The sequence below is a fragment of the Acomys minous genome, assembly GCF_964271855.1.
Source record: "Acomys minous genome assembly, chromosome: 6".
NCBI lineage: Eukaryota > Metazoa > Chordata > Mammalia > Rodentia > Muridae > Acomys > Acomys minous.
Genome location: NC_140487.1, coordinates 109,586,808 through 109,656,473, shown reverse-complemented (window position 1 = coordinate 109,656,473; position 69,666 = coordinate 109,586,808). Strand labels below are relative to the sequence as shown.

Below are 69,666 nucleotides of genomic sequence, written 5' to 3'. Positions count from 1 at the left end.
GATTGCAGAGTTGGCTGTGCCACTAGAGTTTGTGGACAGAGGTTAAAGCGCGTGGGAAGCAAAAAGCACAGCTGGTAAAGGACGGACGCCTGGTGACTCAGAGCCGTTTCTCACCAGCTGCCGCCTTGCCCTGCTCCTCGCATTTTCAGTGTCAAGTTCCCACAGCCCCTGGGCTGGCTGAGGAACCAGGAGGAGCCAGCTGTTCAGGGCGAAAGCCTTAAAAAGCAATAACCTGGCCGGGCGTGGTGGCGCACGCCTTTAATCCCAGCACTCGGGAGGCAGAGGCAGGCGGATTTCTGTGAGTTCGAGGCCAGCCTGGTCTACAAAGCGAGTCCAGGACTGTCAAGACTACCCAGAGAAACCTTGTCTTGAAAAACCAAAAAAATAAATAAATTAATAATAATAATAATAGTAATAATAATAATAATAATAAATTAAATTTAAATTTTAAAAAAGGAAAATAAATTGTGGGGCTGGAGAGATGGCTCAGCAGTTAAGAGCAGCACTGTCTGCTCTTCCAGAGGTCCTGAGTTCAACTCCCAGCAACCACATGGTGGCTCACAACCATCTGTAATGAGATCTGGGGCCCTCTTCTGGTGTGCACGTGTACATGCAAGCAGAACATTGTATTTGTAATAAATAAATCTTAAAAAAAGAAAAGAAATTGTGACCAAAACCTCTAAAAGCCTCAGAGCTCAAATTGACCGGTGCTTTAACTTTAAGGAATACGGTAAGTTCCACCAGAGAAGTGACGGCGCCATTTCTGGCAGCACTGGGTCCTTCACAAGAATGTTTCAGTTTCCTGGACTCTGTAGATGGTGTGACTAGTCCGAATGCATGTCCAAGAGAGACATACAAGGTAACTTCCTGCCGCTAAAAAGCAGCTTTGGAGTCCTAGATCGAAGCTCAGCTGTTCCAGGTAAGAGCAGCCGAGAGTTATCAGGTTATAAAAGAAACTTTCAACCCAACAAGTGTTTGGTTCATTGATATATATATATATATATATATGTATTTTTGGGGGGGGGGGTTCCAGATAGGGTTTCTTTTCTGGCAGTTCTAGACTCTTTGTAGACCAGGCTGGCCTCAAACTCAAAGATCTGCCTGCCTCTGCTTCCTGAGTGCTGGGGCCGGCTAAAAGCCATTAAACACACAGACACACAGACACACACACACACACACACACACAAACAAAAAGGAGAACCTGTTGTTAACATTCTGTTCAGTCCGCCTACTTGTGATGTCATTGCTTACCTGTCACGGGGGTGTGGCCATGCCCAAGGCCATATAAAAGGACAAACTGTCCATGTGGCCCTCTCTCTTTCTCTCTCTCTACTCTTCTTCCTCTCTCTACCCCCTTCTCCTCCCTCTTCTCTCTCTCTCTCTCTCTCTCTCTCTCTCTCTCTCTTTACTATCCCTCTTTCTCTCTCTCTTTGGAGGACCCTTCCTCATTTCCTTCTCCCCGCACATGCTCACTTAATAAACTCTACAACATAATTATCTGCTGCCTGGGATCTTATATCTTTTCTTACCTCATATCTTACTGTCTTAATTTTTTTACATATAAAACCTGCTGTGGAGCCGGGCGGTGGTGGCGCACGCCTTTAATCCCAGCACTCAGGAGGCAGAGGCAGGCAGATCACTGTGAGTTCGAGGCCAGCCTGGTCTACAAAGCGAGTCCAGGACAGCCAAGGCTACACAGAGAAACCCTGTCTCGAAAAACCAAAAAACAAACAAACAAGCAATCCAAAAAACAAACAAACAAAAAACAAAACAAAACAAAAAACCTGTTGTGGAAGTTTTGGGTTCTCAGTTGTCATGTAAACATGTTTTTGTTTTAATCCCAGGTGTGGGATATGGGACTGTCCACAGCAGCAGGCTACTTGCCTTGTGTGGCTCTGAGAAGGCCGTGGTCTTTACCAGCTGCAGTTAGTTTAATGCTGGGGGCTCTGGAGAGGTGATAAATCCCAGAGCCCAGATTGGGGGGGGGGGCAGGGACCTGGGGGGGGGCCTCACAGAAGAAGAAGAATGCTGCTGCTCCCTCCTGCGGCTCCATGTTGCTGTTGATGCAGGTGTGATGAGACGTTGGAGCCATCCTGAAATGAAGATTGGTGTTGCCCCAGAGAACCCAACAGCAACTCTAAGCAGCAGGAAGTGGCCAAAAAGAACTCTTCCCCTTACCCTACTACTCTTTCTTTCTTGCCTGGTGTTGGGGTGTTGGAAAGGATTGGGGTGAAGAAGGGAGGAAGAGACATAAGGTGCCAAATAAAATAGTTTTAAAAGAAAGTACGCCAACAATGGCACGCACTTTTTTGGGGGGGGGTTTCGAGACAGGGTTTCTCTGTTTAACAGCCCTGGCTATCCTGGACTCGCTTTGTAGACCAGGCTAGCCTCGAACTCAGAGATCCAGAGGCAGGTGGATCTCTGTGAGTTCAAGGCCAGCCTGGTCTGCATAGCAAGTGCCAGGGTTACCCACAGAGAAACTCTTGTCTCAAAAACAAAAAACAACAACATTTATTTTTATTTGTATTTATGTATATATGTGTCCATGTGTGTCCATGCCACATGTATGTGTACCATAGGGGCCAGAACATGTTGTCAGGCCCCCTGAAGCTGGGGTTACAGGCAGTTGTGAGCCGCCTGACATGAACACTGAGAACCTAGCTTGGGGTCCTTTGTAAGAGCAGATACTCTTAAGCGCTGAGATTTCTCTCCAGGCAGATTATCCCTCCTCTAAAGGAAGAAGCATAGAGCACGGAATCCAAATCACAGTTCCAAAATCAACTAATTAGCCTCCTCCATGACTCTGAGTAAGGTCCTCAGCATTGCTGTCTCCCCACCTAATCAGTAACATGGTAAAATGAGCTATGCTATCTCATTAATTTATTGGTAGGGTTGGTCTTTGTTGTTGTTAGTTGGTTGGTTGGGGTTTTGCTTTTGTTCTTTTACGAGACGGTCTCAGCCCTGGCAGTCCTGGAACTCACAGAGCTCTGCCTCCTGAGTGCTGGGATTAAAGGGCTGTGCCTCTATGCCCGGGGTTGAGTAACCTAGTACATCGCCTGGCGTGCAGCGAGCCTTCAAACAAGGTTAGCGGCCGCACGTTTTATTCCACCGAAAACTCAGAGTCAGGAAAGGACACCTCCATCTTCATCGGTCTCAAAGCAAGCCACAGAGTGTCCTTCAAGTTCAGCTACGGTGTGGCGTGCAGAACATTAAAGGACACACCCTGAAACCATGAAGGAAGGTAGAAGGTTGGGATGGTGCTGCTCAGTAAGAGACCCCTTGCGTCCTTAATTAAGGGATGGTCAAGGCCCTGAGGTTGATCCCCAGCCCTCCCCAGTGGGAAAACAAAGCTCAGTTACAAACAAGGGGTAAAGTGGCAAGCTTGGACATGCAAGGTCACTGCCAGGCACCCTGAACCCTTTCTCTTCCCCCTTTTCATGTGTGTGTGTGTGTGTGTGTGTGTGTGTGTGTGTGTGTGTGTGTCTGGCTGTGTCTGTGTGTACAGACGGGAGAAGACAGCACTGAGGTGTCTTCCTCAATAGCTTTTCCACTTTTTATTTTATTTTATTTTATTTTTTGGTTGTCCTGGACCAGGCTGGCTTTGAACTCATAAAGATCTGCCTGTCTCTGCCTCCCGGAGTGCTGGGACTGTAGGTGTATTCCACTTAGTCTGAAACCTTTTATATAGATCAGGCTGGCCTTGAACTCACAGAGATCCATTTGCCTCTGCGTCCTAGGTGCACCACCACATCTGGCTTCCAGACATCTTTTAGGAAACCTGAAGCTTACTGGCTGGCCAGAGAACACTGGAGATTTCCTGTCTCCGCCACCCTCAGCAGTGGGTTTACACATGGATGCTGTGATATCCGGCTTTGTTTTGGGGTTGTTTGTTTGTTTTGTTTTTTGAGACAGGGTTTCTCTGTGTAGCCTTGGCTGTTCTGGACTCACTTTGTAGACCAGGCTGGCCTGAAACTCACAGCAATCCGCCTGCCTCTGCCTCCCTGAGTGCTGATTACACTCGGGCGCCACCGTGCCAGGCTAAAACACTAGTTCTAACTTGAAAGCAGGAGGAACCCACTGGGAAGCAAACCTAGAAAGCAGGCAGGATGAGGAAAAGGAGACACAAGCACCAAGAGAGTCGAGGACTTGACAAAAAGAAAAGAGAGATCCTTTGACAGTAAGCTGGCACAGCTGGGCAGTGGTGGCGTACGCCTTTAATCCCAGCACTCGGGAGGCAGAGGCAGGCGGATCGCTGTGAGTCTGAGGCCAGCCTGGTCTACAGTGTAAGTCTAGGACAGCATGGGCTACACAGAGAAACTCTGTCTTGGGGGGAAAAAAGCTGGGTTTGGTGGCGCAAGCCTTTAATCCCAGCACTTAAGAGGCAGAGGCAGGCAGATCGCTGTGAGTTCGAGGTCAGCCTGGTCAACAAAGCGAGTCCAGGACAGCCAGGGCTACACAGAGAAACCCTGTTTCAGAAAAAAACAAAACAACAACAACAAAAGGAAAGTAAGTGGTGTACATCAGTAGAAAAGGCAACCAGAAAGTTGAAGGAAAAGAAGCCGCTGCATAAGGAGGAACTAACTGTCTTGGCCAAAGCGCTGTGGGATGTTTCCATAGTCATGACAAAGAAAACATCGGTTACCAATTTAGCTGAAAATGGTAATTTATCTGTACTCGGGAGGAAGGGAAAAGGCCCTGTCGGGGGTACCTTCTCATCCATCATAACGGGAAATCAATAGAAAAGAGCTAAAACCAATAAATCAAGGGCTAGACATCCATGTATATTATTTAGAGGTACGGAAGTACCCTCCAAAGAGATGGCTCAAAGAGAGGCAGGCTAAGGGGAACGGGGAGCGGCTGGGCCAGGGTGCTCTCGTTCACTTTTATTCTTCCCACGCCAATTGATGGTTTAATGCTGGGCACGAATTATCTTTATCTGTTCGGATAGAGACGAACCTCCTCTGTTGTGCTCTGTAGATGGAGGCAAGATACGTAACTGACATGCCCGGTGTCTCGTCCAGTACGGTGGGGACCACGTCTGAATGGCTGAGGGCTGGAACAGACAGTGGACACGGAGCGTATGACATGGTCCCGCGTGTAAACAGTTAACTGCCGCCCGCATCCGAGGAGAAGCGGGTCAAAAGTCTTAAGACTGAAATAGCCTTTGGGTAGTCCCCCCCACCTCCTGCCTCTGCGGAACATGAAAACCCCTGGATACGGGCAAGCGGGCACCACGTGAATGACAGCCGGATGGGTTGCTACCGACAGTCTGGACTAGTCATGGTGAGGATGCGGATGCAGTGCGGATGCGGATGCGGATGCGGGAGGGATGCGCAGCTAGCAGGTGAATCCCCGCTGGGTATCAGAAGTTCTACTGCAGAGGATACCTGCAGAGGGACCGACCCTGGGCAGAGGGCTATCACGTACTCATCGTTTTCTCTTGTGGGAGACGTGTCAGAGAGAAAAGATTTAGAGGCTGTCAGGGTGAGGGTCAGAGGTCAGCTGGGGTCAGGAAGTCTATTTCATTGAGGTCACTTTCGTCTCCTTTCAATCTAATGAAGCCATTATTGGTGAAAGCAAGTGCCTGGCGTCTTGCTCTGTGAAGCAGGGCCAGCGTGGGGAGCAGATGAAAGAAGGAAAGGGGGCTCCCTTGCCTAGTCCTCCTGCCGGTTCAACAGGCCTCTGAGGAGAGAGGCGCACGGTCCTGATGGATGTAGGAAGCACTGGTCCCTGTAGTGGGATGAGGCATGGGGCGAAAACAGATTGTTTCTCGTTGTAGTTAGGAAGGGGGTCTCTTTCTCTCCCTCTGTTTCTCTCTGCCTCTGTCTCTCTCTCTCTCCCTCCCTCCCTCCCTCTCTCTCTCTCTCTCTCTCTCTCTCTCTCTCTCACACACACACACACACACACACACACACACACCCTACTTCAGAGTTCTGCTCTGGAAGACACATTTGTCACCAATAAATCCAACTTTCTTTCTTTCTTTCTCTCTCTCTCTTTTTTTTTTTTGTTTGTTTGTTGTTTTCAGGAAACAGGGTTTCTCTGTGTAGCCCTGGCTGTCCTGGACTCACTTTGTAGACCAGGCAAGCCTCAAACTCACAGTGATCCACCTGCCTCTGCCTCCCGAGTGCTGGGATTAAAGGCGTGCGCCACTACACCCAGTTCCAACTTTCATTTTAGCCTTAAAGAATAAAACTGAGCTGGCACGGTGGCACAGAACTTTAATCCCAGCACTCAGGGAGGCAGAGGCAGGCGGATCCCTGTGCGTTCAAGGGCAGCCTGGTCTACAAAACAAGTCCAGAGTCCAGGAGAGCCAAGGCTACACAGAGAAACCCTGTCTCGAAAAACCAAAATAAAATAAAACAAACAAAACCCAAAACAACACACACACACACACACACACACACACACACACACACACACACACACACACAAAGGAGTGTGCCACCAGGCCTGGCCTGTTTTTGTTTTTTGAGACAAAGTTTCTGTCTATAATCCTGTCTGACCTGAAACTCACCCAGGCTGGCCTCATCCTCGTAAGGACCTGCCTCTACCTTCCAGGTGCTGGGATTAAAGGTGTGCACCACCACACCTGAAGTCTCCATTTTAAAATAACGTCTACATTTTTTTTTTCTTTACAGTGTACACACATATATTAGTACATGCCCGGGTGCTAGGTGCCATGGTTTACATGTGGATGGTGGAGATAACTTGGAACTTAGTTCTCTCCTTCAATTAGGAGCTGCCATGTTGGTGCTGGGAACTGAACCCGGGTCCTCTGGAAGAGCAGTGTTCTTCACCTCTGAGCCATCTCTTCAGGCCCCGGACCATATTCTTATGTGACAAGACTTTGCTGGGGAGACATAACGCATCCCAGATAGGGAACCTATGACAGTTCAAACCAACCAAAGTCCAACTTCATGAGCCCACGCGTTTTCCTGGGGTTACGTACTGGAGTTGGTTGAGGGGTTACTTACAGGAGCAGAAATGGCTCCAAGGTAACCAACTGCCTTATCAAGGCCCACCACAGCACCGGGGACAGTTTACCCAAGCTGGGAACCCGGAGCACTCTGCACAGCCTACAGGCAGCTAGCTGGACAGGCTGGAGAGTGTCTTTTCCAGGTGCCTCAGTTGGTCTAACCCTCTTCCAGGAGGCTTGGCTGATTTCCGCTTCTTCCAGGCAGCCCTGGCTGGTCTTGGGTGTAGCTTAGCAAAATTGTTTCCTGGGGCAGGGAGGTGCCTAGCGAATCTGGTCAGTTTCGGGGAGCTCTTGAAGCCTTTCTCTTGGTTGTTTACCTCCTGACTTAAAAGAAGCTCCCCTGCAGGATGGAATGTTTTGCTCTTGGAGGAAACTGTTACACAACCCATGGACCACAGGGTGCCTGGCTTCTGTGGTGCTAGGGACCAAGCTTCCCCCGGCTCTGCCCAAGCTAGGCAGGCACTGACCTTACATCTCCAGGCTTTACTATAGAAGCTTTGTTTTAAAGCATGGTGCGATGATGTTCCACAGGTCCTAAGGGAGCTGGCATCTTTTCCTCTTCTGTCTTGTTCTTTTGAGACACAGATCTCATGTTGCCCAGGCTGTCCTTGAACTCTAAATCCTTCTGTCTCCCTGTCTCAGGTACTGGGATGGCAGAGATGCATTCCACGCCCCATCCCAGCTGGTGGGACAGGTATCTGGAGAAACACATTGCGGGGTGTAGTTTGTTTTTTTTTTTGTTTTTTTTTTGTTTTTTTTGTTTTTTTAGAGTGCACCATTCCTATTTACAGATGGCTAGGGCTTTCTTTACACTCAGAGCTTTTCTGGGAATAGAATTTAAAGAGATAGCTGAGGAAAATGAGAATTAGAAGTGTTTTGATAAGGCACATTATTTCACTTAAAACTGTTGGGGTAGATGCGAGGTGGTGGTGGTGCATGCCTCACAGCACTCCGGAGGCAGAGGCAGGTGGATCGATGTGAGTTGGAGGCCAGCCTGGTCTACAAAGCGAGTCCAGGACAGCCGAGGCTAACACAGAGAGATCCTGTCTCGAAAACAACAAAAAAAAATAAAGCAAACAAACAAACACCAACCAAACAAAACTGTTGGGGTAATCTTTTTGTGAACTGTGTGAAGGTTGTCTTTGTATATTTCATTGTTGAGTGCAAACCGAAAGAGCTGAGTACTGTCCAGACTTGTTGTTGTTGTCTCAAGACAGGGTTTTTCTGTGTAGCTTTGGCTGTCCTGGACTCACTTTGTAGACCAGGCTGGCCTCGAACTCACAGCGATCCGCCTGCCTCTGCCTCCAGAGTGCCAGAATTAAAGGTGTGCGCCACCTCGCCCAGCTTAACTGCCTCGTATTTGTAAACGGTCTTCTTCCCTCACCTTTTGAGTGGCTTGATACAGACAACGGCTAGGCAGGAGGGAGAAGGCAGAACATCTGGGCGGAGAGAGGGGTCTCACAGAGAAGAATCTGACGTGGGAGAATTTGCCAGCAAGGCATGGGAAGGAACAGGTGCCAGAAGTGAGAGAACGAAGAGAGAGGTCCCTGGCCATGTGGTGGAACATGGGTGGGGGAATGGGGGGAGGGGTAGGTGGAGAGTGGGGGTGGGGTGGGGGTGGGGCACTGTGGGGCTAGAATGCCCGAGAATCTGGCCAGCTACAGCTTTCTATAAATAGTTAAGTTTCTGTGTCTTATTCATCCTCTGGAGGGTCTAAAGAAAGTCTTGCTATATGAAACCTATTCAGGGCTGGGTGTGGTGGCTCATACCTGTAATCCTAGCACTCATGATGCTAAGGCAGGAGCATGGACAAGAGTTTGAGGCCAGCCTGGGTTACTGAATGGGTTTCACTCCAGCATGGGCTAAAGAGAGTGACTTCATCTCAAAAGGCCAAACTACTACTATTAACAACAACAACAACAACAAAATAATAATAACCCACTTAGGAAACTCTTCTTATTTGGTTTCTGCAGCCCAGCCACTGCCTTAGGAGGTGGAAAGTTTGGGGGGGTAAATAAAACACATGATTTTTTTTCTTTTTGTTTTTTTTTGAGACAGGGTTTCTCTGTGTAGTCTTGGCTGTCCTAGACTCGCTTTGTAGATCCGCCTGCCTCTGCCTCCCTAAGTGCTGGGATTAAAGGTGTGCGCCACCACCGCCCAGCTTCACATAAATTTTTAAATTGTATTTTCTAGCATTATAGATGTAGGAAAGTGCTGAATAGCATCCCTATGAATATAAAACAATAATGCAACTGCTTTATACTAAATAGTGGTGAGCATGCTTTATTAGAATTAGGATTTAAAATCTGATACCTTTATTTTATGTGTCTGGGTGTTTTGCCTGCATGTACATCTCTGTTGTATCACATGTGTTCCTGGTGCCAGAAGACGCCAGAAGAGGGTGTTGGATCCCCTGGGACTGGAGTTACAGATGGTTGTGAAACCCCATGTGGGTCCTGGGAATTAAACTCCAGTCCTCCCAGCACTCGGGAGGCAGAGGCAGGCTGATTGCTGTGAGTTCGAGGCCAGCCTGGTCTACAAAGTGACTCCAGGACAGCCAAGGCTAACACAGAGAGACTCTGTCTCAAAAAACAAACAAACAAACAAAAAAACCCAAAACACCCCAAAAAAACAAAAACAGAAACAAAAAACAAACAAACAAAAAATTCCAGTCATTTGGAAGAGCCTTCAGTGTTCTTATCTGCTGAGCCCTCTCTCTAGCCCCAATACCCAGTTTTATGAGGTCCAGTGTATTACTGTATTTTTTCAGATTATAAGATGCACCTGGCCGTAAGACGCACCCAGTTTTTAGAGCAGTAAAACAAGGAAAACAGTAAAAGCAGCAATCGGACCATAAGGTGCACCTTAAATCCCCCCCCTTTTTTGGGGGGGGAGTGCATCTTATGATCTAAAAAATATGGTAAGCCCAGACCTTGGTTCTAGGGATCAAACTCAGGGCCTTGAGCGTGTTCATCAGAGGCGCGACCTACCACCTGAGCTGCGTCCCCATCCCACTCCAAAAGCAGTGACTGCACATCCCAGGCAACACTCTGAAAGGACTTGCCTAGACCACCTGGTCCTGATCCTTCGTTCTCACAATGTCCCTGGGCGCCAAGTATGGACAGAAGAGGAAACCGAGGCACACAAAGCTCAAGAAAGTTGCCCACAGATCACGGAGCTGGAACAAACACAGGCACGTGACTGCCTCTGTTCTCTTAGGGAAGAGCAAAGTGCCAGGCTTGGTGGTCCACATTCCTTCATCCCGGCTCTTGGGGGATGGAGGCAGAGAATTAGGGCTTTGAGGTTATCTTTGGCTATAGTCAATTTAAAGCCAGCCTGGGCTACATTGGACCCTGCTTCAAAACAACAACAAAGAACTGCTCTTCAATAACAGAACTAACTTAAAACTGTTAGTAAAGCAACTACTTTCTCTCCTGCTCAGCTCTTCTTGTTTTGTTGTTGTTGTTGTTGTTGTTGTTGTTGTTGTTGTTTTTCGAGACAGGATTCCTCTGCGTAACAGAGCTCTGGCTATCCTGGACTTGCTTCTGCCTGCCTGTGCCTCCTGAGTGCTGGGATTAAAGGCGTGCTCCACCTCTCCCAGCCCTCTAGTCTTATTATATTCAAAGATATTATCTTTCTTCATGACCACATGAGTAGGCCTGGACAGTGTGTGTGTGTGTGTGTGTGTGTGTGTGTGTGTGTGTTTTCTCTGAAGGTGAGCTTGCAATGCCTGCAATGTTCTGACTGAATCATTTACTCCCAGAAATGTCTTCTACGGTATCCAAAAATTATTCAGGCTGGGCAGTGGTGGTGCACACTTTTGATCTCAGCACTTGGAAGGCAGAGGCAGGCTGATCATTACGAGTTCAAGGCCAGCCTGGTCTACAAAGCAAGTCCTGGACAGTCAAGCTACACAGGGAAACCCTGTCTCGGAAAAAAAAAAAAAAAGAAAGAAAGAAAGAAAGAAAAGAAAGAAGAAATAGTCAGGGCTGGACAGATGGTTCAGTGGTTCAGAGCGAGGATTATTCTTCCAGGAGTCCTAAGTTCAGTTCCTAGAACCCACATTTGAGGACCCACAAACTTCACTCAGCTCCAGGGAATCTGACAGCCTCTTCTGGCTTCAGAGGGCAGCTGTACAGATATGGTACACACATACACACAAGTAAAAATATAATAAAATAAAATGAAAAAAGAAAGAAAAGTTTAGGTAAGCAAACTGACACACACCTGTAGTTCCAGTCCTAAGGAGGGAAAGGCAGGATTGGAGTGTGATTGAGTCCAGTATGTGCTACGTAGCAACGCCCCGTCTTAATAAAAAGCAAAAAATAAAGCATCTATTTGTGTAATGTGTGTCAGGGGATACTGGGGCGAGAATCAGGCTTTTTTTTGGGGGGGGAGGGGAAGGACTTGGAGGCGAGAACGGAGGAGGAAGGTCTTAAGGCAGACGACTGGAAAGCAGCAGAGCGTGGCTCTTTCAGCACCAGGGACAGAGCCACAGGCGCCCTCAGGACCCTGGACAGAGCGGATGATCATGCCTGCGGGGGAAACCCAACCACATTGCAGTCTGGCCAAGCAAAGCCTGAGCGTTCCCTTTTGAGGACCCCAAGCACCTACTTCTTAACTTTAGGAGAAGACGAACAGGGAGCAGATATAGTAAAAGTGCTACATAATCGGAGCGGGTTGTGTAAATAAATAGTTTTGGTTAATACAGAGGGAGCGCTCCGGAAAGATCTAACAGCCCCTAGCTCTGGGAGTAGGGCGCTGCAAATGACACAGCTAAGTAGCGCAAGACTCACCATATCTTTTTTTAATCCTCCAAAGTCCTACCTCATACTCCCCCCCCCCGCCCCCGCTCAATCGTTAGTCTCATGGGAGGAAAGAAAAAAATATTCTTCATAGCCATGGATTCTCCTACCCATCGTCCGTTTTCCCTACCCCATCATCTTTTTTTCCCTTCTCTTTCTCAGATACATACTTACTTGCCCATGAGCACGCACCTACACACGCACAACTGCAGTGTGTGAACCACAAGAGAGTCTACACACTTGTGGAGAAGACCGAATTCAGGATAAGCGGATGCCCCTGAAAGCAGGCTCTGTCCCTTTAAATGGGTTGTAGCCGTGGGGGAGGGGAACTGACCGGAGCTGGCATTGTCCAGTTTGAACTGAGCACCGGAAGTGAAGGGGCAGGGCCAGGGCCGTGCACTGAGCCCTGGGCCATTGTCCATCTCTTACCAGGGCAGTGGCCACCCCCTGGTCCACCCTCTTTATCTTCTAGTAGGGAGTTTACCTCTTCAAATGAGAAGCCTCCCTATCCAGTATTTCCACCAGTCACACAACCCGGAGGGTAACGCAATTAAGGACGGTGACTGAGCACAGGAGGGTCTAGGAATCAGAGTGTCCCGGGTACTGGAGGAAGTGCCTCCACCCACCAATCTATTCTCTGCCAGCAAGGGATGGGGACAGGACGGGCTGCGGTGGGGACAGGATGAGAATGCAGCTAGCACAGAGGGCACTCTTCCAGGGTCCTCTCCCTCCCCGCCCCCCGCGCCATGCACTCCCAGGAATCTCTACCTGGGACCTTTAGGTGCAGGCTTAGAAGGACCCAAATGATTCTTTGCACCACGGTATCAATTAGGAGATTGTTTCCAATTGGGACAAACCCAGAGAAACTGTCGAGACTTGGGAGATGGAGACGTCCAGCTGCAGTCAGAGACAGGCCGAGGTACAGAGGCAGCGCCTAGGTCAAGACGGATGAGCTCTGTGGAGGCTCCAGCCGCTTCCCTTCACCCCTATCCCGGCTTCCTAGTGTCCAGAACTCCAGGTCTATCTAAGCACACGGGGGTGGGGGGTGAGAGCAGGTCAGCGCCAAGCAGCCGGGTCAGCTCGGAGGCCTGAGGGGAAAGAGGGGGAGGGGCGCTGAGGGGCTGGGGGAGGGCTCATCCATTTCTCCCTTGACAGGTGGTTTGTGTTTCTGATTGGACAGCGCTACCAGGCTCACACCTCCCTCCCCCAACTCTCTGGAATGTATAATTATCTGCCCGGGGGGTGGGGGTGGTGTGTGTTTGTGTGTGTGTGTGTGTGTGTGTGTGTGTGTGTGTGTGTGTGGTCACGTGGCTATAAAACTACGCGCCCCCCCCCCCCACTGGATTCCCCCACCTGTGTCTGCTTTGGGTCCCCGCACTGAGAACTCAAAGTGCAGTATCCCAAATTCTGGGGTACTCAAGACTTCTAGGGCAAAAGACCCCCCCATCTCCAGATGTGTGTCTGTGGAGGGGGGTGTCAAATCTCAAGGTTCTGGGAAGGGACACCCCAGAGGTGTCAGAGACCAGAGCGGTGGGGGGAGGGCCGGAGCCAGAGCCGGAGGGAAAGGGAGGGGTAAAGGAGAGAGGGGAGGGGAGGGGGCTGCCCGCGGGGGGTTGGGTCATTGTCTTTTAGAATTTGGGAGCCTTTGAAAAGCCGTGGGCCCTCCCACCGCTATTGTGCGGGGGAAGATGTAGCAGCCTCTTCTCCGAACCACCCCTTTGCCTCCGGACTTCTCTAGGGCTAGCAGCTGCCCGACCTGGGGCCCGGGGCCACGGGCTCAGCCGACAACCATGGGCTCGGTGTCCAACCAGCAGTTTGCAGGTTCGAGCTTGCGATTTGATGGGCACACCTTAGAGTGCAGGGCACCCAAGAGCTAAACAGAAGGGAGGTTGGGAAAGTGTCCCACGGACTTGCCCGCGGGACCCCAAGTCCCCGCGGCCTCCTCCTTCTTGGGGCCATCTCTGGACCAGGGAACCCTGGTGTTCCAGTGGCTTGTAAGCCTAGCCTGTGGGGGCGGAGGGAGAGAAGAGGAGGGGCCTGTCCCGCCGCGTGTGCACGGGCAACATGTTGTAGGAAGACAAGCCAAACTTTCGGGGCATCAGCATCCTTGGTGGAAGCTTGGGACAGGTTTCTTCTTACCAGCTGCTTGGTAGCTGCCTCCTCCTGGGTGTCTATTCGTGGGTTCAACATCGAGATCTCCCAGCCGGGTCCCTGAGAGGGTCCAACGATTCCTGGGTCCCCCCCCCAGCTGATCACCTGGCCCTCCCTGTCTCCAGGTGGCTGCTCCAAGGCAGCGGAGAAGACGCCTGAAGAGGCGCCGGCTGACGCGGCCCGGGCGGCAGACGAGCCGCAGCTGCTGCACGGGGCCGGCATCTGTAAGTGGTTCAACGTGCGCATGGGGTTCGGCTTCCTGTCTATGACCGCCCGCGCCGGGGTCGCGCTCGACCCCCCGGTGGACGTCTTTGTGCACCAGGTGAGACTGATTCTGATAACTTTGTTAGGTGGAAAAAAAAAAAGATTAGGAGCTCATATGGATGGGTTTGCCTGATGGCCTCTCCAGTTGGATTGGTAGAGATAAAGGACCCTCATTGTGCGTCCTTATCCTTGCCAGGACACCCCAATTTCGAGTTTCGAGTTACTACGGAGGAGCAAGAAGGAGGCACCGCTGACTACCAGCACCCCCTCCCCGCCCCCTTCCGGGAACCCCTCCGGCTTACCACGTGTCTATTACCTCTTTCCCCTGGGAAGGGAGCAGGGGCCAGGGAGGTGACCCCATGTGGCAGAAACTAAGGTTGTATTGTGCTTGCCGGTGGGGGAGGGCGAGCAGGCCGACCAGGAAAGCACATGCAGTTTCTGAGTCAGGCGTTAGCGCCCTGAGTTCTGAAGGTCTGAATGTAGTTTGTAGGGAGGAGAGGGTGGCTAATTTGCCACCCTACCCACCAGCATAAACCTGCGACGTCAGGCTCTTCCCCTGTCTCAGTCAAGTGGCCACCCAAAGCCAGGTCCTATGGCCAGTGCAGGTTTGGCAGATCCCGGAAGGATCGATGTATGGGCTGAAAAGCTTCCCGGGGGGGGGGGGGCGGTTACAGTTGAGGACTGGCAGGCACCTCTGCCGTCCACCCGGTCCTGCCTGGAACGAAGGAGACTTTAAGGACCCAGGTTTTCTATTCCTGACTGGGCCAATACAGGGGGGACTTGGGGATCGGTGCAATCCCAAGTTCTCAGTTAAAGAAGGGCAACGCAGTAGGGAGTGAAATTCAGTGTCGGGTGGGGGGGGGCAGGCGGTGGAGGAGAGGGAGGGGTGGCCTCTGGCCCTATTCTCCTTAGCTTGGCATTTATGGCCCCAGACGGCCATTGATTGCTGTCCCTAACATTCCTAACCCTAAACAAGGCACGGAGTAGAGCCTTCAAGTTTCCCTCCCTTAACATCCTCCGGGCGGCTCCAGCGGGCCCGTTCCATGGTGGAGAGGAAGTGCCTGCCGCTCTCCCTTTTTCCACATTCTGTGTTTAAGGCTGGACCAGGAAAGAAGTTGCTAATCCCTGGCCCCGGAGCTTGACACCCGGGCCGGGCAGGGAGGGGTTACTTCAGGGAGGTTAGCTTTAGGAGCTGTGGGGGGAGGGGAAAGGAGGATGTGGGGATTAAGAGTTGGAGCCTGAGGGATGGCGTTCTTGAGGGGGAGGGGTGGGGAAGGAGATGCAGGATGGACTGGTTGGAGGCTGCTGGAAAAGTCTGAGCACTGCCCCTCCAGGCAGGAGGTTAAAGAAGGGGAAAGCTAGGTAGCTTTGAGTTGAAGGCACTTGGAGACCAGCTCTTTGCTGTTGGTGTCTTAGGGTCACTGGGCTTCACGGAACCATGTGTTTGCTTAAGGGACCTGCGACAGTACTCTTTAAATTTCTTGCCCCCACCCCCCACCCCCCTATCTCTACCACCACACTGCTGGTTTTCGGATGGTGGCTTTGTGCCCCCATCTCATTTACATAGGTGAATGATAACCCACAGGAAGCAATTGTGAGAGAGTAGGGAATTGGCCCCTTAGAGCTATTAAATCACTTTATTACAGGAACCAGTTTGGAATGGCCCCTCCTCAGCGGAGGACGGGTGGCAAGCCTCCCCCCCCCCCCTTCCATTTATCCAATCACGGAGATTACAATATTTCCTGGGCTGGACAACTTCCCCAGTTTTGGGAAGCCAGGATATGAAGGAGGTCCAACACTCTTTTCCAGAGGCTGAAGTAGGGAGGCACTGAGGAGAATGTTCCCTCTGAGAGAACGTGTTGGGATAAATGTAGGAGCTGCGCCTCACTTAGGCTCTATAGCAACTGGACAGCTATAGATGTCACTGGAGTCTTCAGTATAGACTAGCTTGGAAGGATGTCCACCAGCCCACATGTGTGGGTTTTGTGTGTTTGGCTTTCTTTCTCCTCCCCCTCCCCCTCCTCTTCCTCCTCCTCCTGAGACAGGGTCTCACTGTGTAACTGTGACTGCCCTGAAATTTACTCTTGTCAAACCATGCTGGTCTCTAACTCAAGAGCATTTGCCTGCCTCTGCCTCCTGGATGTTGGAATTAAAGGCCCAGGCCAAAGGCACCCATATTTGAAGAAGTCCCCTTCTAACCTCCACTCTCCACACACACTGTAACTGGTGTTTCACCACAGCTTGCTGCTGGCGCTTGAGCTGGCCCGAGATCTAGCTGTAAGTTGGCTGTGTGACCTGAGGTGTCTCTTGAGGGGGGGAGGAACTGTGTAGATACAGGATAATCCTTAAAACTTGTTTGCTTTCCTCAGGGAGGCTAGAGAGGGGAAGAAATCCTTTAACAGTGAAACTTTTCCGCTCTCCAGTTGCTGGGCTCTGGTGATGGGGTAGAATTGGGTGGGGGTGGGGGTGGAATTGTTGCAAGGTGACCTTTTGCCGAGCCATGGAGAGAGAGGGGATTAGGGAAGACCCTTCTGAGATTGAGGTAATAAACTTACTAGCACCCTGTTGACCACTGCCCTTGTGCCAATGCACATACTTTATTTATATTTATATTTTGAGACAGCGCCTCACACTGTAGTGCAGGCAGCCCTGCTAGTCTTTGTGTATATATATAGCTCAGCTGACCTGTAGTTAGGTGACACTGCTTTGCTTTGGCGTCTTCAGTGCCTGATTTGTATATCTTTCATTCTGTTCCCTGGGAAAAGAGTAGGGTGAGGAGCTATAAGACAGGTTTCTCTAACACTCATTTTATTCAGCCCTAAGGTCTTTTTAGATGTTGAAATCTGTGTCTGGGATTAATTAGTTGTGAAAAATGTCTCTGATTCTTGCCAAAATGTCCCTTGGGAGGCAAGAATCACTTCTGATGGAGAAATAGTTAGCAAGGTATTTGTCGGGACTGTTAAGAGTCTGTCTCTGGCCACTTTTAAGTTTTGGGTTAACTCGAGCGAGTTTCCTGTGGTTCCAAACGTAAACCAGAACATAGGTTTGGTTTTTATTTAATTTACTTTTTTTTACTTTTTTGTTTTGTTTTTAAGTGACACAGGCTGTCCTTGATCCTCACACCTCCAGATCCCTCCAGTGCTAGAACCAAAAAGTTTTTACTGGCCTTTCAGCTTATAGGTAAAGACAAAAAAAAAAAAAAAGTAGTTAGCAAAGGTATTAAGTTTGGTTTGGAAACAAAAAAAAAATTCAATATTGACACAGAAATTTAATCTAAACCAACTGCTTGCTTGAGCCCCAGTGGCTTCTACCTCTAGAAAATGCCTTAGTGGCATCCTCAGAGCATCCTCTGAGGGGCTGGATTGAAGTGCGCTTGTGGCATCTTGCTTTCCTGCTTTATAACACTGTGCCTAGTTACTGATGCCCTACCCTGTCTCGACCATTGTGGACGTCCTTTGAAAAGAAGAACTTGGCTGTCTGGGCGGTTTTATAGTACACACTTGCTCTAAATGGAAGAACGTGGAAAGGGGGAAAAAAGTTGAGATGAAGTTACCAGTGTTTTGAGGACTTTGGAGGATCAGGAGTAGACTCTGTGTGTCTTCACCAGGAGGGGACATGCGGACAGGTTGTGGGTGAAGCTGCTTCTTCTGGACTGGTTAGGATGTGGCCCGGCACCATGGAGTGTCCTGCGTATTTGTAGGGTTATTCCAAACCCCAGAACTTTGGCTTCATCTTGGAATGAAACCTAGGACACTGCCTGTCATTCCTGTGTCAATGGGGGAAAGGTGGCTTAAAATGTGTTTATTTTGGCATTATGAAATATTTGGCGTCCTCTTTCTGAGCAGATACGCTTTCGGAGAACGTCCCGGGTAAGGACTTTGCCACCATTCCAAGCGAAGTTTGCAATATGGTCAGTTTTGGCCTTGTGACATTGTTGCCTGCCGTGCGCTATCGGTGGTTTTTTCAGTGACTTGGTCCCAGGTATAGGGTACAGCCATTGCTCAAACATTCCTAGTCAGAAGTTACACATCAAAGATGATTTTATTATTTATTTATTTATTTATTTGAGAGAATGTCACCTGCATGACGGTCAGGGCTGTGTAGCTCACGCCTGGGCGTTTGGAGCAGGAAACATTCATAATTGTACACACCTTTTAAGCATGATTTCATGTTGCTGTTAGAATCCGGCTTTTTCCCCCTATGGTTCTGGCATAAATTCTATGCCAGAGTGAAAAAGCTTTTCACTCCCACTGCCCCCCCCCCCTTGTTTATGGCTTAGGGTCAGGGTGAGATAGGAAGAAAGAAAGGACCCGGTCCTTGTCACACCAGCTTCTTGAGGATGCCAAGGACCAAGAAAGCCACCATGAGGAGCTGAGGTGCCAGTGCGAACAAGTCTCCTTGGCTGCAATAGGCCGATGCACCACCTGGTGGAGAGCGGTGGAGGAGCACTTGGTCCTGGCCACTGAGCCGAGGTGAATGGCAGTTAACCTTAGGTTGGGGACATTTAGGATACCAAAGGCGAAGCCTCTGGCAACCACCCAGCACTGTGAACATTAGTGTTGAGTCTTTAAAATTAAAAGGTATTATTTAGGAGTTTAAAAGTACATCTAGGAACAATAACAAAAACTGGTATCCGACTTGCCTTATTGGATCTTGCTGGCTAGCAGAACCGGATTCATGGCGATCTGCCTGACACTTGTTCTTTCTTGTAAGTGTGATGTTCAAGGTGTTTATTTTTATCTCCAGCTCCTCCGGGACAGGACACTCCCTCTGCCCGGCTCTCCCAAATACGTACTTGGCTGCTCTTGTTTCATTAGGGTCTGTGATCAGGTCTCCCCTCTTGAGCAGCGCGATACTAACCACTTCCACAGCATTTTATGGACCTTCTGGTTGTGATGGCACGTGGGATTGAGCGTTTAGGCTCCCTGCCCCGTCAAAAGAAAACATTGACGCACATTTTGGTTCCTGAGCCCAGAACTGGTCTGAGCCATGCGTGGGGGTGACTCAGGACTGGAATGGCCCTGGTTCGGGGCCTTGTAAAGCTAGGTGGGGTACAGTGAAACTCTCCCATAAAGAAAGAACCAGTGTGAGCTGAACAGAAGAGACGGGACAGTCGGAAATGTAGCTTTGACAAATGAGTCCAAGAATCAGAGCCTTCGCTTAGTTCTGGGTCTCTCAGATGACCTAGTATATATATGGGTTTGGGCAAATGTTGAGGCTGGGCTGGGGGGGGTGGATGTTTGGTGTGGGGGCGGGTGGGGATTCGTCAAAAATAAGAAGCAGAAGCCAGGAAGTGCTGTAACAGAAGAGGGCGGCGGGGCACCAGAGAGGAAATGCTGAAAACTCTTCAGAGTGTCATCTTCCCCCCTGCGGTGGGCCAAGCGGGCTGCCCACCTGACTAGACTTAACTTCAACAGGTTGGAAAAGGAAAATGGGACCCTTCCCCTCTTGCCGTTGAGATATTCTATCCTCCGCGGTAAGGACTTGGCCTCCTCCCTAGTCAGTCCATCCTGGCAGGAGGAGAGGGTAGTGGAAAAGATGGCTGCTAGGTGACCAGCAAACTTCCCCTTCCCCCAGGTCTGACTGGAGAAGAGGTTCTGAATCCATTCCTCTCACCCTGACCCTAGTGGGAAGGAAGGAAGGAACTGGTCGGCTTTGAATGTGGGGGAGGGCAGGGGTGAGCCTTTCTAAGGGGGGGGGGGGTGTGCTGGTATCTGTGCCTTGGAACTCCAGGAATCTGACCACCAGAACCAACCAGTGTCAACTCTTTGTTCCCCGGGGCTGGGCTCTATTGGGGGAGCTCAGGCCATGCCCCTCCCCCCCCCAGGGCCTTTTCTTTTTGGAGGGGATGGGGAGAGAGGGGCGGGGCCCTGCTTTGTGTGTGGTTGGGGGTGGACTTGGGGGTGGGTGGTGGGGGCTGGTAGAAGAATTTCAGGCTCCTTTTAGCTGCTGGCCCTGGGAGTCTGGCTTGGTGGGGCTGCACACTGATTACCTATCTGATAAGAGAAGAATTCGAACTATGTTTTAGAAAGGAGTGGGGGAGGGGAGGGGCAGCCACCCCTGGAGACCACCAGTCTAAATCCTGCCTAGCCTTTATGTTGAGGTTCTTAAGCAGATCTCCAGTGAAGGAGAACCAGGGGTGGGGGTGGGGGTGAGTGGGTGGGGGTGTGGGTGGGTGGGTGGGGGTGAGGGAGTGGGGGTGGGAGTGGGTGAGTGGGGGTGGGTGTGGGTGGGTGGGTGGGGGTGTGGGTGAGTGGGTGGGGGTGTGGATGGGTGGGTGAGTGGGGGGGTAGGGGGGTGGGGGTGGGTGAGTGGGGGTATTCAATCTCCTCGCCTTACCTACTTACGTTTGTCCCTTGGGCTCACTAGTGTGGGGGGGTGGGGGTGTGGGTGGGTGGGTGGGGGTGAGGATGGGTGGGTGAGTGGGGGGGTAGGGGGGTGTGGATGGGTGGGTGAGTGGGGGTATTCAATCTCCTCGCCTTACCTACTTACGTTTGTCCCTTGGGCTCACTAGTGTGGATGGGTGGGTGAGTGGGGGGGTGGGGGGGTGGGGGTGGGGGTGAGGATGGGTGGGTGAGTGGGGGGGTAGGGGGGTGTGGATGGGTGGGTGAGTGGGGGTATTCAATCTCCTCGCCTTACCTACTTACGTTCGTCCCTTGGGCTCACTAGTTGTAGGAGAGTGTGTGGAGGAAAAGAAGATGTTCTCAGTGAGGGGCTATTTATTTATTTACTTATTTCTTTCTTTCTTGCGTTCCTATGAATGGTTAGTAATCCGAGCAGAGTTCCTCTAAGTGTTGCCTCTTACTGTTAACCTGTCTCCATCCAGCCTGAAAGCTAGATAATTGCTACTCCCTGAGGGTTTATACCCAGCTGATGAAGTGTTAACTGCGCTTCATGCATTAAACCTCAACCACACAACCATAAAATCAGTGTATATATACTCCATTTTACAAATGAGCGAGGAGGGGGCAGGCTCATAGACCCAGTTCTTCTTAACCACCACTTGTCTGCTGGGTCACACACAGCTGGACCTAGGCAGGCATTACCTGGTTAGCGGCTCCTCCCGGACCTCTGTAGGTAGCTCTCCCCTTGGCTTTTTTTTTTTTTTTTTTAGAAGCGGTTTCAGGGTGGTTTCTGTGCGCTGGTGGCGTGAAGGTCGGTCCTTTTGAACATTGTACGTCAAATTGAGGCTGGAAGTCATCACACCCTGGATATTCCTGGGAGGGGGGAGGGGAGTCAGGGAGCGGATCTAGGGTAGAGTATGCTGAGCAGTGTGTGGCCCTGAGGTCCATCCCAAGCACGCTTCATAAAAAGTGAAAGAGGCAGGTGAATTGCTGTGAGTTTGAGGCCAGCCTGATCTACAAAGCGAGTTCAGGGCAGCCAAGGCTACACAAGAGAAACCTTGTCTGGGACCAACCACGCTCCCCCCCCCTCCAAAAGTTAAAGAACATACTTTGCAATCTTTCTATGATGAGATAATTAGAAATAATAGTGAAGTATTTAATTCGAGGTTAGTAAGTCTGTGCCCACCAGAATCTGGACCTAACAGTCTTTTTAGATTGGAAGATACTGCAGACTGTAAGATGCCTATTACAGGCCCGCATCTGTTATTCTCCAGTTAAGTGCCAACCTGGGCTACATAGCAAGATAAACGCTGGTTTAAAAATGAGCAGGTCCAGCCAGACATGGTGGCGTTCGCCTGTAATCCCAGCACTCGGGAGGCAGAGGCAGGCGGATCACTGAGTTCGAGGCCAGGCTGGTCTACAAAGTGACTCTAGGACAGCCAAGGCTGTTACACAGAGACCTTTTCTCAAAAAAAACAAAAAAAAAAAAAAAAAAAAAAGAAAGAAAGAAAGAAAGAGCGAGTCCTTTGAGTTCAGGCAGCCTGGTCTGCATAGTGAATTCTAGGCCAATCAAGGCTACGTAAGTGAGAGCCTGTCTCAAAATTAAAGGGGGGGGGGGAGATAAAAGAAGGAGGAGGAGGAAGGAGAAAACCATTGCTTAGCTGACTTTTCTGAGGAGTCTTAAGGCCTAGTGAGAGAGCTCACGTTTTGATGAACCTTGAGGATGGCTGTGGCGCCCACACCCTTGATGGAAGTTTGGTTTTGTGTAGTGTCAACTACATTATAACCACAGTTAAAATGGTGAAGGATGATTCGTGTTCCACCTGAGAAGTGTTCTGCCAGTTAGCATCGCGGTGGCACGTGTTAATGCTCTCAGACAGCCCTGGCTGGGTGCACAGTGTCCCCCTTGTTTCTCTGAACTCATTTTTCTCTACGGGCGGGTGGACTAGGGTCTCTCCGTAACCATGTCTGGCCTGGAACTCTTTGTAGACCAGGATGGCCTCGGGTGGCTCACACCTTCAAACCCAGCCCTAGGGAGGCAGAGGCAGGTGGAACCTCTGTCCCACTGTTTGGTAGCCAAGCACCCTACCATTCAGTCCTATGCCCTGCGGTGACTTAGTTAGACACCCAGAATCTCAAAGACCCTAACGGCTAGGAGGTGCTGTCCGCTGCACTAATGAGCAAGGGATGTGGTAGGCAGTAAGGTGACAGCTGTGAACATAGGGATTCTTAGTCCCTCTGATGACTAGTGTCCCCTGCTTTTTAAAAGGGCTGTGTTTTTCAAGTTTTGGTACAATCTGCAGTGTTTGCAGAAAACTATTCCATAGAAATTGTCCTAAATCCTTACTTACATTCATAGTGTTTCCTTCCCTATTACCATTCCAAATCAACTAATTTATGATCCTGGTTGGGCATGTCCGTGTGGTCCCAGCTGCCCAAGAAGGTAGTGGCAAGAGACTCTCTCTCTGTAGCTGACAAATTTGAGAGAGGCTTGGGCAACCCAGCTGTCCAAAACAAAGGAACGAACAAAACTAAAGAGAATAAGCAAACCTACTTCATTGCCCTAGAATACATGTCTAATTGCAATACTTTGGAGGCTGAGGCAGGAGAATCATGGATTTGAGGTCAGTCAATGCATAGTGAGACCCTGCCTCAAACCAGAAACCCACACTTCATCCATTCATCTAAAAATGCGACAAAATTAGGTACCAAAATGTGACATGAACAACCAAAGCATTTGTCTTCTTCATACTTTTTAAGTGTGTGCGTGTGTCTGTCTGTATAGCACACATGCCACAGTTTGCATGTGGAGGTCAAAAAACCAGTAGTAGCAATCTGTCCTACTATCCTGTGGGTTCAAAAGACTGAACTTAAGTTTTCAGGCTCAGGAGCACTGACTCTACCCACTGTGCCATCCTGCCAGCCTCTTAATGTCTTTTAAAATAGATATGTCACTCTTAAGTGTTCTGGTCTTGAAGAAACTATGTGACCCAGGCTGGCCTCCAGTCTCAGCTGGAACTTTCTGCCCAGCCCCTGAGTGCTGGAATTGGGGGATAGGTAGAGATGTAGCACTATGTCTGGCCCACTTACATTTATGTGGTTTCCTCCTAAGTATGTAGTAGCTTTTGCAGATTTGTTTTTATTGTTTCTGACTTTTACAGGTTTTTGTTGTTCAGTTTTGAGACCGTCCTGGCCTTGAACTTACCTTCCTCCTGTCTCAGCCTCCTGCCTGAACTCTCAGATTAGTACTGTAGCAGTTCTTTTTTTCTTAGCAATTAGGTATTTACTTGCATTTGATTTTTTTTTTTTTAAAGATTTTATTTATTACTTATACAGTATTCTGCTTGCAGGCCAGAAGAGGGCGCTGGATCTCATTATAGATAGATGGTTGTGAGCCACCATGTGGTTGCCGGGAATTGAACTCAGGACCTTTGGAAGAACAACCAGTGCTCTTAACCTCTGAGCCATCTCTCCTGCCTACAGTTGATGTATTTTGAGCCAGGCAGTAATTCCAGTATGTAGGAGGCAGAGACAGACAGATCACTTGAGTTTGGGGACAGCCTGGTCTATAGAGAGAGTTCCAAGCTAGCCAGAAATGGTCGTCACCTATTAGTTTCTCCACACGTTCCTGGACTCTCCTCATGACATTCCTCCATTTCAGTCCTTGCCCTGAAACTGACTTCAGTTTTTAGTAACATGATCTTCATGGTCTCAATCTAAAAGATTACAGAACTGAGGCCCGGCAGTGGTGGCACACGCCTTTAATCCCAGCACATTGTGAGTTCGAGGCCAGCCTGTCTACAAAGGGAGTCCAGGACAGCCAAGGCTACAGCCTGTCTGGAAAAACCAAACCAAACAAACAAAAAACAAAGATTACAGAACTAGACAAGTGTTCTCATATTCATCCATTAATTTTTTTGCCCTCTTCGCTGTATTTTTATTCTGTACAGTTTTAGTTCTTTTTGGGGGGTGGGGGTGGGGGGAGATTGGGATCTCACTATGTAGTCCTGGCTGGCCCGAAACATATCCCAATATATAGGCCAGGCTAATCTAGACCTCAGAGATCTGTCTGCTTTTGTCTCCCAGATTCTGAGATTAAAGGCTTGTACCACCAATTGTAATATCTTAGTCACTATAAACACAGCAATCAGTATGTGTATGTCCTAAGAATGGAGGTGCTTTCTTCTTGTTTTTATGGGGACCGCAGAATTCACTAGTTTGGGGGGGATGTCACTGTTTGTCTTTGGAGACAGGTCTCATACAGTCCACACTGGTGTCAGGCTGGGGTGGCAGGCATGTGCTGCCACGCTCAGCTTTGGGTGCGGATTTCTCGTTTGTGGAATGGGCATGCTGTCGCTTTTCTTTCTCTTACAGGAACAAGTTACAGGTTTGTAGTTTTGTTTTTTGTTTTTGTTTTTCCCCTCCCTGAGACAGGGTTTCTCTGTGCAGCCTTGGCTGTCCTGGGCTCACTTTGTGAACCAGGCTGGCCTCGAACTCAGAGAGATCCACCTGCCTCTGCCTCCCAGGAGCTGGGATTACAAGCGTGCGCCACCTTATTTATGGAAGCAAATCGTAAAATCCTGTCTCTGTTCGATAGAGTAAGCTGCACATGGAAGGTTTCCGGAGCCTCAAGGAAGGCGAGGCCGTGGAGTTCACCTTTAAGAAATCGGCCAAGGGTCTGGAATCCATCCGTGTCACTGGCCCTGGTGGGGTGTTCTGTATTGGGAGTGAGCGGCGGCCAAAGGGGAAGAACACGCAGAAACGAAGATCCAAAGGAGACAGGTATGGCCCAGAAGGCAGCTGGTGGCTTGCGTAAATTGTCGAGACTGGGTGGGCTCACTCGGGCTGCCACTTGAATCACATTGCTGAAGATAATTTAATTTAAGCCTGTGGTCTCTGGCAATGCAGTCATGGTTGGCTTGAAACTAACCCACTGAGCCTCTATTGTGAAGAGTGATGTTATCTGTCTGTGATGACTTTAGAATTCCGCAAAGGGCACTGTGAATACGTGAGTGATGGGCTAAGATGGTATATCAGTTTTCCTTTACCAGCCTCCAGTTAATTGGTTAGTGTCTGCCGTTTTGCTATGGGGGTTAAGACCTCTTAGTCTCTGAAGAGTTTATAATTTGGCTTTTAAAAATTCCTGTTAGGTGGTGGTGTCGCACTCAGGGAGGCAGAGGCAGGCGGATCTCTGAATTTGAAGCCAGCCTGGTCTACAGCATGGGTTCCAGGATAGCCAAGGCTACACAGAGAAACCCTGTCTCAAAAAAAAAGCAAAAAAAAAAAAATCGTTTTCTTTCTTTTTTTTTCTTTTTTTTTTTTTTTTCTTTTCTTTTTGGTTTTTCGAGACAAGGTCTCTCTGTGTAGCCTTGGTTGTTCTGGACTCTCTTTGTAGACAAGACTGGCCTCAAACGCACAGCAATCCATCTGCCTCTGCCTCCTGAGTGCTGGGATTAAAGGCGTGCGCCACCACGCCCGGCTGAGACCTTGGCTTAAAAATGAATGAATACGGGGCCTGGAGAAACGGCTCTGAGGTTAAGAGCACTGACTGCTCTTCCAGTTATACGTCTTTACAAAAAAAAAAAGAAGAAAAAAAAAAAAAAGAATGAGTAAGTAAGTAAATAGGGCTTAAGGTCACTTACTGCTCCTGCAGAAGACCCAGGAGTGGCTCATCTACCCATCCAGCTGTTCTTCACAGCTGGCAACTGTTTTCCACTTCCTTTTTTTTTTTTTTTTTTTTTTAAGATTTATTTATTTATTATGTATACAGTGCTCTGCCTGCAGGCCAGAAGAGGGCATCAGATCACATTATAGATGGTTGTGAGCCACCACGTGGTTGTTGGGAATTGAACTCAGGACCTCTGGAGGACCAGTCAGTGACCTTAACCTCTGAGCCATCTCTCCAGCCCTTTTTTCCACTTCTTCATCTTTTCAAGTTGATGCGAGTCTGTAGATCAGCTACATAGATCCGGAAAGGGCAGAAGACTTAGGTTTAAACCGGGAGACGGGTCACTGGGAAGGGAGATGGCTGCAGGGATGCTTCCCACGCCGCCTTCTCACCATTAACCGTCTCTGTCTTGTGCCAGGTGCTACAACTGCGGTGGTCTCGACCATCACGCCAAGGAGTGCAAGCTACCACCCCAGCCCAAGAAGTGCCACTTCTGCCAAAGCATCAACCACATGGTGGCTTCATGTCCACTGAAGGCCCAGCAGGTCCCCAGTTCTCAGGGAAAGCCCGCCTACTTCCGGGAGGAAGACGAAGAGATCCACAGCCCCGCCCTGCTCCCAGAAGCCCAGAATTGAGGCAGAGGAGGGGCGGCCATTCTTTTGCTATTGGGGAGAGTCAGGGAAGAGAGGCATCATCGGCAGAGTGGAGAAAGCGGGCATAAGGGTGGGTTGCGGGTAGCTTGCACTGCCATACATCTCAGGCCGGGGTTCCCAGGGGTCACCCTGTCTTTCCTTGGTTGGGGTGGGAAAGGGTGAGGCCGAGGAACTCCTGCCATGCTCCATCCAACCGCAAGTGAAGGCTCTTGTAGGGGGACCGCCCTGGAACCTGCACGCTTTTTTCCGGGAACTTTAGCGTGCCTTTAGAAGTCGCTGGGGGAGGGAAGTCCTTTTGTACAAGGCTGTGTGCTATTTCAGGGTGTGAAACAAAGTGTAAAACCAAGCGTAATGAGCCTAAACCCTGCAGCGACTATGTTCTGCGGGAGGAACTCTCAGGAGCAAGGCAAGGGTTTTTTTTTGTTTTGTTTTTGTTTTTGTTTTTTTTGTTTTTTTCACATCTTGCTTACTCATGACCCAGTCCTGGGATGCTGTGCTGGGAATGGTCTCTACCAATGGGTTGTGATGACAGGCAAAGAGGGTGGTTGAGGGGACAACTGCAGACCTGCTGTTCCTACCTCACTCCCAGCCCTTTCTGGGACAATGTGATTTTAATTTATTTGCTCCCTTGGGTAACTGCACCTTGGGTCCCACTTTCTCCAGGATGCCAACTGCACTATCTGTGTGCGAATGACGTATCTTGTGCGTTTTTGTTTTGTTTTTTTGAATTTTTTTAACCTTAATATAAATATTCGGTTTTGTATTTTTGTGTATTTTACTCTTAAGGCCCTCATTCCTGCACTGTGTTCTAAGGTACCTGAGCGATCTCAGGGATAAGTCCGTAGCAGCTCCAGGTCTGCACAGCAGGAATACTTTTTTGTTTTGATCACCGTGGAGACCAACCATTTGGAGTGCACAGCCTATGGAACTACCTCATGTTTTGCCGATGACAGCCGGCTTTTCTGCCATGGAGTCCTTAAAAAACAAACAAACAAACAAAAAAACCAAACCTCTGTTCGCCTTAGAAAATGTCTCATGTTTGAATTGAGCTGCCCCATGACTCCATCTGGTTTTTTTGGCAAAAGAGGAAATCAGTCTAAACAGGAAAAGGTGGTACAGAGACATGAAAGGCTGGACCAGGTGGAGGGGGCAAGATTAACTTTCCACACCAAATCCATCCTTTGCCAGGCTAGTTGAAGCCTGCGCCATGCACAGCAGGGTGTGAGTGTTTGTTCGTGTGTGCTGTTTTTATTTTTTAATGCAAATTTATGAGGATGAGGTTTCTGTTTGTTTGATTGCCTATAGATTCTGGGGATTGAACCTCGGGCCTCATCTGTGCTAGGGAACTTTCTGCCACTGAGTTATCCTGGTAAGGATGTCATTGAAGACCAATAAATACCATATTCCCACACTGGGCTGTCCAGGGTTGGGTCCACGAAACAAGGACTTGGATCCTTAGCCATTCACATGCTTGGCTTCCAGGGAGACTCACAAGTGTGGGCCTCTGTGGCCAGTAGCTTGTCCTGCTGCAGAGATGGTTGATAGCTAAAGAAAGGGGGGGTTGCGTTTAAATGCTGTGAGACCGCCGCAAACCTACCTCACTGTGTTGAAACGGGGCAAATGCAATAGAGCACATTGGGGCGGGGCGTGTGTCAGATCCTAGTTTGTTTCCGCCCCCCACCCCCCAGTGCTGCCCCCACCCCTAGTTACTGTATTTGTCTGGCCTTTGTAGGACTTTACTGTCTCTGGTTGGTGATTGCTAGGTGGCCTAGTTGTGTAAATATAATGCGTTGGTCTTCATGTTTTTTTTTTCTTCCTTTTGGGTTTTATTGTTTACAAAACTTCTTTTTGTATTTCGAGAAAAAGAGCCAAAGCATCTTTGACAGAAAGTTCTGCACCAGACAACACCCCCTGAAACCTAAATGTGGGGGGGGGTCCTCTTCTCAAAGTGAGCCTCTGGAACATGGTTCCCCCTTCTGCGTTTCTCTTCCCGTTTCCTATTTCGGACCACATTCTCTGACCTTAGAGCAGCTCCTCTTCTCCCTCCTAAGAAAACTTAACACTCGTTTACTTGGAAGCATCTCCACAATTCCTGAATAACCACGTAAAAATTCCGAAGAATTCACCCCCTTGTCCCCTCCCTTGTCCCAACACCCAGTGACCAGTTCTGCTTGGTCGGTTTTGAGACAGGGTCTCCAGCTGTAACTGGGGTGAAGCCTGCCTCAGAGTCTTGGCTCTCCTCCTACCTTAGCCTCCTCAGTGCAGGGATTGCGGAGGGGGGGGGAGCAGGGGGAGGAGCCATTTCTCCCTGGCAAGACCATTTCTTGGTGCGATTCGCTTTTGGATGCATCAAGCCCACTTAATCTGCCATCCTTAGGTGAGTAGAGAGAAGCAGCTGTGGGGACTTCCCTGTGGAAAGTGGGATCAGAAGGGCCAGGAAAGGGAATATGAATGTATAGTCAAGTCACTCAGGAACTTAATGCCGGTGCAAGAAACTTAACGTCAAAGTGGCCACAAGATTGTTACTAGGAGACGGACGAATGTAACTCCATGTTTACTGCTAGAAACCAAAGCTTTGTGAGAAATCTTGAATTTATGGGGAGGGTGGGAGGGAGGGAGGGAGGGAGGGTGGGAAAGTGTGTTCTTGTCTGTCCTTTCCCTGATCTCTTTTCCTGAACTGCAGGAGACTAAGCCTCTTTGGGCTCTGGTGCTCCCCCTACCACTGGGGTGACCCCCCTCACTGCTGGGGTGTTTATTTCATGGTGGTTTTTTTTTTTTTAATTATTCTATCCGGGTACTAATATTCCTATCGTATAACCATTTTTTTGTAACACGTGCTGACTTCCCCTCCCCTTTCTCTTCCCTGGGAAAATAAAGACTTATTGGTACTCAAAAAGTTTGGTCCTGAAGCTGTTCTCTCCTCAGATGTTTAGGATGCTTTTCTCCTCACAATCGCCCCCATGGACTGGGAAGTCACGGAACCATTAAGTCTTCCCTTTCCACTTTGTTAGGGATGGATCTTGAGGGTTCAGCCCTCATCGCACCTCATTATACTGGAATTTTGTTTCTAGTTAAGGCCTCTTGTCCCTTTCCTTGGAAGCTGCCACATTCAAGAGGGGATTAGAGGCCTGGCCTGCTGAAGAAGGGGGTGGCTCTGCCACTGGCTGGGATGAAAGGCTGGGGCCAGGGCTTAGGGCATGAGACCCTAATAATACTCTGTCCTTTACTCTGCAAAGCCCTTAACAAATCCTAATTAACCCCTTGCGACAACCCCCCCCCCACAAAAAAAGGGGAAATAACCATACAGAACTGGGAAACTGGAGGCCAAAGAAGATTCACTGACTATAAACCAATATTTTGAGATACCGTTTGCTAGCTTTCTAATGAAGCCTGAATATTCCCCAAAGGTCAGGAAGATCTGGCGGGGTTTGGGGAGGGGGGGCGGGTTGTAAGAAACTTGACCAGAGGGAAACCGAAGTATTAACAGAAAGTGGATTAAATAAATCCTCAAACTTACCAGAGCCAGGGGGGTTTGTGACCCTTAAACTGATGGCACCAAAAGTTAAACCCAGCACCGCTAACTACTAGGCTTCAGTGAACCAACCGCCGCCCTTAGAAATGTTGTTATTGGCAGAAAGTTCACAGCTCACAAAGGAGAAAGAAGGGAAGGGTGAGCCCTGATGGCTGGGTTATTCCTCTCCACTTTTTTGTTTCTGTGCTTTCATCAGGCAAAGCTGAAGGACAGGTGACATCTCTTCCTGTGTCACTGAGACAGACGGCAGGGCCAACGAGGTAGAAAGGGTCAAAGGCTCGTTGTAGTTGTGAAATTATTACGGATGGAAGTATGATTTCAAAGAAACGCTAGTTGCATCAGATACTGAAAGTTCAGGTTTTTTTTGTTTTTTTTTTTTAAAGTTTCGAGAAAGCAGAACTAAGCTTTTTCCCAGTCAGTGTCATTAAATAAAACAAAAGGTGAAGGATAAGACTTTTGAGATGAGTCTCCTGAAGCTCAGGCTTTTCCCCAGTTTTGCTATGCTTGAGTGGACAATGGTCTTTATGTTGTTTTAAGAAGCGTGAATAGTAGCCTTTAGGTGGTGGTGCACGCCTTTGATCCCAGGCAGAGGCAGGCGGATCTCTGAGTTTGAGGCCAGCCTGGCTGAATTCCTGGTCAGTCATAAAACTACACAGAGAAACCCTGTCTGGGGGTGGGGGGGAATTGTTAATACTTTAGTTTTGGATTTGGGTATCCCTGTGTAGCCCAGGCTAGCACCAAACTTACTTTCTTTGTTTCCTTTTTTTTTTAAGATTTATTTATTTATTATGTATACAGTGCTCTGGCTGCATGTACATCTGCAGGCCAGAAGAGGGCATCAGATCACATTATAGATGGTTGTGAGCCACCATGTGGTTGCTGGGAATTGAATCAGGACCTCTGGGAGAGCAGACAGTGCTCTTAATCTCTGAGCCATCTCTCCAGCCCAGCATCAAACTTTCTAACAAACCCTCTAGGTGACCTAAACTGCTGATTCTCCCACAGTGTTTTGGTTTTGTTTTTTGTTTTTGTTAGTTTTTTGTTTTGGCTTTTCAAGACAGGGTTTCTCTGTATAGCCTTGCTGTGTCTTGGACTCACTTCATAGATGAGGCTGGCCTTGAACTCACAGATATCCTCCTGCCTCAGCCTCCCAAGTGCTGGGATTAAAGGTGTGCGCCAACATGCCTGCCTCTCCACCAAGCTCTTTTTTTTTTTTAAAGATTTATTTCACTTACTATTTGTGCAGTATTCTGCCCGCATGTGAGCCTGTATGCCAGAAGAGGGCACCAGACCTCCTTATATATGTTTATGAGCCACCATGTGGTTGCTGGGAATTGAACTCAGGACCTTTGGAAGAATAGACAGTGCTCTTAACCTCTGAGCCATCTTTCCAACCTCCCCCATGCTCTTTTTATACAGGGCTGAAAACTGAACCCAGGATTTCTTGCATGCTGGGCAAGCACTCTATAGCAAGCGCTATGTTCCCCAGTGCTGTGTCCTGTTATTTTGCAAGTCATAAGAGTAAAGTGCTTTCTGGCTTTTCCCTATTACGTAGACCTTGGGAATCTGCAAATTATAAACAGTATCCTGGGGGCTGGAGAGACGGCTCAGTGGTTAAGAGCACTACCTGCTCTTTGAAAGGATCCGGGTTCAATTCCTAGCACCCACATGGCAGCTCACAACTATCTGTAACTCCAAGATCTAACACCTTCACACCAACACACATAAATTAAAATTAAATAAGATTAAAAAAACAAAACCAAAACAGTATTCGGTAGACCAGGCTGACCTCAAATTTACTATTTAGCAGGGAAGACACTGAACTAATCCTCCTGGCCTCAGCCTTCTGCTAGCTAAATTCGGTTACAGCGAGCCTCCATTTTCAGCTAAAAGAACAATTTTAAGACTAAACTATAGCAGAACTTTTATTTATTATTATTATTGTTTTGGGTTTTTTTTTTTTTTTTGAGACAGCCTTAGCTGTCCTGGACTCGCTTTATAGACCAGGCTGGCCTCTAACTCACAGCGATCCGCCTGCCTCTGCCTCCCGAGTGCTGGGATTAAAGGCGTGCGCCACCACGGCCGGTTTAGCAGAGCTTTAAAGAAGTCCAGTTCGATCTTGCACGGTTTATGTCCATATGGAGAGTGAGGTAGGAGAAATGCTGACAGTACTGTTACCTTGGTTCCCTATAAGAATATAAGCACTGCGACCAATTCAGAGGTGGAGCATCCCCAGCTTCGCCCGGTAGCCAGTTGCCACGGAACCCAAGTCCACTATTACCAGATCACATGACCTGGGCCTCCTAGGCTGCTGTTTCCACGTCCCGCGGGAGCGGGCACCAATAGCCAACTCCGTACAACTCAGACCGCTCCGCCCCCCGGGCCCGCAGGCACAAGGCGTGGCCACGCCCACCAGGACGGAGGAGGCGTGCCCTAGCGCGCAGAGGTGACGTGTTCTTCCAGCGCCACGTCGTGAGTCACCCCGGAGTGGTAGAGATACGCTTGTAAGGCGTCTTAGGTGCGGAGTGAGTGAATCGAAGGGACCCAGAGGCGGGGAAGCTGGGTGAGGAGTTAGCCGCGGGAGACATTAAGGTCCAGCCGGGAGAGTGGTTCTAAGACCACCGAGGTAACAGGTGCGACAGCCGATGGGGGTAGTGATTGGTTAGTCCCGAGTGAGAGAAATGGATTGCAAGGAAATAGAAGGAAGTTGTTGGAGTGACCAAAGATGTAGGCACCATGATGTGGCAGCATATTTGAAAAGAAATCAGTGCACATAAGGACAGGAAAATGGGAGCCACCTTGTCCCAAGGGTCTCCTGTTTGCTTGTACAGGCCCGAGTGGTGAAATTAGACCAGAGTTTCTGGGCTTAGACGCTCACGGCTTGCCACGGTCCAGCTGAGTCTCTTCAGTCAGTTTTCTTTGCAAGCACGGATCACTTCTCTCTCTCTCTCTTTCTCTTTTCATTTATTCAAGGTTATCTCGCTGATATTTTGTTTTGGGGGTAATTCTGACATAGCAATAACTATGTCATGGATCAAAGAAGGAGAGCTGTCACTTTGGGAACGGTTCTGTGCCAATATCATAAAGGTGAGCAGTTAATTATTACATTTCAACAATCTCTATTGTTAAGTGGAATTAAGGAAGGGAACGAGAGAATCTTAAAATTGTAATGTAGCTTTGCTGGGCTGCGTTTATAGTTGTACTGAGTGACTTTTTATTTTATTTTATTTTGAGATAGGGTTTCTCTGTGTAACAGCCCTAGCTTGCTTTGAACTTGCTCTATAGTTCAAGGCCTGTTTCTGTTTCCCCGGTGTTAGGGTCAAAGGCATGCACCACCACCACCACCCAGCACGAGTGACTTTTCGCCCCCACCCAGACAGGGTTTCTCTCTCCTTGTGTAGTCTTGCTGTCCTGAACTAGCTTGGTAGACCAGGCTGGCCTCAATCAATTTCACAGAGATCTGCCTGCCTCTGCCTCCCTGAGTGCAGGGTGCCACTGCGCCCTGCTGATGAGTGACTTATTTTTTAAGGCAAACAGGGGTCTCTTAATATCATTGGACAGGCTATTAGAGTTTCCTTGTGGAGCACTGACATTTTGGTGTTAGGAATGTCCGAAGAGCTCACTGGTAGGATGCTTATTTATGTTCACAAGACCCTGAGTTTGAAAAAGGAAGAGAGCCAGGTAGTGGTGGCGCATGCCTTTAATCCCAGCACTCAGGAGGCAGAGGCAGGCGGATCACTGTGATTTCGAGGCCAGCCTGGTCTACAAAGTGAGTCCAGGACAGCCAAGGCTACACAGAGAAACCCTGTCTCAAGAGAGAGAGAGAGAGAGAGAAAGGAAGAGAGAATGTGACTATGAATGACAGTGAAATTAAATTTGTTTCTCTGGAGCAGTGGTTCTTTTTTTTTTTTTTTTTTTTTTTTTTTAAGATTTGTTTATGCGGGACAGGAGCAATGGCTCAGAGTTCAATTCCCAGCAACCACATCATGGCTCACAACCATTTATAATGTGATCTAATGCCTTCTACAATTATCACTGTATTGATAAAATAAAAAGGGTTTATAAATCATAATAAATAATCTTTTTAAAATCTTTTTTTTTTTTTTTGTTTTGTTTTTTGAGACAGTGTTTCTCAGTGTAGTCTTGGCTGTCCTGGACCCGCTTTGTAGACCAGGCTGGCCTCGAACTCACATCGATCCACCTGCCTCTGCCTCCCGAGTGCTGGGATTAAAGGCATGTGCCACCACGCCCAGTGGCAAAAATATTTTTTTAAAAATATTTATTTATGCATTTTATGAATATGGGTGCTTTGCATGCACACCTGCACACCAGAAGAGGGTATCAGATTCCATTATAGACAGTTGTGAGCTGCCGTAGAGGAGCTGGAAATTAAACTCAGGACGTCTGGAAGATCAACCACCTGAGCCGCCACCCCAGCTCCCAGAGCAGTGGTGTTTGTTATTGTTTTCTTAGACAGGGTTTCTCTGTGTAGCCTTGTTTGTCCTGGAATCACTTTGTAGACCAGACTGGCCTGTAACTCAACAGCAATCCTCCTGCCTCTGCATCCCAAGTGCTGGGATTAAAAGTGTACACCACCACGCCTGGCTGAGTGGTGGTTCTTAGCCTATGGGTCTTGACCCCTTTGAGGGTTGAACAACCCTTCTACAGGGTCACATTGTCAGAAACTTACATTGTGGTTCTTAACAGTAGCAAAACTATAGTTATGAAGTCACAAAAATAATTTTATGGTTGAGGGTCACCATAACACGAGGAACTGTATTAAAGGATTGCAGGATTAGGAAGATCAAGACCCACTGTGCAGGGAAGAGGGGGCCAGAGAGATGGCTCAGCAGTTAAAAGCACTGGCCACTCTTCCAGTGGACCCGGGTTCAATTCCCAGCACCCACATGGCAGCTCACACCTGTCTATAACTCCTTTTCCAAGGGATTAAACACCTTCAGACAAACATGCAGCCAAAACACCAATGTACATAAAAATAAATACATAAGTAAAAAAAGAAAAAGAAAAAGAACCACTGCCCTAGTGTTTCCATCCATTTTCCCTAACACTGTCTTCTGAGTTAATTTTTTGATGGTTAAGATTGGGCTCTAGGGCCTGGAGAGATGGCTCAGTGGTTAAGAGCACTGACTGCTCCTCCAGAGGTCCTGAGTTCAATTCCCAGCAACCACATGGTGGCTTACAACCATCTATAATGTGATCTGATTATTCTGTATACATAATAAATAAATCTTAAAAAAAAAAAAAAAAGACTGCGCTCTAGAGCCATGTGTGGTGGCACAGGCCTTTAATCCCAGCATTTGGGAGGTAGAAGCAGGTGGATCGTTGGGAGTTCGAGGCTGGCGTGGTCTACAAAGCGAGTCCAGGACAGTCAAGGCTACAGAGAGAAACCCTGCCTTGGAAACAAAAAACAAAAAAACACTAGGCTCTAATGGCAGACACTGTGAGGGAAACGTGTTATTCATCTATCTGGCTTAACAGTCACGAGATGAAAAGAAATACATGCACAAAAAAATTGAACACAATGTGTAGTGATACTCAGCTCCTTGTCCCGGTATGGGCCATGCACCGTACTTGTGGAGCTCAGGACAACTTCCAGAGTGGCTTTGGGGCAGCTGCCTGTACCAGCTGAGACACATCAATGGCCCCATCAGGAATCACAGCAGTGCCACGTTCTGTGCCTGAGAAGGTTTTTGCTGAGAGCCAGTCAGCGTGCCTTTGTTTTTTGTAGACACAGACTGTCAGGCAGTACGTAACAATGAATTTGAGTCAGTAAGCCTTGAATCTCCACATACTTACGTACAGATGCCACCTGCTCACATGGAGGGCAGAAAATGGAAACTCGGTCCTCAGAAGAGTCTGCATGACAGCCTGGTGGTGGCCAAACAGGCTGCTGGACCAGGTTCAGTTTTCAAAAAGGCTCTGTATAGGAGACAGAAGCAGGAGGCGGAGGAGGAGGGATGATAGGCAGTGGATGATGGCTCCGTGGATGAAGGTTCTGGCCACCGAGTGTGAGAGCCTGAATCTGACCCCCTGTAACTTACGCGGCAGAAGGGGCGAACTCAGTTCACACACACACGCACTAAATAAATGTAATTTCAAAAAAAGCTAAAGGCCAAAAGAACAAATAATGAGTTGATAAAAGAGTTAAATCAAATGAACAGATTTAAAATAAAGAAATGCAAGCCAGGCGGTAGTAGTGCATGCCTTTAATCCCAGCACTTGGGCGGCAGAGGCAGGTGGATCGCTGTGAGTTCGAGGCCAGCCTGGTCTCCAAAGGGAGTCCAGGATAGTCAAGGGTACTGAGAGAAACCCTGTCTTGAACCCCCCTCCCCAAAAAGAAATGCAAATGGTCAATAAGCACCTGGGGAAAAATGCTTAGTATCTGTAGCTACAAGCTAAATAAAAGCTAAAGCTCGGGCTGGAGAGATGGCTCAGAGGTTAAGGTATACACACACACACACACAATATGTATACACAGTGTTGTTTTATTTAACCAAATTTCATGTGTTTCTCCCATATGTGGCAATGGGGGGGGCATGAAGTTAAACTAGGAGGTAGAAGGGAAAAGAAGGCGAAGGAAAGGTTAATAGAGGGATTGAGGGCTGGAGAGATGGCTCAGCGGTTCAGAGCACTGCCTGCTCTTCCAAAGGGCCCAGAGTTCAACTCCCAGCACCCACATGGCAGCTCACAACTGTCTGTAAACTCTAAGATCTGATGCCCTCACACAGACATACATGCAGGCAAAACACCAATGCACATACAATAAAAATAAATAAATTATTTTTTAAAAAAGAGGGATTGAATATGACCAAAGTATAGCATGCATGGCTGGAAAAGATATAATGAACTGCTTTACTTTGCACAATTGAGAAAACAGAAGTGTGCCAGGTTCTATTTCTCAGAGATTTAAAATATTTTAGCATAGGGGTGTGTATGTGTGTCTGTGTCTGTTTGTCTGAGTGTGTATGTTACATGGAGGCACATACATGCCACAGCACACATGTGGAGGTCAGAGAAAAGCGTACAAGAATGCTTTGCCTTCTGCAGCATGGGCACAGGTCCTGGGGATCAAATGTGGCCTGTTGGGCTCATCAAGAAGGACCTTACCCCTGAGTCATCCTGCCAGCCCAGGGATTTTATCTGATTCTTCAAACCTAGGGACACCTTAGGGAAAGATGTAATCTTCTTTTTTTTAATCCCAAAGAGAATGGAATTGGTTCATCATTTGTCTTATTTTACAGGCTGGCCCAGTGCCTAAACATATTGCATTCATAATGGATGGAAACCGTCGCTATGCCAAGAAGTGCCAGGTGGAGCGGCAGGAGGGCCACTCACAGGGCTTCAACAAGCTTGCTGAGGTGGGTGTGGGGGACAGAACCCGAACTGAGTGATGTGAAGATAGATGGGAGCTTAAAACTGAGGCTCTGACGACTTCCCTGTGGTTTGGGGGCCTTTTTATTCTTGTTTCACTTTTCCGCTTCCTGCCCAAGAGTCTCAACCTAGGATTAACAGAACTGTGGTCATCACAGAATAATAGGATAAGCAGGCTTTTGTCTTTTGCTGCCACTAGTTGTTTTGTTTTGTAATTGTGTATGTCATCAGGCTACTACTGAATGTCTTTTAATATTTTAAAAATTGCTAGGTCAACAGGTAAGGGCGCTAGCCACCGAGTCTGATGACCAGTAGCACAGGGTGAAAGGAAAGAGCCAACTCCACCAGCTGCTCATCTAGTCTTCATACGCCTCTTTTTTCTTTCTTTCTTTCTTTCTTTTCTTTTTTTTTTTTTTTTTGAGACAGGGTTTCTCTGTGTAGCCTTCGCTGTCCTGGACTCACTGTGTAGAGCAGGCTGGCCTCGAACTCACAGTGATCCACCTGCCTCTGCCTCCCAAGTGCTGGGATTAAAGGCGTGCGCCACTACGCCCAGCCTTTCATACACATTTTGTGCTGTGTATGAATACACGCATACACCTGCACAGATGTCAGGTCAGCTTTGTGATTGCAACTATCGTTCTAATGATTTTATACTTGTCAAGCTTCTTTTTCTTTCTTTCTTTTTCTAAATTTAGAGTTTTTCAGGACAGGGTTTCTCTGTGTAGCTCTGGCTATCCTGGAACTCACTCTGTGGACCAGGCTGGCCTCAAACTCACAAGTCCTGCCTGCCTTTGTCTCCTGGGTCCTGGGATAGAGGCATGTGCCGCCACCACCACCTGTCTTATTTGTTTTTGAGAGACAGTTTCACTGTGTAACCCTGGCTGGCCAGAAACTCACTTTGTAGATCAGGCTGGTCCACACTTACAGAGATCTGCCTTCTTCTCCCTCCTGGTACTGGCATTGAAGGCGTGAGATGCCACAAGTGGCTATATTTATTTTTGAGACATCTTATATAGCCAGGCTGGCCTCAAACTATGTATAACCAAAAATAGCCTTGGCCCCCTGATCTTCTTGCCTCTACTTGGGAGTGCTAAGATTACAGCCATGGTGCCACTGTACATGGTTTTAGTATTGTACTGACATTGAACCCAAAGCTTTATTGATGCTAGGCAAATACTTTACCAACTGAACTATCTTCCCAACTGTGGTTTATGTTTATTTTGAGTTTTAAGAAACTGACCTGGGCCAGGTGGTGGTGGTGTACACCTATATTCTCAAACCTTGGGAGGCAGAAGCTGGTGGATCTCCGTGAGTTCAAGGCCAAGCTGGTCTACAGGAGTTCCAGGACAGCCAAGGCTACACATGGAAACCCTGTCTTGAAAAACCAAACTAGCCGGGAGTAGTGGCACATGCCTTTAATCCCAGCACTCGGGAGGCAGAGGCAGGCAGATCTCTGTGAGTTCGAGGCCAGCCGGGTCTACAAAGTAAGTCCAGGACAGCCAAGGCCACACAGAGAAACCCTGTCTTGAAAAACCAAAAAACAAAACAACCAAAAAGGCCGGGCATGGTGGTGGCGCACACCTTTAATATCCCAGCACTTGCGAGGCAGAGGCAGGTGGATCACTCTGAGTTCAAGGCCAGCCTGATCTACAAAGCAAGTCCAGGATAGCCAAGGCTACACAGCGAAACCTTGTATCCAAAAAAACAAACAAACAACAACAACAACAAAACAAAACCCCCAAATTAAACATAAAACAACAACACAGCAGCATCTCCCTCTGTATCCAAGCTTAACTTAACTCAGGGTTCTCTTGCCACAGCTTCTCGAGTGCTAGGGGTGTGTGTGGATATCTGTGTATCTGTGTGTGGCTCTGTGTATGTGTCTATGTCTCTGTATGTGTGTATGTCTGTGTGTGTGTGTGTGTGTGTGTGGCTATGTGTGTGTGTCTGTGTGTATATGGCTATGTGTGTGTGTGTGTGGCTATGTGTGTGTGTCTGTGTGTATATGGCTATGTGTCTGTGTGTGTGTTTCTCTGTGTGTGTGTGTGTGTGTGTGTGTGTGTGTGTGTATGTCTGTGTATGTCCATGTCTGTGTCTCTGTGTCTGTGTATGTGTGTGTCTGTGTCTCTGTTTATATGGCTGTGTGTGTGTGTGTGTGTGTGTGTGTGTGTGTGAGTTCCCAGGAGTTCCTATTGACGTGGTTCAGAGTTGACCAGTATGTCACATATAGCATGGAAGCAACAGTCTGCTTCTAAATAGTTGCCTGGGAAACAAAACACAGGTAAACCTTGTGCAAACTCTGAAGTGCTGCCCAGCAGTCCAGTTGTTGCTCCTGTTCTGGCCTCCAGCCTCTCGGTCCATCATCACAAAGACATCGTGCCACGAGCAGTAACAGCTCACTTAGGGATCCTGCCTCAGCCATCCTCTGAGGATGGGTTTGTAATCCCTTCCTACAGTAAAGGAGTTCATCCCAGAGAGGTTACTAATTGCCTACAGCTCATTACAAGGCCACAATGGAGTCACTGGGGAGAAAGTTAGAACCTTATGTTCTCCCTGAAGATAAAATACAGATTGGACTTTTTAGCTTTTGTTTGAGATAGTGTTTCCTGTAGCCCAGGCTGGCCTCAAGTTCAATATGTAGCCCAGGCTGGCCTCAAGTTCAGTATGTAGCCCAGGCTGACGTTAAAATCATGATCTTCCTGCCCTCTGCCTCCCAGAAGCTCAGATTATAAGTGGTCATTAACATGCCTGGGTCTTTTTTTTTTTTTTTTATGGTTTATGAGAGAGGGTCTTAGTGTGTCGTCTAGGCTCACCTTGATCCTTTGCCTCAGCTTCTCCAAATATGGACCTGACCCGCTACACGCAGCCTCAGGTTTTCCAGTTTCTTCTTTTTTTTTCAAGACAGGGTTTCTCTGTGTAGCCTTGGCTGTCCTGGACTCACTTCATAGACCAGGCTGGCCTCGAACTCACAGAGATCCGACTGCCTCTGTCTTCCCAAGTGCTGGGATTACAGGCGTGTGCCACCACGCCTGGCTGGATTTTCAGTTTCTCAAATGTTGACTTTCTTCCTAGTTGGTTCGTTGTTCTAACGTAAGTGCTGATGTTGCCTTCGCTTTACTCAAGTCTGGGGAGGAGGACACCCTTCCTCCAGCCGTAGCCCTGAGCAGAGGTGTTGCTTCTCTCTCCCACTCTTCCGCGTCCCTGCTGTGTCTTCTCCCCTCAGACTCTTCGCTGGTGTTTGAATCTGGGCGTCCTAGAAGTGACAGTCTATGCATTCAGCATCGAGAACTTCAAACGTTCCAAGAGCGAGGTGGATGGTCTACTGGACCTAGCCCGACAGAAGTTCAGCTGCTTGATGGAGGAACAGTAAGATGTAGTCCAGAACTAGAACATCCTGTCCCAGCACCCCAGCTCCCCTAACCTTCCCCGACCGCAGTCCCAGCTCCTTTATGTGGAATGTCCCACTGGCCTCCAATCACACACTGCAAAAACACAAAACTGTTAGTCTACTTGCGTTTCATTGGTCAGGACAGTAGATCCTGTGTAGAGAGGAAAAAGCCTTGTAGGTGGCCACATTAAGTTCGTGACAGAGCCAGCTTGCGAACTCAATCCTGGCCGCCCCAGGACCTTTGCGGTTCCTCTGTGAACCACACACCTCGCCACCTCACCAGCCTGTCTTGGTGTTGGAGCAGGCTTGCTCTAGGGGGAGATTGAGAGACAAGTAGAGGCTGAGCTCAACGAAGCCAGGAGTGTGTGCAGGATCAGCAAAAGTGGGGCTACTTGAATTGAAGGTTAGGTCTTACTCAAATTGTATCTGATTAGACTATGCAGTGATCTTTTATAATCCAGTAGATCTTCAAAACTAGGCAAATGGTTCTTGTGTCCTAGACTTTTTTTCTTTTTGAAAGATTTATTTATTTATTATGTATACATTGCTCTGCCTGAATGTACACCTGCAGGCCAGAAGAGGGCACCAGATCTCATTATAGATGGTTGTGAGCCACCATGTGGTTGCTGAGAACTGAACTCAGGACCTCTGGAAGAGCAGCCAGTGCCCTTAACTCCTGAGCCATCTCTTGCCCAATTGTTTCTCAGACTTTGACAAAATGTGGCTGAAGGTTGTGTAAGCGGATAAGCAGTGAATGTGGCCTTTAGTCCTGGGCCCTGTCCTTCGGGCCTTGCCAGAGACTCCTACCACGCAGTGTAAGCCCAGTTTCCTGTGCCCTTCCCAGTGAGAGAGGCTGAGGGGCCGGGACACCGCATACACTTGGGAGTTAATGTATGGGGGCGCTGTGAGGATGACCTGGACAGGCTCTGTGACTAGACCCCCAGGTTCAGACCTAGCCATTCCTTCATCCAGGTTTCTGAACATTTTAATCTTCCTGTGTCTCAGCCTCCTGGCCTATAAAGAGGAGTGTACATATGTACCTCAGAGGACGGAGCAGTGAGGGAATTTGTTGGTTGGAATAAAGTATTTTGACCATTATTTGGCCCTGCAAAGTATATGCTCAGCTGTCATTGTTATTTTATTTTGCTAGAATGTAAAAAATGTCACCAGTACCACAGTTCCTGCTCTGGAACAATTTACTGGCTTGCTGGAATGAGACAAATATCACAGACTGTAAAATGCAGCACTCCAAACAAGGACATCTGAGGTAGTACCTCAGGGCCAGGAGTTCATGTTCTTAAGGCAGACAGATCTGGTTCAAGCCAGATGTGCCTCATGAAGTAACCCTGGGCAGTCTACCTGAGTGTCAGTGTTGCACTGCTGCCTTTCAGAGTGTTGACACAGTTCCGACATTGCACAAACAGCACAGGGCCTGCCTTCTGCCCCTCAGGCGTCCTATCACAGCGCCGCCTCCTTTCCCCTGATCAGGGAGAAGCTGCAGAAGCATGGGGTGTGCATCCGTGTCTTGGGTGATTTGCATCTATTGCCCTTGGACCTCCAGAAGAAGATTGCACAAGCTGTCCAGGCTACTAAGAGCTACAACAAGTAAGTTCTCAGGCTGTCCCAGGGCTTCCGTGGTCTGTCCCCTGTGCCCGGCATGCGAGGGAGTAGTTTGTGACGCTTAGAGACTGTCACTGGAGAGGAGACCAGGAGCCTTCCCATTTACTCCCCTCACTTGCCCTCCCCACCACAGTGTGTTATAAATGTGCACATGCGCACACACGCCACACATACTGACTTGACAAGAGTTGGGATAGATCTCCGATAGTCTTAGGCCAGGTGTGGTTACTCCTACCGCTGGGATAGGCAGGTGAGTTTGAGGCCAGTCTAGGCTACGTTAGAGACCGTGTCTCAAAAAAAAAAAATCCCACAATTGTAATGCTTGTCTGCACGCCTTTCAAGAATCTTTTCTAGCTTACTCTTTGACCCATGGACACACTTAGAGGACAGAGTTCAGTATTCCAACACTGCACTGTGTGTAGCTTTGGAATTGTACTGTTGGGAGTGGCTTTATTTCACATCCGCTCTCCTTCCGTCCAGCCTGTGCTTATGCTAACATCACAGACATTTCTGTCCGCTGTGAGCAAGAGACGGGGAAGCAGTAAAGGCCATTTACTTTTGGTCTAATTAAGTGAAGAACACGCTCCTTCCAAGAGCTCTTAGGAACCTAAGACAATCCACAGCTGCACCCTTCAAGAGGGAAGTGCCTGTGTCCTTCTGGGGAATGGCTGCTCCCGACTCAAGAGACCCTGCCTCTCTTTGGTGAATTACTCTGCTCTGCCACCCACAGGTGTTTCCTTAATGTCTGCTTCGCATACACATCCCGCCATGAGATCACCAATGCTGTGAGAGAGATGGCCTGGGGAGTGGAGCAAGGTCTGCTGGAACCCAGGTATCTGTGGGGGTGGGGCAGGGGGCAGGGGGCATGGGTGTCTCTCCTGCTAACTGGTAGGGAAGACAGGGTGCACTAGTGATCAAACTTCTCCTGAGCCATGGCTCATGCACTTGGCCAGAACTCAGATTGGGTGTGCGTGGAAGACTGAGGGGACTTCCCTCAAACAGACGTGGGGCTCATGTGAGTACACCACAAACCAACAGACCCTGGAGAAGCGGCACAACAGCCTCAGGGCCCTCCTGTCCAGGGAGAACTGACACCCTCCTTGTCCCCCTGAACAGCGATTTTTCCAGTAATTATTTCTTATGTTTCTTGTGGAGGAGAATCTTTTAGATTTCTCATATTCCGGTGTCATAACACAGGATTAAGGAATTGTAAGGATGGGTGGAGGGAAGAACGGGCATATTTTTAATTGTTACCAACAAAGGGTAATCCCAAGTAGTAGGGCGTGGAGGAATGGGGGAATTTTTGAAGCCATCTTTCTATTTGGCCCTTTTAATGTTGTTACTAATATAATCTTTGAAAAAAAACTAATATAATCTTTGGTAATATTAGTAAATTAATAATAGTAAAATAAAGCAGCAGAAATAATTGAGATCGTGTGGTATGTTCCTGTTTTACTGTTAGTAACCTCACGTGCAAGAGTCAAGTCTTCATTAGAAATGTCACCTACGCAAGGTCGGTCTGCCAGGAAGATGTGAGTCAGACTCTTATCTAAGGCCAGTTCCAGAGTCCTTGACTACTCTTCTTACTATATGAGATCTTGGGATGTAGAAAATTTTCTCATTTCTAGTATAGTATGATTGGCTGAAAACTAAAAATCAAGAAATAGAGCTGGGCATGGTGGTACAAACCCATAATCCCACGTACTTACACTTGACAATTTTGGAACAGCCTAAGCAACACAGTGAGACCCCCATCTCAAAACAACAGCAACAATATGCAGGCATTACAGTGAAGGTCGCTCGGGTGTGGAGCACTGGCTTACACTGGCGCGTGTAAGACCTTGATTTCCACAAAGAGCAAACGAATGTTTTGTTTTAATAATTAACATCTGGAAAGCTAGACAGTATATGTATGCACGTGTGTATCTGTGTAGAGTATGTACACATGCATTGCAGGTGCCCTCAGAGGCCAGAAGAGGGCATCAGAGCCCTGGAGCTCCAGCTGCCTGTAGGTGCTGGAATGGGAACTCCGCCCTCTTACCCACTGATCCGTCTGTCCAGCCTCAGGAAGCACTGTTTTCTTTCCTCGTATGTTGATACAGGGTCTCACTCTGCAGCCCTGATTGGTTAGAACTTAGACTGTTTAGACTCTGCAGCCGCCAGGGCTGCCTGACTCTGCCTTCTAAGTGCTGGGATTAAGGATGTGTACCCTACCACAGACAGAAGGAAAATACTTGGACCTCCCTTCTCATTTAAATGTATTTGATTTATGCCTTTATCGGGTGGGGAAGATGGGTATACATGTGGCACAGAGTGCTTGAGGAAGTCCGGGGACAATTTAGGAGTTGGTTCTCTCTGCCCATCATGTGGGTCCTGGGAATGGGACTCAGTGGTAAATTAAGTTATAGATTGTGAATTGGCTGTGAGGGAGACATTGGGGTCCTAGGTAAGTGGCTAGGAATAGGAGGCCGTCGAGTGGTTAAGGCAGAAGGGGAGTGGATGAGGGAGGTGTTTGAGCCTAGCGTGTACAAGGCCCTGGGTGCAGTTTCCAGCCTTGGAGAGAGAAAGCCAGACAGAGATAGAGGCAGAGTTTACACAGGAATATATATATGGAGATGCAACAGAGCTACTGATAATTAGCTGGGAGCAGATTTCATAGTTGTTCATTATATCATGGTGTATACTTAGTGTTTTGAGTAGTTTTGTATGAATAAAATAATAATCGAACTAATGATGGAAAATATTTATGCTGGAAAGAGCGCTCTAATTTAGCAAGCAGATTTAATATGCATTTGCTCCTGGAAGCCCTGATCTGACCTGCAGTATAGCATGCGTTAGCCTTACCCTGGGCTTCAGCATCTCCTGACCTTACGTCTTGCTCCCAGGAAGTGTTTCCTATCTGTGTTCCTGGATATGCTTTTGTGATCGACTTTGTGGGGCTTTCGTGTCCGTAGTCGGGGCAGAATCACCAGGGTCACGAGGCTGGTATCTCAACCCGGCACCTCCTCAGCTTGGTTCTCTGCACATGCTGAGCTCACTGGGGCCTAGGCTGCCCTCTGTACTCCACGTGGAGGCGACTCTACATGTCTGGCTTATCAGGATTCAGCTTGACCGAGCAACGGGATCTCCTGATCTCTTGGTCCTGCCATCCGACTTCTCTCTTTCTTTAGGAGAGGGGCTTTTCGTTTGTTTGTTTTCTTTCCTTTTTTTTTTTTTTAGAAATAAAATGAACAGGCTGTTAGCAAGCCTAGAATTAGAGAAGAAATAAAGTTGACCCTTAAGGCTGGTTAAAAAAAACTGTCAGTGAGTTACTCTGAGTAGGCTGCTTGTTCTCCTGTAGTTTTCTGTCCTCTGTGTGATAAATAATAATTGTGATCATATGCTTTTTGTTTTTTCAAGACAGAATTTCTCTGTGTAGTCTTGGCTGTACTGGACTCTCTTTGTAGATCGGGCTGGCCTCAAAATCACAGAGATCTGCCTGCCTCTGCCCCCAGCAAATTAATTTAATGTTATGCACATTGTCCTGAGATTGTCAGAGCCATTGGATCTAGAGTTATAGACAGTTGTGAGATGCCATGTGGGTGCTGGGAATTGAACTCTGGTCCTCTGGAAGAGCATGTGGTGCTCTTAGCTGCTAAGCCATCTCTCTGGCCCTGTGACCATTTACTGAGTGAGCACAGGGCCATGTGGATGTTCTGTGTTGTTCCAGCTTGAATATATGTGCTCTTGAGATGAGCACTAATCTCAGATTCTTGATCCTCCTCCTTCAGCCTCCTGGATGCTGCAGTTACAGGCTTCACCACCACACCCAGCTCTCAGAGATCCTAAAATGTACATATTGCTTTTATCTTTACTTTGTTTAATTTATGTGTGTGCCTGCAGGCTTGTGTGCACCACAGGGTACAAGTGAAAGTCAGAGGATAGCCTTTGGATGTGTGGCCTCACCTTTCTACCTTACTGGAGACAGGGTCTCTTTGCTGCTGTGCAAGCCAAGAGAGCTAGCCCTCAGACTTCTCCTCCTCCTCAGAGGGTCTCCTGCATCTGCCTCTCCCCACACAGGCATTTTGGGGTTACACACATTTGACTTAGTGCATATGGTTTTGACTGGCTTCTGGAGATCCAGCCCTCAGTCATCACAGGCACTTTCCCATCCCGAGGCACCTTCCTAGCCCTTCTCTTCACCCTAAAGATGAGAATGCAGAAGCAAGAAAAAGTAATGTATCTGACTTTACACAGTCGGCCAACCTCCCTTGTGTTCCTTCAGTCGGCTTCATTGACTGCCTCGTAGGAAGGCGGAAATGGACAGTGGAGTCTAACAGTAAAAGCAGCGGCAGGGCTGGAGAGATGGCTCAGCAGTAAAGAGCACTGGCTCCTGCAGAGGACGGGGGTTCAATCCTGAGCACCCCCATAGTGGCTCACTACCTGCAAATCTAGTTCCAGGGATCCAGGCCGTTCTTGGGGCCCCTCAGGTAGATGGTGCACATACATACATATAGACAAAACACCCACACACACAAATCAAAATAAATATAACTTTTAAAAAGTTAGCAACTAAAACCAGATGTGGTGTTGCATGCCTGTGATCTCTTGCTTTCAGAAGGATGGCTATGCATCTGATGCCAGTGTGAACAAGGCCCTGTCCAAAAATAGGGCTTGGCAGCTGGAGAGATGGCTCAGGGGTTAAGAGCACTGGCTGCTCTTGCAGAGGACACGGATCTGGTTCCCAACACGGGTGTGATGGCTCGCAGCCATCTGTAACGGCAGTTCTAGTGCATCCGACCTCGGCCTCCGGCCTTGGAGCACAAGCCAGGCATGTGGCACACATACACCATGCAGGAAAACACTCATAAAATACATCTTTAGGAAAATTTTGTTGTTGTTTGTATTTTTTATTGTTTAAAGGGATTGGGGGTACTGAAATTGTAGATCAGCACACAAAAGACCTTAGGATCCATTCTAAGTGCTACATTGAAAATTAAACATTACCCAGCACTGGGGAGGCAGAGACCAGCAGATCAGTGTGAGTTTGAGGCCAGCCTGGTCTACAAGGAAGTCCAGGACAGCCAAGGCTACACAGAGAAACCCTGTCTCGAAAAACCAAAAAAAGAAAAGTAACTATTAGAGCCAGCAAGATGGCCCAGCAGGTGCTTGTTGCCAAGTCTGGTGACCTGAGTTTAATCCCCTCAACCCATATGGTAGAGGGAGAAAACTGACTCCTGAGAGTTGTCCTCTGCCTCCATATGCATGGCACGGCACATGCATGCCCTCTGCCTCCATATGCATGCCACGGCACATGCATGCCCTCTGCCTCCATATGCATGCCACGGCACATGCATGCCCTCTGCCTCCATATGCATGCCACGGCACATGCATGCCCTCTGCCTCCATATGCATGCCACGGCACATGCATGCCCTCTGCCTCCATATGTATGCCACGGCACATGCATGCCCTCTGCCTCCATATGCATGCCACGGCACATGCATGTCCTCTGCCTCCATATGCATGGCACGACACATGCATGCCCTCTGCCTCCATATGCAGGCCCTCTGCCTCCATATGCATGCCACGGCACATGCATGTCCTCTGCCTCCATATGCATGGCACGACACATGCATGCCCTCTGCCTCCATATGCAGGCCCTCTGCCTCCATATGCATGCCTTCTGCCTCCATATGCATGCCACGGCACATGCATGTCCTCTGCCTCCATATGCATGCCACGGCACATGCATGTCCTCTGCCTCCATATGCATGCCACGGCACATGCATGTCCTCTGCCTCCATATGCATGCTACGGCACATGCATGTCCAAGGACACAAAGCAAAGAAAACCAAGGGTCTAGTTACCGGTGCTCACATGGCAGCTAAATCTCCAGTTCTAGAAGATCCAGTACCCTCTCCCGGCATCCAGAGGCACAGGCCAAGCACATGGTGCACACACATACATACATGCAGTCAAATACTCACACACAGAAGTAAATCATGCTGGGTGGTGGCAGCACATGCATTTGGTCCCAGCATTCAGGAGGCAGAGGCAGGTGGATCTCTGAGTTCAAGGCCAACCTGGTTTACATATCAAGTTACTGGACAGCCAGGGCTACATAGAGAAACTCTGTCTCGAAAAACACAAATGACTAGATTGATAGATAGAGACGTAGATAAATAGATTGATAGATTTTTTTTAAATTAAGTAAACCTTTTAAAATAATCAATAAAAATGGCAATGTAAGTGTGTGTAACTGGAAATAAACCACATAGGTTGGGTTAGTTAGACCCTGGGTGCTGCTTTCCCCTCCAGTTAATGTAGTAACGAACACTTCTCCATGCCCCATACTTTTAGTAAGTGTCTCTTTAGCATTTTCACCAGCTCACGCTGAGCCACACGAACGTGTCTTGTCTTAGTTCACCCAGGTTTCTCTGTGTTTATTCTGCGTCTGGGCTGATTCTGGTTCTCATTATTACAAATGGCGGACTCCGTGCGCTTCCCTCGCCTGCAGTTGGCGTCCCTTCCTCTGGAGCTGCGTCCAGGAGGCCCACTGTCTTCCTTCTCACCACGCTGCCACCCTTCGCTTTCCCTCTGCGGTTTTCTTCTTCCTAGTGCTGGGATCAAATCTAGGCCCATGGTTTTTTAAATGTTTTCTATTTTGCTTTGTTGAATACTGGTGTTTTTACTGTTACGCAGCCTAAATTATTTCTGAACAGTCTTGAACTCCTGATCCTCCAGCCTCAGTCTCCAGACTCTGGGGCATAGCGACAGGTCACGTCGTGCAGCCTGGAATCTGGCTTTGGAAAACACTCATCCCAGATGTTTATGGCTTCATTCTTTTCTTTTAAAATATTTTTCCCTTTATTTTTTTATCTTATATGTATGGGTGTTTTGCCTACATGTATGCCTGTGCACCATATGTGTGCAGTGTCTTCGGAGGCCAGAAGAGGAATATTGAATCCCTTGGGATTGGTGTTACGGTGAGCTGCCATGTGGGCGCTGGGAGCTGAACCCAGGACCTCTGGACATGCAGCCGGGGCTCTTACCCACGGAGCCGTCTCCAGCCCCTCTTTCTGCCTTCTTGATTCTGTGACCAGAATCATGTTCTCCCAAGAAAGTTTGTCTTTTTGATCCTTCTCAAGATAAAACTGGAACTCGGTGATTTCTAGTCCTGTTCCTGTCTGCTTGTTAGGGTGGGCAGGCGCTCCCAGGGGCCAGCACACACCACCCTGGATGGTGCCTCTTCGTGTCAGTGGGAAAGCTTTGTTTCAGAAAATGTGGCCACCACTAGTCTCCCTCAGTTGTTTCTGAGTGTCTGGCCCTCCTTGGGAGTATATTTCTTTCTTTATTTTTATTTTTATTTTTTTATTTTGAGATAGAGTTTCTCTCTGTAGCCTTTATTTGCCCTGGACTCAGTTTGTAGACCAGGCTGGTCTCGAACTCACAGAGATCTGCCTGCCTCTGCCTCCCAAGTGCTGAGATTACAGGCGGCTGCCACCACACCCAGCTGGGCGGGTATTAAATACCCAGCATATGAGAAGTTATCGTTTTCCGTTTTGCTTTGGTGGGGAGTGGGTATGCCATGGTGCACAAGGCTGCCCTCTGACAGCCCTGTGAGTTGGTTCTCTCCTTCCTTTGCGTGGCTTTGAGGACTAACTCTCAGGTTGCCTCACCTGTATGGCAAACACCTTTTCCCACTGAGCCGTCTTGCTGGCCAGTCCCTGTTCTTTTTATTAAATCCTGGAATTAGAGGTAAACTCGGTGGTATGTTCTATGTGTATAAGGCTTGCTGTTCAATCACCAGCATAAACCCATAGAGAAAAGTCCTTCTTTCCTTGTTAACCGCTGTTGATAAAATGTTTTGTGACATTCACCATTTATTTCATCCTTTTTGTACATACATATATATGCATACATAATAAGTTTTCATAATATAGTGAGTATCATATTCCCTTCATATATATAATGTGTGACTATGGATTTGTGTATGGTTTTTACAATATGTTTTCTGAAATTTGCTTTTTTCATGTAACAGTAGGTCTTGGAAGTCTTTCCAAATCAATAGTTAGATGTATTATTTTGTTATTTTCAGAATTACTTGTTTTTTCAGTACTGGGGATTAAACTCAGGGCCTTATGCATCTTAGGCATGTATACTACCAGTAAGCCACACCCCCATCTTTAAATTTTCTCTTAAAAAAGGAGAAAAAATAAAAGAAACGCGGTTACATGGTGTTTGGTCACAGCACTGGGTCATAGGGTGTCTTTCAAAAACAAAACAAATCAAATGAAGAGAAACAGCCTCATGGACACGTGATTTTAGGCCTACGGGCAAATGAGTTCAGGCAAATTACTTATCTCTTTTCCTGAGCCTCAATTCTCTGCATCTGTAACACTGGCTGTGAAAACCCTCCACAGGGCTGAGGATGATGTATGTAGTGGTAGCGTACTTACCTGGCATGTGCAAGGCCCTGGGTAAAAGAGCATTGTGTGTGGTTTGCAGATTTAAAGCCGCTCTTGGGTGGGGATGTACTGGCAAATGCATTTGATGGTGGGGTAACCGGGAGGCTGTGCATGGAAGCCCACCCAGGCTATCACACAGAGTCATGTGCTTCTGTCTCCTGCTCACCTAGTGACGTGTCTGAGGCTCTGCTCGATAAGTGCCTCTATAGCAACCACTCTCCTCATCCCGACATCCTGATTCGGACCTCTGGAGAAGTGCGGCTGAGTGACTTCTTGCTCTGGCAGGTAGGTCGTTTTGGAGCATGTTGTTTTGCGGTCCAGCTGAAGCCTGGAGCTGAATGCCAGCAGTGGGTTCCCGCTCCCCAGTGCTGCACAGCAGGAGCTGAATGCCAGCAGTGGGTTCCTGCTCACCAGCGCTGCACAGCAGGGCTAACGGCTAGAGCAGTGCCTCCAGGCTGTACCTGGAAAATGCTTGCTTTTCTTTCTTCACCTGACCCTGCATGCGTAATGTGGCTCTTGCTACCCACAGTGCAGTGCTTTCACCCGAAGGAGAAGCCAAAGCCACCCTACTCTAGTGAAACCTTACATAGCCCTTCTTAAGGAACGAGCCCTTTAAGTCGCTGGCACTAGTGCCACAGGAACCTTACTTTTCAGTTAGTCGCCTCCTCCTCAGAAGAGGAGGCTACGTCTAAGCAGGCGTATCTCAGGAGACATTCTGGCTGCGTTCAAACTCTCAGGCTTAGTGTTCTTTTTTGCTTAGTTTTCCCAGCATGTGCAGTCCCTAAGAGCTCACATCCAATTAGTACTATTTATTGTTTAAAAATCTCTGCTCTTAACCAGGCAGTGGTGGCACATACCTCTAATCGCAGCACTTGGGAGGAAGAGGCAGACAGATCTCTGAATTGGAGGCCAGCCTAGTTTCTGTTTCAGGATACCCAGGGCTATACAGAGAAACTCTATCTCAAAAAGAAGAAAGAAAGAAAGAAAGAAAGAAAGAAAGAAAGAAAGAAAAAGGGCCATTGAGGGAGCCTCAGCTTGGAGACATCTCAAGTATCTGGATCCATCTTAAAATTGAGGCTGTAGGAAGATAGTGCCGTTGGTGAGGATTGGTCCATAAGCACTGCAGCCTGGCGTCGTATAAAGAGCCTGTGTGACCATGCACACTGAGAACTCAGTGCTAGGAAATTGAAGACAGGATCCCTAGAGCTCTGGCCAGTTAGCTGTGCCTGACCTGTAAGCCCAGTCCCAGAGAAAGAGCCTGTCTCCTGAGGAACACTGCCCGTGGGTGACCTCTGACCTCTGCAAGCACTCACAGGTACACACAAGTGAACTGACACTAGCTACTGACACTGCTTTTACTTAGTCTTTGGGTATTTGAAGGAAATGTGGTATATACCTAGTGGTTGTCTGCTCAGAGCACATTTCAAAGTTTACATTGCAAACTTTAAGGAGCTTTAAGGAACCACAGTGGTGTGGGCCCCGTGTGTTACGTGTTTACTGTGCATGACAACGCCCTGATTTGATCCCTGGCACTTTGCAAGGAGGATGAAAAGGGAGAAAGAAGATGGAGGAGAGGGAGCGAGTTAGAAGATAAAGAGGAAGCACACCATAAAGTAGAGGACTTGCCCAAAGAGCCGCCCTACAGATGCAGGAGTCCGATGCCCTTAAGAAGAGACTCAGCAGAGGCCATGATCTAGGGAAGGTGACTGCACCTCAGAAAAAATGCTGAGTTCCTCCTTCGTGCTGGGAATGTAATGCTGACTAACTGAGAAACTCCTACTGACTGCAAGTGTGAAGCTCTTGAAAGTCCAGACTCTAAGAAAGTCATTGCAGGGGCTGGAGAGATGGCTCAGAGGCTAAGAGCACTGGCTGCTCTTCCAAAGGTCCTGAGTTCAGTTCCCAGCAACCACATGGTAGCTCACAACTATCCATAATGTGATCTGGTGCCCTCTTCTGGCCTGTATGTGTACATGCAGGCATAACACTTTATACATAATAAATAAAATCTTAAAAAAAAAAAAGTCATTGCAGTCATAGGAAAGAGAGGGGCAGCTTCATGTCAACGGCACTTTCAGTCAGGCATGGCTCCCCTGCCTTAATCCCAGCATTTGGATGGTAGGAATTTGAGCCTGCCTGTTCTATACAGCAAGTGCCAGGCCAGCCAGGGCTACATAATGAGACTCTGCCTCAGAGTAAAAGCCACTTTGATTTGTTCCGGAGGAAATCCTTGGTATCTTGGTAGAAGCTGTGGGGAAGGTGGCCTGAGTCAACGGTAGCAAATTAGTGAGCAGTGGCTATCAGGAGTGCCGGGGCTGGGACAGCTCAGTTGTCGTCCGTGCTCGTCTGGGCTGGGCTTTCCTTCATGCACATTTAATCTTCACAGCTCTGCAGAGAATCTCGGTGTTATCTAGCTGCATACTTGAAGAAGCTGAGGCCCAGAGAGGTTCAAGAACTCAGCCAGGCCAATGGTAATGGTAGATCCCGGCAGTTTGCCTCCAGAACCCATGGGCTGAGGACACGGTGTCGTTACACTGTTGCTACTTAAAATAACAAGCACAGCTACCGTTTGTTCTGGCTGGCTTTATCAGACTGTGTGTGTCTCAGATGACCTCTAAGGGCCAGGAGCCAATAACATAATCCAGATGTTATTTCATAGTCCTAAAATTGGCTTTTAGAAGCATGGCAGAGCTGGGTGTGGTGGCGCATGCCCTTGATCCACAATGCCATGATCCAGGCAGATCATGTGGATTTCAGGCCAGCCTGGTCCACATTGTTAATTCCATGTTGGCCATTGGCTACCCCTGAGATTTTTCTCTCAAACAAAAAAGAAAAGAAGGGAAAAGGAAAGATCTGGTAGAAACCTTTATTAGTTTATTTCAGCTTTGCCACTGGCAGGGGATCTAATCGCCTTGTGACCCTTCTTCCAACAGTGAGGGAACCTGGGCTGGCTGCAGAAACATCTGGGGCTCTGGGAGCCTGTGCCATCTTGTTTCTCGGCTTTTCTCCACGCAGTGTGCACCTCCACTGGAGCACTGGCCAGCCGTGCAGCCCCAGGGGTGCACCTTACTCATGCTCTGTTGCTTGTTTTTACCAGACCTCCCACTCCTGCCTAGTGTTCCAGCCTGTTCTGTGGCCAGAGTACACATTTTGGAACCTCTGTGAGGCAATCCTGCAGTTTCAGAAGAACCACAATGCACTTCAGGTATGAGTCGGGCGGACGTTGGCAGGCCCACCTTGTGCTGATGGCTTGGTGCCTCTTTTTTAAAAGCTTTACTTGTTTCTGTGCATAGATGTGCCATAATTGATGCGTGTGTGTGTGTGTGTGTGTGTGTGTGTGTGTGCGCGCGTGCGCGCGCGCGCGCGCGCACGCGCGCGCGCCATAGTGCACATGTGAGGGAAGCCTCTGGAAGTGTGTTCTCTCCTCCCTTTGGGTCTCAGGAATTAAACTCAGGCTTGGTGACAAGTGCCTTTGCCCATAGGGCCATCTCTCTAGCCCACCAGACATATCTTGACAAACAGTGATGGTTATTACACTAACACTATTATCCACGGATGATTTACTGTGTGTCAGACAGTGAGTGTTTTACACACAGAAGTCACTACTGCTGCCAAGCACTCAGGAAGGTCGGTCTTTTTAGCTTCTTATATAAATGAGTAAACAGGAAAAATGGCTGGGACATGGTGCTGTGCGCTTTTTTTATTTGTTTGTTTGGTTTTGGTTTTTCAAGACAAGGTTTCTCTGTATAGCCTTGGCTGTCCTAGACTCGCTTTGTAGACCAGGCTGGCCTGGAACTCACAGCGATCCACCTGCTTCTGCCTCCCGAGTGCTGGGATTAAAGGCGTGCGCTACCACACCCGGCTGTGCTGTGCGCTTTTAATCCTAGCACTCAGGAAGCGATCTCTGCGTTCAGGGCCATCTTGGACTACATATTGAATTCCAGACCAATGACGACCTGGTCTTGAAAAGAGGGGTCGGGGGTAGACAGACAGACAGACATGTTTAAGGGTCAATGTGATATAAGGAAAGGTGTTCTTCAGACACAGGAGAAAGCTCAAAGAAATTGTCTGATATTCCCTAAAGATCTTAATCCAATCAGAGGGACAGCTGGCGACGCCTACCTGTAATACTAGCCAGTGGGAGGCTGAGGCAGGAGGATTTCAGATTGAAGGCCAGTGAATTTGAGACCATGTCTCCAATAAATAATTGTCACAGTGGAAGTCTGCAGAGTCACTCATGAGCAGCAGTGTAGCCTTTTGGCTGTCAGCAGTCTCCCACATGCTGTTCCTGCTGCTAATCGCTGGCCACCTGGGCAGAGACTGACCCTGAGCTGCGGTGTGGTTCTGCATACATTTATCTACGTAGCCTCCCTAAATGTAACAGATTTGCTGTCCTTATTTTTCCAGCTATGAAAACAGGGACAGGAACTAAGTGTGCCAAGGCCACTGAGCTAGGAACCTGCATTTTGGAATCATAGTTGTTTCTTAAGCCTGGAGAGAGAGTGGCCAGGAAGAAGAAATGATGTGAGTCAGGGTCTCACTGGCCTCAAGGTCGCTTTTGGGAAGCTAATGAAAGCCGTAGACCATGTCCACTGAGAAACAGGCCCGTGTTCATGGGATTGTGAGCACACGCAGCTACATGGCGCACTGTCAGGGTCCACAAACTCCCCTCCTCAACTCCCAGCATTAGTCACTTGAATGACAAGAGTTTTACCAATGAGTCTCAAAATATGAGTAATTTGAACACAGTGGCCTAGAACAAATGAAAAGGGAAATAGCAAAGCGTCAGTTACCTGCTGCCAGGGAGGACTGTGCCTGGAGCTGCCTCCAAAGCTAAAACATGTTGTGGTTTTTTTGATGAAGTACATCTTGTAATTCATTGACACCTACCCAGCAGTTGCTGACAGCGGTGATTGATGATTAGAATAACCATTTTCTAACGAGGAGGATGGTAGCAATGGTAACTTCCGTCTCGTGCACCGCGCTGTACAGTAGAAGTGCTCACGTTAAGCTACGGGGTCCTAAAATTCCTGACTTTGACACTTCTCATAATTTTCTAAGTCCTTCCTCTTTTGTCTCCTGCTGTGTCGGTGGCTAATTCTGACAGTATACACCCCCCACCCCCCACCCCCACTTCCCCTTTCTTCCCATTTACTGTTTTTAATCAACTGTAGGCAAAGAACGCGGGTAATTAAGCACAGAGAGTTATATGTATAAAGTCAGAGTACATGCCTCTCCATGAAGCCTGTGTGACATCCGTGTATGGGTATATTCTTGTGTGTACACCTGTCATTTCAGTGCCCAGAAGCCTTTATTACCTCAGGTTTCTTAGTGCTTTGTTGAGGAGTTGCCTCAGGCTCTATCTTCTCCATAATGTTTATTGAGTTCCCAAGTATGAATCAGGCCTGTCATCAGGCACAGGAGGGTCAGCAGCTACCCTGCCAGACAACATCTACCCTCATGGAGCTTGTATTTTTAGCTGAGTAGCAGACAGTAAGCAAGCAAACAAACGTAAGGGAATTCTCATCTGGAATAAGGCTGTAAAGACTCTGCAGCCTTGGGCTGGAGAAATGGTTCAGAGGTTAAGAGCACTGTCTGTTCTTCCAATGGTCCTGAGTTCAATTCCCAGCAACCACATGGTGGCTCACAACTATCTGTAATGAGATCTGGTGCCCTCTTCTGGCCTGCAGGTGTACATGTGGACAGATTACTTACTGTACAAATGCAAATAAATAAATCTTTTTAAAAAATAAATAAATACTGTGCAGCCTGGGGAGAGAGTGCAGGAGAGCCTCAAGGGTCCGCAGGTGGCACAGTTGAGGTCTTGGGAGGGAAGGTGGAGGCAGGCCGTGGGAGTTAGGCCTCTGAAGCACGCAGAGCTTGGCAGTGGAAGCAACACAACCAGAGGACTTAGGGGACAGGCAGAATCTGATAAAGTATTTGGTTTAAAAAAAAAAATCACTTGAGAGTTTAAGGGGCCAGAGGCAGATCTGGAAGACTGGACACCTGCGGCACTGGACAGCTCTTTATGTGTACTAGGTGACCGCTGGGCTGGCTGAGCTGCTTCTCCAGCCCTACAGCTGCTTTCTGTTGGTTTATTTTTATTATTTTTAATACTGTGGAGGGGTGTGTGCACGTGAGTGCAGTTAACTGTGGGGGCCAGAGGTGTCGCCCTCTGCAGCCGGAGTTACACGTGGATGTGAGCTGCAGTGTGAGTGTGGGAATGGAAGAATCGTTTGTGCTCTTAACCACTCAGCCATTCCTCCTTTCCTTTTGTTGTTTTGTTTTAGCTTTTTAGATTTTATCTAGAGAAATGGTTTGGTAGCTTAGCGCACTTGCTGCTGTTGCAGAGCACCCACATGGTGCCTCACAACCCCAGTCCAGGGAGTCCAGTGCCCTCCTTTAACCTCTAAGGGCGCCAGGCATGCACAAGGTGTACACACGTACACGCATACATGTCAGCAAACATTCAGACACACAAAATAAGTAAGTCTTCCAAAAACTTTTTTCCTTATCTGTACTTGCTTCTTTAAAAAAAAAAAAAAGCCGGGCGTGGTGGCGCACGCCTTTAATCCCAGCACTCGGGAAGCAGAGGCGGGCAGATCGCTGAGTTCAAGGCCAGCCTGGTCTACAAAGTGAGTCTAGGACAGCCAAGGCTACACAGGGAAACCCTGTCTCAAAAAACCAATAAAAAAAAAAGATTAAAGCTTTATGTGGTATGGTGGTGCCCACCTTTAATCTCTGCGCAGGGAGTCAGAGGATCTCTCAATTCGAGGCTAGCCTGGTCTTTAGATTGAGTTCCAGGATAGCCAGGTCTACACAGAGAAACCCTGTCTCGGGGCGGAGGTAGAGGGGAGATTTTAATGTATGAGTGTTTTGTCTGCATGTATGTGGATACACCATGTGATTTTTTTTTTTTTTAAAGAGATGTAGGATTGAACCTAATGCCCTATTCATGCAAGGCAAGTGTTTTATTTTTTTGGTTTTTTCGAGACAGGGTTTCTCTTTGTAGCCTTGGCTGTTCTGGACTCAACTTTGTAGACCAGGCTGGCCTCGAACTCACAGTGATCCGCCAGCCTCTGCCTCCCAAGTGCTGGGATTACAGGCGTGGACCACCATGCCCGGCCAAGGCAAGCGCTCTTATTACAGAACCTCCCCCCGCCCCCATCCAGCCCTTCATGAAAGGTTTGGAGCCTGAGCACCAGCGAAGTGGCAGAGAACTCAAGGCCTGGCTCCGACATCTTATTCTTTGTTTCTTCTGCGTGTGGAAGTGCAGAGGCTCAGTACCGTTTTCTGGTGAGCTTCTGAGAGCATTTACAGTGAGGTGGCCACCAACACTGGTGACAGAACAGCAAACAGTTCTGAGTGGGGCATTCTTTATCCAGCTTTTCTAAATTACCCCAGGGGTGGGTGTTGTTATTCCCACTTCACAGATTAAGAAAAAGCCTTGGTGGCTGGACAGTGGCTCAGGGGTTGTGAACACTCCTTGCTTTTGCAGAGGGCTCGGGTTCAGCTTCAGGCATCTACACGGTGCCTTACAACCAACATCCCTTAATAGTTCCCGGAGTTCAGTGCCCTCTTCACATCTCCCCCCCCACACACACATACATACAACCTCAAAGAAACTTTTTATTTCTAGGAAAAACCATAAATCGCCCATATCACATTTTATTTACTTTAAGAATGTTCCTGGGCCGGGCGTGGTGGCACACACCTTTAATCCCATCACTCAGGAGGCAGAGGCAGGCAGATTACTGTGAGTTCGGGGCCAGCCTGGTCTACATAGCAAGTCTAGGACAGCCAAGGCTACACAGAGAGTCCCTGTCTCAAAAAAAAACATTAAAAAAAAGAAAAATAAAAAAAGGAAAAGTTTCAAAAAAAAAAAAAAAAAGGAAAAGTTTCTTTGAAAAAGGAAGGAGAAAAGGAGAAATGAACTCAGCTGTTAAGAGGGGCTGGAGAGATGGCTCAGAGGTTAAGAGCACTGGTTATTCTTCCAATCGTCCTGAGCTCAATTCCCAGCAACCACATGGAGGCTCACAACCATCTGTAATGAGACCTGTGCCCTCTTCTGGAGCACATGCAGGCAGAACACTTTGTACATAATAAATCTAATTTTAAAAAGAGGGTATCCTGAGAGTCTAGGACAGCCAAGTCTACACAGGGAAACCGTGTCTTGAAAAAAACCCAGAGCCAGGCATGGTGGCACACACCTTTAATCCCAGCACTCAAGAGGCAGAGGCAGGTAGATAGCTGTGAGTGTGAGGCCAGCCTGGTCTACAAAGATCGAGTCCAGTACAGAGAAATCCTGTCTTAAAAACAAAAACAAAAACAAAAACAAAAACAAAAACAAAACAAAACAAAAAAAACCAACCCAGAAACAAACGAACAAACAGTTTGACTACCATAAGCAGCTCTCCTGCCCAACTTCTCTTGGATTCCAGGCGTTGAGTTCATGTTGTCAGGCTTTCCCCACTGACACATTTTTTAAAAAGATTTATTTATTATGTATACAATATTCTGCCTGCAGGTCAGAAGAGGGCACCAGATCTCATTATAGATGGTTGTGAGCCACTATGTGGTTGCTGGGAATTGAACTCAGGACCTTTGAAAGAGCAGCCAGTGCTCTTAACCTCTGAGCCGTCCCTCCAGCCCCCACCCCCACTGATACATTTTGCCAGCCTTCTTTCCACCTATTTGTTTTGAGGCAGGATCTCTCACTAAAGGTGAAGTTACCTACTTTGCAAGGCTGGGAGGTCAGTTGAGTTTCAGGGATGGCCATATTGCCCTCCCAGTGCTAGGATTACAAGCACTTACTGCCACCTGTGGTTTGTGGGGATCCAGCTTGAACCCCTGCCCAACACACACACACCACACACACACAAGTAATGTTTTTCTGTGGGTTTTTGGGTTGCTTGGTTCGTTTGTTTGTTTTGTTTTTGAGACAGGGTCTCTATTATGTAGCCCGGCTATCCCGGAACTTCTTATGTAGACCAGGCTGGCGTGGAACTCAGAGATCCTCCTGCCTGTGCTGGTATTAAAGGTGTGCACCACCATGCCTGGCTTGCTCACAGCTCCATTTTGAGAGTCGGTGAGACAACTGATGAAGTGTCTGTGAACATGCAGGATGCTCCTAAAGAGTGAAGACAAGATCTGGGCGCTGCCGCACGCACCTTAAACCTCAACACTCGCAAGGCAGTGGCCAGTGGATCTCTGAGTTCCAGGACGGCCAGGGCTGCATAGGGAAACCCTCAACATCAGCAAAAAAGACTGAAGACAAGGCACTCAGCATATAGGCTGATTGGGACAATACTTAAACACAAAGTGCCGTGGCACAGTGTTGGCTGTGGTAAAGGACAGCGGGATATGAGTTGCCTGGGGTGATTCTGTGGGAAATCCCACTGCTCACTGGTCGCTGCAGTGCATGCTTATAGTGCCAGCTACTTGGAAGACAACATAGTCTGGACAACATAGTGGAACTCTGTCTCAGAAACAAAAGCACTGCACCGGGTTGCTCGCTCGTGGGTTGTGTTGGGCAGGAAGGAGGAGCTCTGCTGCTGAGGCTCTGTAAGCCAGACAGATTGGCAAGGTCGAGACTCCATGAGACGCAGCAGCCCCTTCAGATCTGAGGGATTTACCCCTCTGGCCACAAGCATCCTTCCCGAACTCACGTGATCACGTGGTCAAATGATGACATGCCTCATGTGCAGAGTGCTCCGAGTTTCCAGAGAGGACAACGGGAGTCCCTTCCCCTTTAAAGGGCTTACTGTTGGTCTGAAGACAAGTCGAGCTGCTCCTGGAGACTGACTGCCTCCAGCTGTCAGAGTTGGTTCCAGACACCCGGAGCCTTCAGGGACTCTTTTCTAACAGAAAGAGCAGACTAGAGACCAATACCTGCTCTACAGCCGTCAGTGGCTTAAGAGACTTGACATTGTTTCTGAGCCTTCCTAGGAGGGCCGTTTGCTCACAGTTGAGCCTGTCTTCATTGGAGAAGGCAAGTCTAGTTCTAGACCCTGAAAACAGCTTACGAAGCTGGAGACCATAAGAAGACCCAGTGAGTGTTCTGCCCCAGACAGTAGACAGTGACAGCACATGGAACCGCAGCCTGCCTGCTGCTGCGACAGTGGATTTTGTATTTATCACCCATAATCCTTTAAACCTCTCTTCAAGGTAGGCACAACCCCCACTTTACAAATGAATAAAAACAAGGAGAGGAAAGGATCTTCCTAAAGACACAAGGCTAGTTGGTGGGAGACTCAGAAATCAGACTGTTTACCTGTTTCAAAGTATAAGTTGAAAAGAATCATAATAAGCGTAGAACTTCACACAAAACAAGCCAAGATGAACTGCTCCTGGCTTCCTGTGCCACACAGGTGCCATCCACTGCTTAGCCCTCCCAAGCCTTTTCACACTGGCAGAAACTCTGCAGAGTTTGTATAGTTGGCCACTCTGTACACTACCCCCACCTTCTCCATGCCCAGCTCCACCTATACCTAAAATTATCTCCCTACCCCAAACCCTACTTCTCTCTAGCAGAAGGCCCGAGACGTGTATGCTGAGGAGCGGAAGAGGCACCAGCTGGAGAGGGACCAGGCCGCAGTGACAGAGCAGCTGCTTCGAGAGGGGCTCCAGGCCAGTGGGGATGCCCAGCTCCGACGGACACGCTTGCACAAACTCCGTGCCAGACGAGAAGAGCGAGTCCAAGGCTTCCTGCAGGCCTTGGAACTTAAACGGGCTGACTGGCTGGCACTTTTGGGCACTGCATCTGCCTAAGTGAGGCTGGCTACCGGCCACTCTGCCCTACCCTCTGCCTCAACTCCCTTTTCTTGATGAAAGGCACCTCCTCCTTTTTCTCTGCTTTGCAGGGAACCCCAAAGGCAAGTTTGGGCTACCTAAGACAATGACCCCTGGAGTTTGAGGGAGAGTCTCTCCCATGTGCACACTGAGACCAGTCCAGTCAGCAATACATCTGGGGAGCAGGACCCTAGCTCATCAGTTATATGTCCTGTCCATGGTTTTGGATGCATGGTCTTTTTTCCTCCAGCATATTCGTCAACATGCAGAAGAAGCCTAGGCCTTTACCATCATGCCTAAGCCTCCCCATGGGACTTTCACAAAAGACTTGGATCCACTGGTAAATTTTAACTGATAGGCAGCCAGTGTTATTGGGCAGGGAAGAGGGGTGGGCAGGACAGGAAGGAAATTTGCCCATCTGCTGCTCCTCCCCTTGGCTCTCCACCTGGGATTTGCTATTGAATCTCCACCCCCTCCCACCACCAGCACTGATTGCTCACTGAAAGGCTCAGCGCCCCCAATGGCTCATGGAAGCCAGGCGGGCGATTACAATCCAATTACCTATTGTTGACTCAGCCCACACAAGCTTTACTCCCCTTTGCAGGGCATGGGGCCAGGCTCCACTCCCCAGTGAGACCCAACCCCCTCCGTGTGGTGCAGAAGGGCCTGTGGAGGTCCTAGTCTAACCCAACACGGGCCAGCTTGGGTCACACATCAGGACTGAACAGACCCGAGCATTTCCCCATTGACTGCCGCCGTCCCTTACCACCTCACACTGATCCCCCTTCCAGTCTTCACAGCTCTTTGACCTGGCTCCTTAAGTAGCCCCCAGACAATTTACTCTCAGCATGGCAGAACGTGCTCCAGGCTCCTTGGCCTGTGAAGGCCATCGCGCCCAGCTGGAAAGAGGCAAGGTTGTACCCTTCCCTGCCTCCCCACAGGGCTGTGAGAGATGGCAGCTACCCTTGAAGAAAGGTCTGCTGAGCATAAATACTAGCCAGAAACATCAACCGAGTGCCACTCTGGCCTTCCTATGCTGTCTGTAAGCCCAGCACCTCCTCCCAGAGGGAGGTGAGCTATATTATATAAGCCATGTTAAGTGTGTTCTTCAAATTCCTAACTTTCTATACCTTGGTTCCCACCCCCATTTTGTGCCTACATACTGGCACTGGTGACCTTTTGGCCATATTCTTCCTCTCAGAATCATGGATAAAGGCCTGACACCAACCAAAAGCTAATCGATGCACCCTTTGGCACGGCCCCCTATACACCTGGCACTCCCCAAAACCAACCCTGGCACAGAGATCCCCGAAAGCAGGTGCTGTACATTTCCCAGCCTTACAATGAGGCTGTTGACAGCTTTAATTAGGGAGGCATGAATTATGTGGCTATAATGCAGAGCCCTACAATTAAGGCGTGAATGAGAGGCTGGAGGCATCAAAGGGAGTCTACCCAGCAAGCATGGCTGTTGAGTCCTGGCTGACTTTCTCTTACGATTGGAGTACAGTACAGGTGATTAATGGGGCTGGTATCTTCCTGCCTGGGGACCTGTATTCTGGGAAAGGTGCACGGGAGTGGGGGGGGGGGGGCTGCCTCAAGAAGCACTGTGAGAGTGGAAAGAGGCAGATCCATTGCTGCCCAGAAGCAAAGGCTGCAAAATGCTTATTTGAACTCGTGGACGTTTGCTTTCTGCTGGTATGGTTAGTGCAAACTAGCTTCAGCCCTTGCCTCAAATAATAAGGTGGGACCTATTTATGTGTCTTCCACCTGAACACCAAACGCCCTGTTGAAGATGTTAGCCGGTTGTGTTATGGCTATCGGATAGATTTTTTTTATTTTTTATTCTTAGATAATAAGATTTGTTTGGTAACTGCAACGAAAGAACGCTTCGCTTCGCTTCTGTGATTGGCACCCTCCCGCGCTTGTGCATGGCTAGCGCTGGGGTGCTCTGGAAGGGCCCCTTGGCCATCACACCTGTTCGTCTACTTGTTTCCTAACCTTCCGGCGCTTTCTTTCAACCGCCTTTCTTCACGCAACCGAGAGCAAGCCCGCTTGGTGTCTTAGGAGGGATTTCGCCAGCTGTGGCATCTGCAAAGCCCAGGTTTGGTGGCCTCTATTGAATGGGGGCAGCTGGGCTAGCTGTATCCCAGACCCAGAGGGCTTAGGGGGAGGGGAGCATTTCGCAGACTGTTGGCGGCTTTTCTCCACCATTCTGTGACGGGGTCCAGAGGGCTGGACATGCAGGGACTTAAGCCACCCGACAGATGTTGGGGGGCTGTTTAGCGTTTGGGGAGAAGGTTCAGCAGTAGGTGCTGAAAGGACAGCTCCTACCTGCCCCGCCATACCCGAAAGGCACCCCTGCGTGTTAAATCTCCACTTTGAGCCCACACCCCCACATCTAGTGGACTGCTTTCCAGGTGAGGCACACGGAGGGATTCCCCAAGGTGGCAGCGCAGCTCGAAAGGATGCACGTCCGACTGCGCCAGGCTGCCTCCCGGCTCTCAGCCCACTAGAGCCCGTGGCCCCCAGAGCTGCCTCGAGCGGCGCGCCACCCGTCGCCTATGGAACTGGGCGGCGCGGCCAGGCCTCGCAAACCCCTCTTCTGGGGCCCCCAGCTGGAGCAGGAAGCAAAGCCGCCGAGATGTGCCCAGTGTCGCAGGGCTTGGAGAAGTGGGTAGCGGGGTTGCATAAGGTGGAAGGAACTTGGTAGTTTGCAAAAGCCAGCTCTGGGCGGGAGCAGAACCGCGAGCCCGCCACCTCCCGCGCCCCTCATTTATTGCCTCCTACTCCAACGCGCGCCTCCCCCACAGCACCCCCTCCCCCAAGGCGCGCCGCCGTCTCGCGCGCCCTCCCCCTACACCCCCTCCTCACTCCAGAGGAGGTGAGTTTAAACCCCGCCCACGTGACCCCAACTGGGCCAATGAGCGGCGGCGGGAGGTGAAATCCGGTTCTAACCGGTCCGGGGCTCCCAGCGCTATAAAAACTTTATAAACCCCCCGGAGCCCGAGCAGTGTGAAGAAGCATCGAGAGCGACCCCCGGACGGACCAAGCCCGCGCGCAGCTGTATCCCCCGCGTTCAGCGCCGACGTTCCCCCACCGCCGCCATGCCCAAAAGAAAGGTACGTGGCGCGAGCGCGCGGGTGCCCCGTAGCCGCCGCCGCCGCCGCTGCTCGCCTCGAGCGCGGGACTCCGTGGTGGATCGAGCGCTGCGCGGGGTTCCAGCCTAAGTCGGGCTGCGGGCGAACCATGCGCGGCGCGCTGCCCGCGGGCGCCAGAAGCCATATTGGAGGATCGGCGGCGGGAGGAGCCATGTTGGCCGCTGTTTATCCCGCTCCCTTCGGCCGCCCGCGCCCCCTCCCCCACCGGCAGCCCCCTCCCCTCCTCCCCGCGGGCGAGCGAGCGGGCGATTCAAACCCGAAAGGGCGGGAAGGCGGCGCTCGGCTGGGCGGGCGGGGGAGCGCTCTGCCGCCAAAACTGCCGCCGCGAGGGGCGGGGCCGCGGCGTGGCTCCGCCCCCGGCTGCCCACGTTCCCGGCGCACGGGACGCGAGCCGCCGCCCACGAGTTCCCTGAGCTCCCGCCCTCGACGGCTGCCATAGCAACGCGCTGGGCTCCGCCTCCGGAGGGGTTTGTTTGCACAATCTGCAGCTGTTGCTCCTGCCTAGCTGGTGGTGGCGGGCGCCGTCCCGGACCGGCTCCAGCTTCTCCCGCGCTTTGCAGCCAATCTACGGGGTCCTCCGTGCGCGCCTCGGCCTTCAGTTGTGCTCCATCGCCACTAAAACTACTTTTAAAGAAACTAAATGGATATGTCTTAGAAACGTGGTGTCTGACGCTTTCCGTTACAAGTTTCTGGTGACGGGGCTACAATCGGGATGTAAAGTTAATAAATTAAAAATGAAATAATTTGGGACTGGAGAGATGGCTCAGTTGCTCTTTCAGAGGACCTGGGTTCAGTTTTCAGAACCCACATCAGGCAGTTCACAACTGCCTGAAAGCTGCATACATATATACAGACACACACATACACAGAATTGGAAATAAAGCAGTTTAAATAAAAAAAAAAATGCTTCTGCCGACTGAGTTACCACGGAGATCTTATCTTTTTATAGGCCGAAGGGGATGCTAAAGGAGATAAAGCCAAGGTGAAGGATGAGGTGAGTCTTAAGGCCTGTCACGGAGTCCAGTTCGTAGTAACTGACCACAACCCTGCTCTGAAAGTTAGGCAAGAATTGCTTCGTTCACTTTCTTCAGTGTGAAACGAACTGTGCGTGAAACTTGTGCTTAATTTTTCCTTTTAACTTTGTTTCTTTTTATAGCCACAGAGAAGATCTGCACGTTTGTCTGCTGTAAGTGTGTGCGCGCTTTGTTTAATTCCTTATACTTTGAGGTTGGGAAGAGCAGTCCTGGCAGGGTTTTGGAGCTGTGGGCTGGCGGGTTGTTACTTTGGTCTATCTACTAATGGTTTCCTCTTCCCCTCTGCCTACCAATAAGAAACCTGCTCCTCCAAAGCCAGAGCCCAAGGCTAAAAAGACCCCTGCAAAGGTAAGCGGGCGGAACCGGCCTTCACCACCCTAATTAACCTAATTCAACATGGTGGTGGCCCCGCCATCCCTGGGTGTTGGGAATTATTCTCATAGCCTCGTTCCTGGTTTTTGTCAGAGGTATCCGTGTCCTTGGCAAGTTAAAATTCTGTTTCGTATACTGGAGCAGGGTGTGTATTCAGTAGGTAAGCCTACTTTGTAGGACCTGGCAGATTGCATCCTGGTAATGCAAGCTGTGAAACTGTTCTGTCATGCCTTGGTTTTAGAAGGGAGAGAAGGTACCCAAGGGGAAGAAAGGGAAAGCTGATGCCAGTAAGGATGCAAATAATCCCGCGGAAAATGGAGACGCCAAAACAGACCAGGTACAGTTGCTGTTCGCTTTTTTTTCTGGCTGGTACTGATCTGTAAACTGTTTATTACCCTTTATATCTGTATCACATGGGGTTGATGCAGTTTTCCTCCGATCTAAAGATCCTCATTTCTGAAAGTGCATTCCTCTCTAAAGGCCCTGGCTTATGTTGGCTTGTCCTCAGGTGCCACTCGTGTCGGTACCATCAAGCTTTGAAGTTGGTAGTGACCGTGAGCTAGTGTGGGATTGATGTCGTAAAGTGGGCCATTCCTGAAGCGTGGTCTTGATGTCTCTTAAGTGCCCCAAACCTAGATTTTACCCTGGAAACAAAGTGATGCCATGTCTGGACCATGAGCAGATAAACGTAGTTTGCATGCTGACTTTATCTATTTTTCATTTAGGCCCAGAAAGCCGAAGGTGCTGGAGATGCCAAGTGACGTGTGTGCATTTTTGATAACTGTGTACTTCTGGTGACTGTACAGTTTGAAATACTATTTTTTATCAAGTTTTATAAAAGCAGAATTTTGTTTTACTTTTTTTTTTTTTTTTTTAAGCTATGATGTTAGCACACAGAACACTTCATTGTTTGGGGGGGAAGGAACATGTGTCACTAACATAATGTCTCCCAAGCTAGATTGATGATGGAAAACTTCTTCCCCTGATAATTCTCAAAGGCTCCTGTTGGCTCCCAAGAGGCATCCTGGTGTTGACATATGTGGCCACCATGGCACAAAATGCCTCGTGATGTGGGAAAACTAAATTGACTTTTGTATCCTCCTACCACATACCATCATCGACTTAACTCCCTTAAAACCAGAGACCTGTTGGAACCTGACCCCCAAAATTGTTTTTCCAGTCTGTTGGGCAATCTGGACTTTGCAGTGATGTCATTGAGTGTCCTCAGAAGAGCGGTGGTTCCTTTTATAAAAGACTGGATCTTCAGATTGATAATTCTGCCATTTTCATTTCATTTCCTGAAAGTCAGGGTCGGCTTGTGAAAAGTTGTTAAACAACATCCTTAATGTGAAATGTCAACCCTCACTCTAAGCTACTTCCCCCTTTTCAAAGCATTGAATGGAGATTTCATTGGGTTTTATAGTGGCTTTCTGATTTTGGTAGTCTATACAAGAAGGGAGTTTGGAAGTTCTTGTATACTGTTAATGATTGTCTGCCCACGTCCTGCCTGAAATACCATGATTGTTTATGAAAAGTATCTTTAATAAAGCTGGATACAGTTAGACTTGGAGTGTTGCCTCTGGTCTTTTCCCTGCATTGGGGAACATGGCTTCTAGGTTTCTTGGTTTGATCAATTGGCCTTGGGTCTAATCACATCTCAGTGGTGAGAGGAGATGGGTATGCTCCCCAGAAGTAGACTAATGCCTGGGGTGCAGGGAAGTGGTTCTTCACGGGTGTAGCAATCCTTAACGTGTAGGCAAAGCTCGGCAGGTCATGTTGGATTGCTGACAGCTGGGCATCCCTCAGATTGACAGACTAGAGCCTGCTCTTGCTTCTCTCGGGGCAGTGCTGCTGGGTGTGACCATGTGAGAGATAGTCCACCAGTCTACTGGCCTCAACAGTGTTAGGACATTTTGGCTAATGGGCGGGTATAAGAAAGCAGCTCTTCTGACAGACTTGTGACTGCAATTTCAACTTGTGTCACAGACCATGCACCTTTGGGAAGGGTTTTTGTCTGAGGCAGCGGGTGCAGATATGTTTGTCAAGAATCTTAGACTTGTACTTAAAGGGCACTGTTCATTTAGACTGGTGAAACAGTTCAAGACTGGAACTGTGGGCTGCCTTTCTAAATATGAATAGTGGATTCGTGTTTGAGCAAAATTTGAATATAGTTGGGTTTCCTACCAGTATTCAGACTGAATATTGCTTATGTACTGCATGCAATTCTGCCATGGGCTGTGCTGGTCTTAGGAGCCAGTTGTGCACTGTGTTATAACTATCTGTATTTTTCTAGCCGCTGGTCACCTTTTGCCAAATATGGGATATGTGCTTTGAGTTTCAACCTGTGACCTTCCTTCTATAGCTTGGCCCGTTCCGCACCTGTGCTGTGTCAGCCCTGTGCTGAACTAAAGCCTGGACACAGCCATGTACCGCCTGGCTATACTTTTATACTGTGGCCCCACAGCACTTGGGAGGCTTAGTCAAGATCTGCAGTTCAGGAGTTGGAAAACAGACTTGGCCACATGAAAAACATTTCTGCACCAAAAAATGGGCCCTTCTGAGCTTGGAGGTATAACTCGGTGGTTAAGAGCACTTCTGACTCTTACAAAGGACACAGGTTTGGTTGCCGGCACACACATGATCTGCTAACCTCTGGCATTTAACTCCACTTTAACTAATACCCTCTCCTAGCCCCTTCCATGGGCACCAGGTACACACATGGTACACAGACATGTAGACAAAAAAAGATTTTGTAATAAAGTGGACCTTTCCCAGGATAGAGAGATGGCTTAACAGTTCCAGAAGACCCAGGTTCGGTTCCCAGCATCCATATCCCAGCTCAAAACTAACTACAGGCCCAGAGGATCCAACACCCTTGTGTTATAGGGTATGTATTAGACTCTTAAGGGCTGTTCTAACTGGGCAATCCCCCCTCCCCCAATAATTGAACCAGGACTTACCAGTTTATGTAAACAACTTTTGTACAATAACTGGACAAGTTAGATTTGTTTAAGCAAAATTTCTAAGTTAGTCTCAATAACCCAAGTTACCTCCCAATAAGTCTTCCCAT

General features: G+C 48.7%; 3 protein-coding genes across 8 annotated transcripts; all 3 read left to right on the top strand.

Moving 5' to 3' along the window:
- Positions 1 to 13,476: 13,476 nt before the first annotated feature.
- Positions 13,477 to 29,760, top strand: LIN28A (lin-28 homolog A). Its single transcript, XM_084785300.1, has 4 exons — positions 13,477 to 13,605; positions 14,061 to 14,257; positions 25,141 to 25,325; positions 26,630 to 29,760. Exons 1-4 carry the CDS (start codon positions 13,575 to 13,577, stop codon positions 26,844 to 26,846), a joined length of 630 nt encoding a protein of 209 aa, XP_084641426.1. The 5' UTR covers positions 13,477 to 13,574; the 3' UTR covers positions 26,847 to 29,760.
- A 3,039-nt stretch (positions 29,761 to 32,799) lies between these two features.
- Positions 32,800 to 62,239, top strand: DHDDS (dehydrodolichyl diphosphate synthase subunit). 6 transcript variants are annotated; one of them, XM_084785286.1, is made up of 9 exons: positions 32,800 to 32,914; positions 33,370 to 33,483; positions 37,659 to 37,775; positions 41,012 to 41,154; positions 42,665 to 42,781; positions 43,527 to 43,628; positions 51,415 to 51,529; positions 54,339 to 54,446; positions 61,772 to 62,239. In XM_084785286.1, exons 2-9 carry the CDS (start codon positions 33,421 to 33,423, stop codon positions 62,009 to 62,011), a joined length of 1,005 nt encoding a protein of 334 aa, XP_084641412.1. In that variant the 5' UTR covers positions 32,800 to 32,914; positions 33,370 to 33,420; the 3' UTR covers positions 62,012 to 62,239. The 6 variants fall into 6 exon arrangements, with proteins under 6 accessions (XP_084641412.1, XP_084641415.1, XP_084641413.1 ...); XM_084785289.1 differs by having other exon boundaries at positions 32,844 to 32,921; XM_084785287.1 differs by having other exon boundaries at positions 32,861 to 33,022.
- Positions 62,240 to 64,941: 2,702 nt separating this feature from the next.
- Positions 64,942 to 68,166, top strand: HMGN2 (high mobility group nucleosomal binding domain 2). The gene is made up of 6 exons (XM_084785302.1): positions 64,942 to 65,151; positions 66,140 to 66,184; positions 66,347 to 66,376; positions 66,522 to 66,572; positions 66,838 to 66,933; positions 67,322 to 68,166. Exons 1-6 carry the CDS (start codon positions 65,137 to 65,139, stop codon positions 67,355 to 67,357), a joined length of 273 nt encoding a protein of 90 aa, XP_084641428.1. The 5' UTR covers positions 64,942 to 65,136; the 3' UTR covers positions 67,358 to 68,166.
- The last annotated feature ends 1,500 nt before the right edge of the window (positions 68,167 to 69,666 follow it).

Bases quoted from the DNA above. Each gene is read 5' to 3' on its own strand.
- LIN28A (XM_084785300.1), top strand. From the start codon at position 13,575: ATGGGCTCGGTGTCCAACCAGCAGTTTGCAG. The intron at 14,258-25,140 runs GTGAGACTGATT...TCTGTTCGATAG, and splicing joins TGGACGTCTTTGTGCACCAG to AGTAAGCTGCACATGGAAGG. The intron at 25,326-26,629 runs GTATGGCCCAGA...GTCTTGTGCCAG, and splicing joins CGAAGATCCAAAGGAGACAG to GTGCTACAACTGCGGTGGTC.
- DHDDS (XM_084785286.1), top strand. From the start codon at position 33,421: ATGTCATGGATCAAAGAAGGAGAGCTGTCACTTTGGGAACGGTTCTGT. The intron at 41,155-42,664 runs GTAAGATGTAGT...TCCCCTGATCAG, and splicing joins AGCTGCTTGATGGAGGAACA to GGAGAAGCTGCAGAAGCATG. The intron at 51,530-54,338 runs GTAGGTCGTTTT...TGTTTTTACCAG, and splicing joins GTGACTTCTTGCTCTGGCAG to ACCTCCCACTCCTGCCTAGT.
- HMGN2 (XM_084785302.1), top strand. The intron at 66,377-66,521 runs GTAAGTGTGTGC...CCTACCAATAAG, and splicing joins GATCTGCACGTTTGTCTGCT to AAACCTGCTCCTCCAAAGCC. The intron at 66,934-67,321 runs GTACAGTTGCTG...TTTTTCATTTAG, and splicing joins GAGACGCCAAAACAGACCAG to GCCCAGAAAGCCGAAGGTGC.